Source organism: Cordyceps militaris (genome assembly GCF_000225605.1).
Source record: "Cordyceps militaris CM01 unplaced genomic scaffold CCM_S00007, whole genome shotgun sequence".
NCBI lineage: Eukaryota > Fungi > Ascomycota > Sordariomycetes > Hypocreales > Cordycipitaceae > Cordyceps > Cordyceps militaris.
This window is the reverse complement of record NW_006271975.1, coordinates 388776-440326: the sequence shown is the minus strand read 5'-3', so window position 1 is coordinate 440326 and position 51551 is coordinate 388776. Positions and strand designations below refer to the sequence as shown.

Genomic DNA, 51551 nt, shown 5'->3' with positions numbered 1-51551 from the left:
GCCCCGTCGGCCCGCTGCACGGCGTGCCGACGAGCCTCAAGGCGCACATGCCGCTGGCGCAGCACGCCGTCGACGTCGGCACGCTCGACTCGCAGCGCGTCGTGCAAGGCGACTGCCCGGCCGTCGCCGTGCTGCGCGCCGCCGGCGCCGTCTTCTACTGCAAGACGAACCAGCCGCAGTTTGTCATGCACCTCGAGTCGGCCTCGTTCCACGGCCGCACGCTCAACCCGCACAACACGGCGCTGACCGCCGGCGGGTCCAGCGGCGGCGAGGCCGCGCTGCTCGCCATGCGCGGCTCCGTGTTTGGCGTCGGCAGCGATATTGGCGGCAGCATCCGCGCGCCGGCCGCGTTTTGCGGCGTGTATGGCTTCAAGCCCACCAGCAATGTGCTGCCCCGCCGCGACGGCCTGCCCGGCGCCGGCTCGCCCGCGGAGATGACGGTGCCGGCCACGTGGGGCCCCATGTCGCGGTCGCTGCGCGACATGGATCTGTTTATGGGCGTGTTTGCGGCGGCGCGGCCGTGGCGCGAGGATCCGCGGCTGAGCATTGCGCCGTGGACGGGCCTCACGACGGCGGCCGGCGGCGGTCCGCTCAAGGTCGGCTTCATGATGACGGACGGCGCCATCCAGCCGCAGCCGCCCGTGGCCAGGGCCATGGAATGGGCCAGGACGCAGCTGCAGGGCGCCGCGGGGGGGGTCGAGGTGAAGGCGTTTGCGCCGCTGCGCACGCAAGAGGCGACGAGGAACGCGCGCATCGCGTACTTCCCGTACGGCGTGGACGAGATGCGCGCGAGCCTGGCGGCGTCGGGGGAGCCGTTCCAAGCCCTGTCCGACTACAGCGTGCAGGACGCCGAGGCGTCGCCGACGCCGACGGCGCAGGGCCTGTTTGCGCTGAGCCGGACAAAGGAGCAGTTTTGGTACGACTGGGCGGCGCACTGGGCGGCGCAGGACGTGGACGTGCTCGTGTGCCCGGCGTTTTACGGCGCCGCGCCGCGGCACGAGACGGCGTTTTACTGGAACTACACGGCGCTGTTCAACTACCTGGACATGCCGGCGGCGGTGCTCCCGACGCCCGTGGTGGCGGGACCAAAGGGCACGGAGCGGTATGCGGAGGGGGAGCCGCTGAGTGACGAGTGTGAGCACGCGCGCCGGCTCTGGGACGAGGGAGACTTTGAGGGTGCGCCGATTTGCATACAGGTGGTGGCGCCGAGACAGCGCGATAATGAATTGTTTGGGGCGTTAGAGCGGCTTAGCAACTATTTAAACGTAGAGTAGTCAAGAAACCATGTTAGATAGGGAGAAGTATTTAAACGTACGTACAGCAGTCAATACATCATGTTACATAGTGGGAAGATATACTTGTACATATATATTAGGACTAGTCCATCTTATTATGTTTCAAGCCGTCAAGAAGCAACATGGCCACTATATTAGTATTTTAGTAGTGGGAGAACATCCGCAGAGTTATACGCCAACAATGTCAAAAACCGCACATCTATCGAGCCATCTGCGCCTCGAAAGCCCGTATGGAAGCGCTGCACTTTTGTGAGGCGGACATCGACGTCCCAAGTTCTAAAGTTGACAAGTCCTTGTACAATGCGGACATCTCGGTCCCAGAAGGAGATGGCAGTAACCTATCATAGATTAGCCGCTGCTAGGTTATATCAGTGGGTTTATATAGAACTTACACCAAAGCTATCTAGATGGTTATACTCGGGTTTTACGTGGTTATAGACGGCAATGAGTATAATCGTCTTAAGCTCGCTTGTTCGGAGAGAGCCGTCTTCTAGAAAAGGCGTGGAATCGACGACGTAGCACATTGCATGTGGCTTCTCTGGATCAGCGGCTCGCGGCTCGCAATCGCTGCTTTTCATTTTGAAGTTGTGATAGACAAAGTTCGGACGCCATATATAATCATCGGTCGCCGGTACTCCGAGCCATCGTGCCGCGGGCGCATCGCTGGCCGAAGGAATGAATTAGCATGGATTTGATAGTAAAGCGTCATTTGGTTTCATCGAACCTGTGCTCATTCCAAGAGGTCTGCCCAAGTAAAGACGCCTTGAATGTTTGGTACATGCTGTTTGTTGCCCAGACATTCAGAATAGTGGCGAATTCTTGAGCGGTACGATGGTAGTTGCGGGGGTGCGGATTATCGGTGATGTAGCGCTCCGGTAGAAAGTTGTCAAAGCACGTGAGGCCATCGTATCCAATCCAGGGTTGTACTTTGCGAGTAAAGGTCTCTATCTCACGCGTACACGAGAGGTTCAACAGCTTACGGCAACGGGAATCGACCTTGCCGGTCTCAAAGTCCATAGGGGTGAGGGTTACCCTAAACTTGGTGAGCCCGTCGGCGGTGATACGAGCTTCCTTGAACTTATTGAGCGGCCCGACCACGTTTTGTATAAAGTTAGTAGGTATGGTGGGTGGGCGCGGCCGTGGTTTGGGACATTGGAATTGATGCAGGACTGATGAGCTTGAGAAGTCTGGCCGGGGCGGCTTTTGAGAGCGTTGTTCCCGGAGTTGTATCATCGGACAGAACGGGGCCATGGTTGGGTTCGTAGCCGGATCGAATCTGGCCGATAATAGTTTGAACTTCTGGTTGGGACCGCCAAAGGGAAGCGAGGCGGAGAGTTATGTCCTGATGGGCTGTTGTTTGCTGGATGCTGAGATACGAGAGCGTGTGTGTTTGTTTGTTGATTGGCGATGCTGGTGGAGTGACCGCTGACCGCTGACAGTCCGCTGTAAGCACCTGGCTGCATTTTGCAATGGCTCTGGGAGAGACATGGCCCGACTAGTTGGATGTACCTTTGCAGAAATAATATATACGTAAAATCAGGAAATCAATGAATTTTCTTTGGATTTTTTTTGGAAAGTAAGACCTTTTGCTGGTATCAAGTAAGGGCCACAGGAAGACCCCTTGAGTGCACCAGTCAACGGAGTACTAGAGTGACAAGTAACTAGGTCACGATAGAGTTGCTCAATGGCGTGGCGCAACATTGACTTGGTGATTTTTGTAAAAAAAATTTACTATCTAAGACGGAGCATTGTGGCACGATGTGACGATTCGTATACCGTTATAGGCGGATTCAAGACGCGCTGGCCTAACATGTTGCCCTTAGTAAGGAGGAATTAGGTCTGCTCTTTTTTGCTAAAGACTCAGCAGTCACCCCCGAAATTCCCCACGACGGGCAGTCTTTTCATTCGCTCCGAAATCCTTGTCGTTATCATCCGACTCCTATCATCCTGTGGAGCAGCCATCTCCAATTCTAGCCCCCGACAAGGACCAGCCAGCCATTCCTCTGTCGCAAGCAGCCCCTCAGCCCTTTTCAGGCACTGGAGAACGTGCTTGTCTGAAGAGATAACACATATCCAAGCTAGCGACGCCATTTGACCTACCGTACGCCCGGCGCACAGAAGGATCTCTTGATTGCCCTTGATAGTCCAACGGAAACCTCGGTAGGCTTTCCGAGCCCGCCTACAGCTACTCCGTACAAGATGAGATGCCGAAAACGTGGCGCTGTGTGGCGCTTCCACTATTGCCCAAATCAAATCAAATCGTCCATCGACAAGCCTCTCCACCCCCACGAAATCACATCTCAGCAAAAGAGGGGAACGGGAGCCGCGCCCCTCTCCTGCGGTTACAGCGCCCCGGCCACGGAGCCACGAGGAGCGGAATATCGGCGGATTTGACTGGCTAGTTGGTGGTCAATAAGCTTATTACAACTCTCTCCTCTATTAAATTCCTTATTAGTGGGGCTGTTAGTGCCCCACGCAAGACATCACCTTACAACTAATAAACGCTAAAACCCCCCTTTTTTCACACACCTATATAGCCGATTAGCTATATAGGCCAACGCCATAGGCACGCCGCCAGTCCTAAGACCAATAGAGCCTATACCCTCTTAGACAACCGAACATTCAACCCTCTAGCTAAGCTAAAAAGACCTTAATTCCCTATAAAAAGATTAAGGCTTAACCTCTAATAAGAGGGTATAATCTAAAGATAACCCTAAAGGAAGTAAAGCTTAAAATAATAAAAATAATAGCTAACCTATAGTAGACCTTATCTCTATTAACCCTACTACCTACTTTACTATACTAATTAAAGCTACCTTTAACTAGGCCTTCTATATATAATAGTCCCTCTTTAAAGTAAGTAAAATTCTTATAGCTACCCTAGATACTACTCTAGGCTAGTTTAATAAGCTAAAAGATATTAAAGTAGTATAATAATACTAGGATATTATTAGAACCACTATTAAGAAAGCTATTAACCTAAAGAATAATAAACCTATACCTTCTATAGGTTAGGTCTAAGCCTAGAATCCCCTAGTATCTTATAGAGATACTACTACTAGAGGAGCCTTAGAATTACCTAGAAATAGCTAAGGCTATAGCTATAAATAATAGTAGTAATAATACTAATACTAACCTTAATAGTAACCTAGAGGCCTAGTAGATAATATTCTATAAGCTAGAAAGGGATAGACTAATATATAAAGTAGACTTCTAGGACCTTATTAGCTAGATAAGTAAATCCTTATCTAAATCCCTAATAATACTAAATTAAGAAGTATTAACCTTTATTATATCTATTAGAAGATTATAGAAGTATATTAAATTAAGATTAAAAGTATTAGCTAAATATCTTAAATTCCTTCTAAAATCACTATTACCCCTAAAGACTAATAAGTTAATATAGCTATATTTAATTATAATACTTAGCTATCTTAACTACTTAATATAATATATATTAAGAAATCTAAATTTTAGACTATATATATACTCTATAATATCCTAAGCTTAGTTATAGACTAAACTAGCGCCCTTATTAACACCTCCCTCCTTATTAAGGATACGATTAAGACTACTATAGGAATCACCCTAAAGCTCTAGTGTACTACCTAGGCATTAGAGGGGTAGGATTACTAGATAATTATTATTAAATTCGCCTTAAAGGTATTACCCTTCTAAATCTTTAATAGTAAACTAGTAAGGCTATTAAAGCCCCTTATCTAACCTAACCTCTATAAAATATACTAGTAATAATATAGCCTTAAAGTATATTATATATATAAAATCTACTTAAACTATAATAAAGCTAGTTATAAAAGCCCCTAGTATAATATAAGCCTATAATATATAAACTACTATAGCCCTTACTTAGTAAATAATAACTCCTACCTAGCTAGACTTAAAATTAATAAAGGTAGGAAACTTAAAAAACTAATAAAAAATTAGCTTAAGAACCTTAGATAATAGGGCACTATAATATATAAGGTAGTACTCTTTTATAACTTAATCTAATCCTAGCTAGCCCTATAAGCCTAAATATAAACTTAAATAATATAACCCTTAAAAGTAATAAACTTAGATAATACTATACCTATTAATAAGGTAGACTATAACGTAGGTAATAACCCTATAGAATAAGCTATAAAGACTACTACCCCTAGGGAGCTAGTATAGTATATAGGAAATAGAGAAGGAGATAGTATAGGTTACCTAGCTAATAAGACCTTAATAAGTAAGGAAGGCCTTTTAACTAACTAGGATATTAAGATATTAATAGAATTAGAAAAACCCTCTCTACCCCCTATAGCTACCTAAAAGAGTAAGTATAGCTAATTAGCTATAATAAAAGTATTAAAATCTTTAATATAATAGGATAACACTTAACTATATTCTAAGTTAATATTATAAAAGCTACTAGTATATATAACTATATATTAGCCTTAGCTAAGGAAGTTAGTACTAATATAATCCTCTTATAAGAACCTTAGTTCTCTATAAGGTATAAGACTATAATATACTAAGATTATATCTATATTACCCCTATTTAATAATAATTATATAAAGATAGTATTAACTACTAGCTAAGAGTCCTAATATATATCTTATAACTACTATACTAACTAAAGGTATAGTAAATAATAAATACTCTATACTAAGATATAGTAAGTATAATTACTATAAGATACTATTTCCTAAATATATACTAAGATAATAATAAGCTATATATAATAAAGGCTTTATAAAGGTAGAAGCCCTTAGAGAAGTTACTAATAGCTAAGGACTTTAATACTTATTATTATAAATAGTAACTAGGTATTATAATAAGCTAAGGTATAGTAAATCTAATAAACTAGTTCTTTAATAATAGCCTATAAGTACTAAACTTAAATAGTATCTTAATATATAAGGTAAGGAATATCTTAAACCTTATAGTATTAAATATTACCCTTATAAGTATAAATATAATACTATAGCTATATACTTTATTAGATTATAAAACTTTAATAATAATAATACTAGGTATAAGCTTCCTAAAAAAGCTAGTTAGATAACTATAGCTAGAAAAAGAATAGGTATTAAAGTTTATTAAATATATAAAAGAATATAGGTAGCTAATCTATAAGGATAACTATAATATAATAAAGGGGCTAGAAGAGCTAGCCTTAGATCTAGTAATAGTACTAGATATAGTGCTTTAGTTATATAGAAAGATACTATTACTAGTAAGGAAAGGAGTATTATAGTAGAATAAAGAATATAGGTAATCCTAGTAGAGGATGGTAAGAGAGGTAAAAAGGGCGACTATAGATATTAAGGGGTTAATTAAGGAGTTTTAAAAAATAATAAGAAGGGTAAAGGTAACCTTTAATAGGAAGCTAGTAGATAATATTAACTTAGATAAGGCGCTATATAGGGTAATAAACTAGTACTAGATAACGCTATAGTACTAGGCACTACTAATTAAATATAAAGGAAGAATATACTCTAAGCTAGATAAAAAGGTAGAGTATTTAAAGAAGGCACTATTAAAAAGATAAATATAGGATAATAATATCCTAATAGATATACTAATAGTCCTAAACAAGCTAATACTATAGATAATAGAAGTAATAGTAAATAAGATATATAACGCTTTTATCTTAATAAAGAATATATCCCTAGGGATAGATAGGATTATAGTAAAGTTACTCTAGGTAGTATGGTTAGTCTTTTAAGAGCTAATAGTAAAACTCTTCTAAGGATACCTAATAGTAGGATATTACCTAAGGATCTTCTAATAAGCTAATATAGTTATAATACTAAAACTAGATAGAGATAATAAGGTAGTAAAAAGATAATAACTAATCTCTTTACTTTTATACCTTAAAAAAGGCATTAAATGCCTCCTAGTAAGATAAATAGCCTAGACTTACCTTTAATATAATATTCTACCTCCTAATATAATAAGCACTCTCCTAAAATAGTCTTCTATAGATATAGTAAAAGTACTAATTTATAATATTAAACTTACTTTAATAGCTTATAAAGATATAATCTTTATAATATATAATATATAAAGGGCTTTTAATATAATATAAATTATATACTTACTACTTATTATAACCTAATAAGGATAGTACTAGAGTATTATTAACTAGATAAGGTCTTTCCTCTTAGAAAGATAAGTTAGAATATAGATTAGTAACTATTAAAGCGACTTCTCTAGACTAACCTATAGGCTACCCTAGGGCTCCCCTATCTTACTAATTCTATTCCTCCTTAGTATAAGACACCTCTATAAAGGGGCTTAGTAATATAGCTATATAGATAATAGTAGGTTATTTATTATAAGGTATAACTAGGTGGACCTTATTAGAAGGGCCTAGCTTCTACTTAACTAGATAATAATAATAGTAAGGAATAATAGGATAACCCTTAACCTAATAAAAATAGAAGTAATCTTCTTTACCTATAAAAGAGAATAATAGATAAATACCCTATACTATAAGGACTATAAGATAAAGGTTAAAATAGAAATAAAGTAGCTAGGTATCTACCTTAACTCTTTACTTAGTTTTAAGACTTATATTAAAGACTAGACTACTAAGGCTAGAACCCTTATATAGTATATTAAAGGACTTAGTTAAGTACTAAGGGGTATTATACCTATTTTTATTAGATAAGCTATCTACTTAATAGTAATCTTAAAACTCTTATTTAGATTAGAGTTATAGTATATAGGTAACTTAAAGCCCTTATATAAGAAGAATTAGGATAGGACCTTTAACCCTATTTAAACTAGGCTACTAGAGTAACTTAATAAGATATAAAAGTGCTTAACTATAGTACTAAGAGGATATATACTAGTATAGTAGACTATACTAGTAGCTACTATTTAGTAAAAAGCTAGTATTCCCCTAATTTATCTACTTCTTAATAGGTTAAGAGATAGATATATACTATAGCTTAGAACGCTTAATAAGAAATACCCTATAGTCTATAAGATTAAGGGCTTTAAAAAGAGAAACTAGGTATTAGGCCTATATAAGTAATAAAGACTAATAGTAGTAGTAATAGCTTATAAAAGCATTCTAGCCTTTAAGAGACTACCCCTCTAGCCTTTAGTCTACCTACCTAGGGAGATCCGCCTAGATAAAGCTAAAAAGACTAAAGTTTTCTAATAATAGCTTAAGACTAGAATAAACCACTATCTTATAGTCTTTTTAGATAGATTAATAGATAAGAATAGTAAAGTAAGGATAGGCTATACCCTCTTTTAAGAAGAAACCTATATATACTAAGGTAAGAGACTAATACCCCTTAGTAAGGTCTTTAATATAGAAGTAAAAGGAGTATAGTATAGACTCTACGCCGCTATATAATATCTTATATTATAGATTAAAGAAATAATAATCTACCTTAATAATATAGTAGTAATAATAGGCCTATAAGGTAGTGTTTTAGTATCTTTATATAGCTTAATAGCGGAATTCTAAAGGCTTACCTAGTCCTCTAATACCTATATTAATATCTACTAGGTATTAAGATACTAAAGAATATTAAGTAATAAGCTTATTAACTAACTTATAAAAGAAGGCTTAGCTATAAGGCCTTTAACTAATAAATAAATCCTAATATAAAGCTATATAAAGAAGACCCTTACCTATAAAGCTACTAAGTAACTTAATAAGTAATAACACCTTAACTAGCCTAATAGATATTACCCTCTTAAGCTCTTAATAAGAGACTATCTAAACCTAGAGCTTAAAATACTAATATGCCTAGAGCTCTACTACCTCTTTATAGCCTAGACTAGCTATAAAGACTTTATATTATATTATAAATAATTCTATTATACTAATACTATACTTATATATAGCTATAGTAGATAAAAAACCCTAAGATATATTTTCTTTTATAAGAAGATATAGGGGAAGAGGGTAGTACCTCCCTAGTTTAGCTAATATTAGTATATTAATAATACTATAAGTACTAGATAGCTTAAGTATATAAGACTAGCCTAGGAGAGCTTGTTTTTTAGCAAGATCTACCTAAGGATAGACCTAGTGTATAGGCCCTAACCTCTATCCCCTATGTCTATGTTTTTTAGAGGCCCCTAAGTGGCCTCCTTATCTTTAAAAAACCCTATAATAAACTAGTGAAAGCCACATAAGACCTATTAGAAGGGCTGATATTTAGAGATTTATAAAATACAGTTTATTTAGTTTAGGGTCCCCGTAGGCGTTATTTGCCCTTTTTAGGGATGTCACGACGATAAATAGTAATACCAATACTAATACCAATCAATAAGCTTATTAGTGCTTGCGGTCAGAAGCAATGTAGGCCCCTTGGCGGGATGGACGTGGGAATCTTAATCAACAACGAGCATGAAACGAGGGGTAAACCAAGGGCTAGCGCTGGATTGAAGACGACACATTGTCTAGCTTGAACTGCATTGCTGCACTATTTAATGCCCCTCGAGGGCCTCGTCGCCCTTTTCGGTCCCGTCTCATCTATCGCAGTTGGACCGTCCTTCACGTCCCTCATCTCCAACTTGTCTCATAAACCCAAGCCCAAGGCCCTTGCCTAGGTAGCATCGGGGACTTTTTTTTTTCCGCGACCAGTGCACTTTTGCCCGCCATTCACCGCTAATAACCGGAGGATAAGAAGCCCCATTACGAAAACACAAGCAGTTCATTGCGCCGTTCAGCCTGGTGTTCCCAATCTCAACCCTCAATCTCCTCCTCCTCCGCAAAATGGGCCATCACTCAGGTACCGCGGAAGCCACCGCCGACATGGACGTGTCCCAGGTCCCCGGCACCGTGCACCTGGTCGATCTGGAGCAGACGGCGGCCACGCGGCACGCGAGCGGCGGCGGCAGCAGCCGCGACATCATCCTGGTGCCGACGCCGTCGGCGGATCCCAACGACCCCCTCAACTGGTCGCCCGGCCGGAAGCGGCTCCATCTCGTGTGTCTCATGATGTAAGTTTGCCACCAGAGAAAAACAAAATCTGGACGGCCGGGGGTGCTCATCTCGTCGGTAGCTTCGTCCTGTTCAGTGGCATGTCCCTCTCCGCCGTGTACTCGGTCTTGGTGCCTCTGTCGGGCGCTCTCGGCGTCACTGGTATGTTGCACACTGGCACGTTTCGCTTCAAAAAGTCCATCTTTACCGACAACACCGCAATAGTCGCCGATCTCAACGCCGGCACCGGCTACATGTTTCTGCTGCTGGGGTGGTCGCTGCTGTTCTGGCAGCCCTTTGCGCTGCAATACGGCAAGCGCTTCGTCTACATCATCTCCATGCTCGGCATGGTGGTACGTTGTTGCCTGCCTGCCATCCCATCTTGCCCCCCCCCTCAGAAAGAAAAAAAACACCATCCCGACTAACCCGAACCCCCAGGCCGTCTCGTTCTGGAGCCCGCACGCGCGCGGCGGCGGCCAGTGGATCGCGCGCAACATCGTCATGGGCTTCCTCGCGTCCCCCATCGAGTCGCTGCCCGAGACGTCCATCACCGACATCTACTTTGCGCACGAGCGCGGCACGTACATGGGCTGGTACGCGCTCATGCTCGCCGGCTCCAACTACCTCGCGCCCGTGCTGTGCGGCTTCATCAGCGACGGCCTCGGCTTCCGCTGGCCGTTTTACGTCATGGGCGTCCTGTGCGCCGCCAGCGCCGTCTTCCTGCTGCTCTTCCTCGAGGAGACCAACTACGCCCGCGCCAGCGTCGGCGTCGTCTACGCCGCGCCCGCCAAGGACGACGACGGCGGCGGCGGCGGCGTGGCCCCGTACGCGGATACTGTGAGCGCCGCCGAGACAGACGCCGCTTCCTCCGCCCAGTACCCCCCCGTCAAGACCTGGGCGCAGAAGCTGCCGCTCTTTCGCACCGGCGAGCCGCAGCCGTTCATCATGCACTGGCGCGCGTGGCAGAGCCTGCGGTACCTCTCGTGGCCGACCGTCTTCTACGCCGGCTTCGCGTACGGCACCTACCTCATCTGGTTCAACATCTTCAACGCCACCGCGTCCATCATCCTCGGCGGCGCGCCGTACCATTTCCGCCCCAGCATCGTCGGCCTCTCGTACCTCTCGTGCCTCGTCGGCGTCGTGCTCGGCGCCACCTACACCGGCCTCTTCTCCGACTGGTTCGTCATCCGCATGGCCCGCCGCAACCGCGGCGTCTACGAGCCCGAGCAGCGCCTGTGGCTGTTTACCGCCTCCGCCATTCTCACCCCCGTTGGTCTAATCCTCTGGGGTGTCGGGGTATGCTATCCTTTCCCCAGCCCGCTACATCTGCCTTGCCACTAACACAATCTCCTCCTCCCAAGGCCGCGCACGGTATTCACTGGTTCGGGCTCATCGTCGCCATGGCCATTCTCTCCTTTTGCAGCTGCGTCGGCATCACCCTCTCCATTGCGTACCTCGTCGACTCGTTTCGCGAAATCTCGGGCGACGCCCTCGTCACCATGATCCTCGTCCGCAACACCATGAGCTTTGCCATTTCCTACGCCATCACGCCCTGGCTCGACGGCCTCGGCCTGCAAAACTGCTTCATCAGTGTCGCTTTTGTCGCCCTTGCCATCTGTAGCATATATCTGCCCGTCATCAAGTACGGCAAACCGCTGCGGGCGGCCAAGCGGGAGCTGTACTGGGAAGAGGTCAAGATGCGCATCGCCTCCAATGCGTATTAGTGCAGCAAGCGTGAGAAATGCGTGTGTATTAAACTGTGTATTGGTGGGAAATATGCGTCTTATAGTCGATATCAAATAATGACTCCTCTGACCATATCTATATCCCAAAGTATTTCTCCCGTCCAGACAAACGCCAAATCCGGCCGTATCCCAAAGCAGAATGAGTAAAACAGGGAGCTCTTCATCAGAGACTGCAAATGCCCCAAAAATCAGTCGTCATGTAAGCCGTACTCTTCGTCCAAGTCGGGGTTGTCGTCATCTTCAGCAAAGCCCTCATAGCCGCCTTGGTGGCCAGCAGCATCCTCGTCCTGCGCGTCATCCTCGCCCGCGTCGCTCTCGTCGGGTGCCTCGTCATCGTCGCCGCCGAGGGTGCTACCCGCCAGGCTCGTCTTACGACTCGTAGCCGCCGATCCAAGACCACCGACATCGGGCACGTCAAAGATGTTGCGGATGGCATCGTAGTTGATGCGCTTCGACCAGGCGCGATCCTTGGCCACGCTCACGGCTGCTTCTGCCGCTGAGCTGGCCGGGCTCGTCTGGCCCTCGCCGATGCGTGCACGCTTTCTGCGACGACGCGTTTGCTTGGGCCGCTCGGCTTCCACTTTGCGGCGGAATAGTTTTTCTTGGTGCTGGCGCAGCCACTCCTTGTTCTGATTGACCCAAATCATTTCTTTGATCTGAGCTTCTTCGGCGGAGAGCAGGCAGTTGCGTACCTCGGGATCGTTGGCAAACTCGTCTTCGTCAATATCCACAGACATGGAGACCTCTTTCAGCGGCCGTTGTTGCAGAGCCCATGACGAGTGAATTCGTGCGCGTTGCTCGGCGTTGGAGTAGGCAAGTGCGTGTTCGTATGTGAGTGGATCGTTGAAGATTTCCTCAATCTGACCCTCGAGATCTTGCTCGTCTTGTTCCCATTCATCGTTGATGGGCAATTGTCCTTTTTTCTTCTTTCCCTTGCCGGACGCACCAGTTTCGTCTTGCTCCATTTCTTCGTCGAGAGCATCGCCAAATTCGCTAGCTAGTTTTTGCAAGTCTTCGTCACCCTCAGCCGGCTCTTCTCGGACTGGAATAGCAGGCATGTCTTTGGGGATCTGGGAAGGATGGGGAGGGATAATAAATCCGTCAGCATCGCGACGAAACGTGAGCTGAGGAGCGCCGGAAAGATCGGCGCCAGCATCTGTGCCTCGTCGTGTCCTAACAACGGGTCCAGGCGGTGCCGGAGCCGACTCTTCTTCATCTTCGTTTGACGGGTCGTTTCGCTTGCGCTTTCTGGCTTTATCTTCTTGCTGCGCCCTGTATTCGTCGGATTTCCGGTAAAATGAGGGTGGATCGTGAGAGCTCTCAAGGAAATCTTGTTTCAAAAAGTCCTCCACCGACATTTGGCTAGACTCTGTAGAGTTGAATTCTGATAAGCGGTTCTGGATGGTGTGATTTGTGACTTTGACGATATATACGACTTCACGGACAGTGCGGCGAAAATTGTGCATACGCGCGGCCATGAGCAGGCAGGCACCGCAGATGCCTGAAGGGCGTCGTCCCATGACCATCCAGTCTCGACTCATGCGCTTGACCAGGCGGACTGCGTCTTCGGCCACTTTGGCTGTCTCCTGTCGGAATTCCATCTTGGTCGCAAATCTCCAGATCAGATCCTCGGGATATACGGGAATTAGGCCATCGTTGCCGATTGGCACGACTTCGTTGAGCTTTTTGAAGATTCTCCCGAGCTTGAAGACATTGAGCTGTACCAAGTCGGCCAAATCAATGAGCATAACTTTGCACGGAGGCTCGGCGCGGCAGGCAGCGTAGAGACAAACAGCGGCCACACTCGCAAGCGTACGACCTTGGATAAAGTTGGCGCCGGATGCAAGCTTGAAAACCTGCGTACCAGCAGTCACCAGACTATCGGAGACGTTGAGCTGCTGGGCGTACCCCTGCATCAAGCCACGCGCTTCTCTGATGCTCTTTTCTCTGTCCTCGGAGCCTCCCACTCGGCGAAAGGCAGGGCCCATGCTACGGACACCAGCCTGGTCGGCACCGATGTAAGATCCTTGGACCATGGCAGCACCCGAAGACGTCTCGCCAAACTGGACCTCGGCGACAATGTTGCTGTCATCAGCGACACGACCGCAGGTCTGGCAAGTGCCGTCGACGACATTGGGTCTGGGGCACGCCTTGTTGGGGCACTGTTGGCGGGCCGGGGGGGCGACAGCACCCTGCTTGTTGGCGACGGCCGACGATTGGCCCTGCTGCGCGGCGGCAGCGGCGGCCTGGCGACGTTCTTCGCGCTCGCGCATAGCTCTGACGGGGTTGGGACGCGCAAACCTGGGCTTTGGCGGCTCGCCGCGGCCGGATTTTCGCGACACGAGGGACGACGACATTGTGATGGTGGGGAGGCTCGCGGGGGCAGCGCCAGATAGTGGGAGTAGTTTGGCCAGATATGGTACCGTGAGCGACTCTAAATGTACTGGGGAAAGAATACGTCGAGGATGATAAGAAGGATGGCCCAGCACACGATCGCGGCCCCTGGGATGACGATTAACACGGTTGTCTGGTGAAGAAAATTGTTTCGCTCTGGTGAATCGCCCCCACCAAGAATTAAGCAACCGTGAGTCTGGTCGAGTGGGACCGCAGCCACACTCGCTGACTCATCCAGCACGAGGCGGCGCGTTCGAACCGGCAGCGTGTGCTTTTTTGCAGCCAGCTTTCATATGCCATATTGCCGAGGAAACATTTGGCTGTAAACGTTGCGAGCTCCTGTCGACACTCTGTTTTCTTCGTTCGTGAATTATGCGCACAGCTCTTGTGGAGTCTCGGTAAGCTGTGGACGGCTTGATCATACTCTGGCTGGCACCGAGGCATACCCTACAATGGCTGCTCAATGGCGTCAACTTGGATTCGGAAAAATGGAAAAGGTGAGGTTTTTATCGCAACAATATTCGAGAGTATAGTGCACCGCTCAATTTTTCATTTAATTTATTTTCTTGTTAGACGTCGTTGACAGCCGCATACAACGACTGCACGACAAGCCCCACCACGTACGAAAAATATGCCAAACTTTCCTTCGTCACCACCATTCAAAACACAGCAATGCTGGACCTGCCCGGTGTATATGATGACTTGAAGACATATACATACCATCTTTGCAGTTTCGTAAATACCCCTCTTGTACGACAGATTACAGGCGGCATCCATGTCAACGATGCCCTAATCTACGATGCCTGGGGCGGCTTGCCTCTCGAATGGACCGAGTGGTGGTCTCGCTGGCCAGACCACCGTCTTGCGCAGCAGGACCTCATCGATGGAATTGATGAGGAAGACATGCACACTGATGGGTGTGATTCAACCGAAGCCGAGATTCTCAGCGCTCGGCCCGCATCGCTCGGCAGCTGGCTCGCACAGCTAAAAGGCCTCGCGTTGACCAGGACGCAAAGGCCTGGACAGTCAATCGCCCTCCCAGAGGTCCTAGAAGCGCGCATGAAGACGAAGAAAAGTGCCGAAGTAGCTCGAGCCACAAGGCTTATTCGTGATATATGCGAGTCTAGAGGGATCACCCGTGTTGTCGACATGGGTTCTGGGCAGGGCTACTTGTCCATCACCCTGGCGTATCTCTTCCCAGACCTACAAGTTCTCGCCATTGATGGAAGCGAGACACAAGTGGCTGGCTCTCAAGCATTTGCAGACAAGTTGGGAATCTCGCGTGACCGATTGACGCACATGGTGCATTGGATTGACGGCTCATCGATACTGGCAGACAAGGTGCGAGATTGGTCGGCGGGAGAAAAGTGCATATTGGTCGGCTTGCACGCGTGCGGCAACTTGTCAGAACACATGATTCGATACTTTGCCACCGAACACTGCATGGATGCCCTCGCGGTCGTGGGATGCTGCTACAACCACATTGTGCCCAGGTCGGATACTTGTCTAGAGGGGTTTCCCATCAGCGATGCCCTTCGTGACAAAAATTTCACACTGAGCCCGACAGCATTGATGACAGGATGCCAAGCCCCAAACAACTGGCCACGGCCTGATCCCCGAACATCCTCCGTATTTGGTCGTCGTCGTCTCTACCGCGCGATGCTCGAAAAAGTCTTTTACGATTACGCTATTCGTGCGGCTGGCGATGGAGGCGAGCGTCCTGCCTGGGGCATCCGCAAAGGTGACATGGTGAACTTCACAGCCTTTGCGCACCGCGCCATGGACTGCCTCCACGTGGACACCGCGCAGCGCCCAACCGACAAGCAGTTGCGGGTCTACGAAGAAAGGTATCGCGACTGGGAAGGGCGCATCGCCATCTTGTGGACATTGAGTGTTCTCTGCTGCAAGGTGGTGGAGAGCGTGATTGCCGTGGACCGGTATTGTTACTTGACAGAGCGCGAGGAAGTACAGGATGTCGACGTCGTGCCTGTTTTCGACGCGAAGGTATCACCGCGCAATCTGATGATTGTAGCGACGAAGAAATAAAAGGCACAGCGACTTATGGGCTGAATGTGAATGCCAAGTACAATAGCCCGCTAGCCAATTCAAACCTCGAGACAATTACGAGTGCAATTGCGAACCACAGAAGTGGCATAATCTCAGGCTACAAGGAGAAACATATCGACGACTCAAGATGCTTTATTATTTAACAGGATTTTGGTGATGATGGCTTTTGGATTGATTTGAGAGTGGCTAATTTGCGATTTAGACTGATATCTCAAAGCCGTGCGCTTCCAGGTTTACATAGCATTTCTCATCCTTCAACGTTCACTAGACCAACTGTGCCATTCTCGCCAACAACGACGTCCTGAGCTAGACGGCCGTTTGCAGAGTAGCAGCGGAATATCTTATATCATTGCACAATAAATCCTTAACTCAGGAAACAGATAGGGTACTTAGAACCAAGGCATAGTAGCTAGGTTCTTATAGTTGATGTTGTCGGGCAAGCACTCAACGCGGGTAGTGCATGTGCCGAAGACGTGGTCCCATGATGGGCGAAAAGATAAGAGGGAAAAAAATAGATGGATTTCGTTGATTGGGCATCGACGCTGGCATAAGCACAGGTCTCTGCCCAACACCCTAAGTCATTACCGAGACGCGCAGTGCCGACTTGTCGTAAGAGAACGGCGCCCTAAATGCGGAAGCGATTCCCGACAATGGCGGGAGCGATGCAAGCTGACGCCCGCACGTTGACGCCGTGGCAGCCACGCACCACATCACCGGGATGAACTGTTTCACTCTTGTCTAGAACCAAGGTTCCGCCGTGGGGCAATGGTTCTTTGTTTTCCGATCAATGGGAGTCCCGATGCCGCTAAAGGGCTAGTCCATGCTTGATTCAGATGGTCGATACTTGGATGAACTGCTCTCGAGAGAAGCTGCCACCAGCTAGGCAGACATAACCTATGATGATGAACGCTGCAGCAACAAATCCGAATTAATGATAGTCAACCCCCCGACGGCACCACGGCGGCCGCCACCCCCGACAGCGCCGGCGAGCCCCATTATCCCCGGCATCTTCACCATTGTGTCGTCGGGTCGGGTACCATCATTTCTGGCCTGCAGTACTCGAAGCGGATTCAAGACGGCACCATCAACGACGCGAGCGTCGTGGATTCCAATAATTCGCTGACGGGACTTGGGGTACGGCATGATTGAGGTGGCCAATGGCGTGTCGGTGGGCCTCTTCATATCGGCCGTGGTTGTGTATCCGTATGGAACGCAGCGCAGTGGACTATTAAGCTTTTGAGAAGCCGTGCAATGTATTTACATTGCTCTTGAGAGTGTAATGAGGTTTACGTAAAAGTAGCATGCCATGAGCGCTCAAGCATATTCGTACTATGTGCCTAGCTTGTCATTGGAGTGGGATTGCATGAAATTTCCATTCCACCATCAATGCGGAATGTGAAGCTTGCTGAGAAGCAGGAATGGGATGGGCCTGAAATTCCATACATTCCAGAGAATGGTAAGTGTGGTGGAAAAGGAAAAACGATCCGTTGAGTACCACTCCTGTATCAAAATAAGCTTTATGTATTACAATAGATGACTAATACAGCGATCGGCCTCGTGGCCTAATGGCTAAGGCATCGGTTTCCGGTACCGGAGATTCCAGGTTCGAGTCCTGGCGGGGTCGTGTCTATTTTTGCCCTCGATTTGCAAGAATATCCTTTTTTTGCTCTTATTTCATGAAGCTATTTACTGTTCTTGTTCAATTTTTTTTTTGGAATTACTGCTCTCAATGCTGACTTCTGCCCGCAGCATGTGAAGACTTGGCGTGGGGATGCCACCCACCTTGACCGCATTCGTGCCCTTTTGATCTTGATAGCTTTTCTTGTTCTATTATCTCCTGCTTTGCTCTTCCGCCAAGATGCTCTGAAGATCTGTTCGCCGCTAAGAAATTGACCAAAAAGTGACCAGGCCAGACCCAATGAAGTCAAGACGGAAAATTGAAGGTTTCAAAGTGTTAGAGAAGAGCGGATCATAGCCAACTATTACAGCTCGCAGGAAGACTTGTCACGCAAACGTTTCATTTGTAACGCCGCAAAGGTATCAACTCGTCATGTTCAAATTTGTATTAAAGACTTGGCCAGCTTGCCCTCAGGGTATAATATTGCCACATAAATGCTTGTCAAATGCAACTTAGCCACAAAATGAAAGCAATCCAAAAATCGCAAAGAACATGCATGCCCCCCACCATTATTGTGCAGATCCATAGTACTCAACTACATTGCCCTGGGCAGGCTGGTTCTGCTGCTGCTGCTGCGGCTGCGGCTGCGGCTGCTGCATGACAGGACCCTGCATCATTGGCTGCTTCCCGCTCCCCTGCATCGGCACGTTCGAGTACATGGGCTGCGGCGGGTACGGATACTGGACGGGCTGGCCGACAGGCACGTACACGACGGTGAAGGGGTTGCGCAGGTGGTTGCGGAGGTACGTGTCCGAACAGCCCGCAACGAAGAGCACAAAGGCAAACACAAAAACAATCCAGATGAAGACGCAGGTGGCGATCATGGGTCCGCCGATGCGCTTTTGTGAGCAAAAGTCGGCCAGCCCGTCGTCGTACGGACTACTGTAGTGGCTGCTGGGGTTCCTGTTGGATGGATAGTCATTGTAAGGGTTGCTTCCGTAGGGGCTGTTGGTTGGGCGGCTGCTGGAGGAGCTGCTTCTGCTGGATGTGCGGTAGGGATAATATGAGTCCGATTCAGGGTCGTCGCCATATGGGTCGTATGGATCGTATGGATCGTAGGGGTCGCTGCTGGTGGTTGTAGGGAGGCTGCCGAGAATTCTGGTGCTGGTAGGTCCCAGCGTGCTGAGCTTTCCGTTCGGGCTCGCCGTCGGAGTAGCGAGCGAAGTGGTTGATGTCGCGACGCCTACCTGGCGCACACGGTTCGGCACAATGGCAGCATCAACAACCGGTATATGACGCAGTGCGTAGGCTTCCACTGCCACGGACCGGCGATAATCGCCGTCTGCGCTGTTTCGACACTGCGCCAGGTTGATGACGGTAGACGTAGTCAATATGCCGCCGATAATGGCCAGGATGATCCACGACACAAGCCACATGCCAACATGTGCGCCGGGATGCACGCCCTGGAGGAACTGGCGTCGCGGGCCCGTCAGGGCAAAGCACAAGTCGGCCACGGCCCAGACCATGGGGATGATCAGGGCGCAGGCGCAGGCGGGAAAGATGATATTGCTAGCCGAGTATGTCTCGTTGAAGCGCACCATGGACAGGCCGATGGCGAGGCCAATGATGCCAAAGACGAGGATCAGTACGTTGAAAACGAGCTTAGTCATGCGCCAGGAGCGGTCTTCATGGTGGTTGGGGTCGAGAGGGTTGCCAGACGCGTCCGTGGCGGCCGGCGTGGTCTTGGCGAGGTTGTAGGCCTGGGTATCGATACACGCCACAATGAAGAGAACAAACGTGGTGAGGAAGAGCAGGGCGATGAAGACAAACTGGGCCACGAACTGGCGCGCGTCGTCGGCATCGTAGCCGTCGTCGTCTTCGTCGTCGTTGTTGCTCGTGAAGTGAGCCAGAATCGCAAACGCGGCAATGAGCCCGGCGTAGATGATCCAGCAGATGAGCCACACGCCCACGTGCACGGCCGGGTGCAGCGCCTTTCGGAACTTGCGCGCAGCACGCACCGCCATGTCGGCAATGGCGAACACAAGCGTTAGCACGTAGACGGGCAGGGGAATGGCCAGGATGGCCTCCTCGCCGGACAGGTCAAACGCGCCGCGGGTGGCGGCGTGGCCAGACAGGCCGAGGCCGACGACGGAGAAGACCAGGGCGGCCACAATCAGCAGCATGTGGCTGCGCTTCCACGCGTCGATTGGCCTCGCCTGTTGCTCGGCAGACACCCAACTGGCCGTCCCGCCGGCAGCGGGAGCAGCGGCAGCATCCTGGGCCGCGGGCTGCTGCGCAGCGCGCGCAGGCTGCTCCTCGGCAGCGCTCACAGGGTCGGCGTGGCGCGTCGACGGCGTCGCCACCGTCGTGAGCGGCGAGACGGCCGCCGGGGGCGGCGAGGGACCTACCGCGGCAGCACCACCATGGGGGTCCGCGACGGCGCACTGGCCCTGCTCGTGGACGGCAGGCACGTGGTCCGCTGTCGCTGGCTCTGGCGAGGCCATGACTTGACTTGCGCGGGTTTTGGCGGTTCGCACGTGGTTTGTTCACGGCCGTTAACCGTTGGACCGTTGACCGTTGGCGGAAAAAAGGGGTTTGTGGAGGGGTCGCGCGAAAAAAATGAGGGTATCGACAAATTGACAAAAAATCAGTCCGCACCAACAACAGGCTGCGAGACAAACAAATAGCGAGTGACTGGCCGAAAAGATTGGCACTTTGAATCGAGAGACGACAATGATGGCAGTGTCAAGTTTTTTGTTTTTCACCTTTTTTTTTCCTTCCTCCCTCCTTTCTCGTGGTTCGCACGCCACTAGCTCCAGGCAACAAAGCCAAATGGGCCGGTAATAAGGCTGAGGCGAAATTAGCAATTTTAGTATGGGCTATTTTAGGCAACACGCGCTATACCTTTTCCAGTTATCAATAACTCGATAAGGTCTTATCGAACGGCTTACAGTATCCAATTCCACCTGACAGTCCGATGCCAGAGGGAACGCTGGTTGGTTTGTTGGAGCTTCATCCGCGGCTGTTCAACGTTCTCTCCCGGTACAAGAATATGCTCGTCGTCTGTTTGGCCCCGCAGCCGCAGGGCGAGCAAATCCTGACAGGGAACCGTCATGGACAACTCGTTGGGCTCCTCCCCGCACTTGCCCTCCCGACGTCAACATGAAATCGACGCATACTAAACAAGTATCTGCGAAATCTTTCGCACAAGATCGGCCATGAAGTCGTTCCACATTGCAAGCACCTGCAAAAACAACGCATGCGTGAGGGACAAGGATCACGATCTGTGGGTTTTCTTCGTCGCAGAGTTCTACTATACGGAGAAGACTGTCCTGATGAATCGGAAATTACGGCGTTGTTTAAAGAGGATTTGCGAGAACCAGTGGACGCTGTGCTGATTGTCGGAACGAGACTGTTGATCCCATCAGTGTTGGGGTTTGCCAAACGCCTGTCAAAAACAGTGAGGCCTCGGGATCCTGACAATGTGGTAGCATGGGTAAACAAAGCGCCACTCAAGCTGGGTTCGCATTTTGAATATCTCATCACTCACAAGCAGGTTGGAGACTGCGATGTCTTTGCGTCGCTGTATCTTCAGGATAACTGAGAGGAAGTCGGAGGAATCAACAAGTAACGATACAACACACTGAAAATGTCAGGAATCAATCGGTAATTCAGTACAATAAATCGAGATTACTGCCAATACATGGCCTGCTACCACCCTCGATAGAGTGCCATACATAATCCGCTTTTGCATTACCTTCTTACCTTCGCAGCGCTGCCCCCAAAGGCAAGCTGTTTACACATTTCTATACACTCAAGCCTGGCTATGCAAAAGCGATGCATGTTTTGGGCACTCTTTATCCCGGCTGAGAAGGTTATATTGACACTGAGCATACTGCCGGAGGACGGCGTTTGGAAGATGACTCAGGAAGATCATCGTCATGTTTTCGCTTCCGCTGCAGACGGTCCCTGCACGATCGCAACTTCCGTTCCTGCTTTATTTTCTCGTCCTCTTCTTCATCGGTGTCGGGTAAGGAATTTATCCATATCGTCCATTCATGTTCTTGTTGGTAGCGCTTCTCTAACAGTTCCTTCCTTATTTCCGACGGCTCACGACCTGGAATCCACTGGCGAATTGCCGGGCCGTATGTATCCTCACGGTTTCTGGAATATATTGCCAGCGAGTTGAGTTTGTTGTAAACCTGTTTATAGAAGTCGTCGTTATATAATTCGGCTTGAGGAAGCGTCGGCGTTGATGGCTGAGTCTTGAGCGATCTTCCTTGGTTGCTACTAGGGCATGGCAGGTCCTAGGGATAATAATGTTAGGCTGAGCAAAGCAAGACGAGCTGTGGTAAGGTTGCTCACTATACCTCATAATTTGGCTGGATAAGCGCGTGCGCATAAGCCCAACGCCTGTTGAGTTCCACAGGAGGGTGCGCTGACATCGGCACAGGAGTCATTTCTCCTTTGCGTTGAACCAACTGGAGGAAAACAATCAAGATGGACGTAATCTGATGAAGTGGTGACACATATATTAGTCATCCATCGCCTTGCACCCTTGCACCCCCTCACCTTACCCTATATGGTCGGGCCCACTGTTCAGGCCGCCATTCTTACTGATACAGACAAACCGTTCACGCCATTCGGTTCCGATCAATATCCTCAGTCAATCTCAGAAAATGTTCAACTATATTGCCATCGGCGTCCCGAAACAAGCTTTCTTTGTACTGCGACCATCCAATGCCGCTGCTCAACTGGCCTTTTCAGACGTGGTCGATTATGTTCAGCAGCAGCAACAAGATGAAGTTTCACAGCGAGAATGTCACCACATAGCGAAATTCCTTTGGCTTGATTCTGAGCGGCAGGTTGCATCAGACTCCGTGGCTCGGCTTCTCAGATACCGCAGTCAGATGGACTTACCGGGTTCTTCGTCTCCCCAAAGCCCTGGCGGTCACATGAGTAGTGTTGACATCTGGATGGGCGGCTATTTCATTGACCTCTCACAGTCATATTCCAAGGACTGGTCCTTTGGTCGGCACAGCTCGAAGCTTTTCGCAGATCTTGTGGTAACACGCGACAAACTTACTCATGTCTCGCGTAAACACGCTATCCTTAGAATCGATAGCGAAACGCGTTTAGCGTTCTTAAAGCCTGGAGCCAGCGAGATTTCCGTAAACTCAGTGAGTGGCAATGAAACCACCTCTAGGCTTGCTTTACGTCTAGGCACGAATGTTGTTGAGATGGGCGAGCTACGGTTCGATTTCGAGTATACAGAATTCAGCCGGACCGATGAAGCAACCGGCATCCTTAGCGAGTACCTGACCGATGTGTACGGGTCTGATTCACAGCCGCCACCGGAGTCCATTTCGGCTACACCAACTCCGAGCTCTGCAACGAAGATCATAGGATCATATGTGCTCAATGGCATTCTAGGAGCCGGCACATTTGGATCCGTGAGACCTGCTACTGGTATAGCTGGCAACAAGATTCTCGCAATAAAATCGATTGTCACTCGGCCAAACATCTCAGCTGAGCCTATCGCAACCATGGAGGAGCTTACCAGACGACTAGATTCATCGACCGATGAAAATTATATCCTTCGTTTGGTTGAATCCTTCCGAGTTGCTGGGAATTTGAACGAGGTTCACTTGGTTCTGGAGCCATTTACACCGATTACTCTCGAGAAAATTCCGGTTCAGACTCAGTGAGCAAGCTCAACTCAAAGTTTCTGGCGAAAGTTACTAATATAAGCACTTTATCGCTTAAGCCCATTAAAGTGGGAAATTATCAGCTGCGATTGCCTGAGGGGACTTGAATTCCTGCGTGATGCTGGTTTCGTTCACGCAGATATCAAGCCAGCGAACATAGGCTTAATCAATAGTTATTTAGAAGAGGCCATCCTAGAGCCTCCGCTAAATTGGGCCAACCCAAAGCAACGCCGCCTGAAAGCATTTCTCCTCGACGTTGATTCCGCGAAACCCCTCGCTAAAGGCGCACTATTGCCAGCAGCCCCTGGAAACGGGGGCACACTTGGTTACTTATCACCTGAACGTGAGCTGATCGGGTATGATCATACAGAGGATGTTTGGGCTTTTGGCGTTACAGTCTGCCGTGTCCTCCTCGGAACTCGTCCGTTCCACGATTCCAGAGGGAACCCATGGAGAGATGATGCTCCGGATAAAGAAAAACGGCGCTCTATGTTTCACGAGCAGTATGAGATAATACTTGATCGTATTATGAACCATGCATCTGCTACTAGTGAGTTTGATCTAGTCCATCGAAGAAGAACCAAGAACTAAGTAAAAGAAGGCGCATTTAAGAAATTTATCTGGGGTTCTTTATGTTTTGAATGGGCCGAATATGCTATGCAGAACAAGAATCGACGCACAAGCACTGAACTTTTGGAGGAATTGATTAAGGACTCTGTTTTTCTTCCAGATTTTGAGAGAGCAAGAAGGGCGAAGGGATCTGAAGCGTACTCCAGTACTAGGGCTAGTTGTTGGCAGGCACGCCCCACTGTGGGTGCTGACCTGACCTGACCTGGCCACGCTGGCCTCCTCCTGATAGATCTTCCCTCTCCATCATCACACAATACACCTGTTTCCCTTGCTGTTGCTTGCGTCTGACCGGTCGTGATATTCATTCCCTCTCTCCTTGATACTACACTAGTGTTAACTGGGTGGCAGGGACGAAAATAAGACGGAAGAGAGAAACAGAAATGGACAGTTTATCGAATAGGAACTCATGAAAGCAGTGGGAGTTAGTCTATAGATAGTATCGATAACCGGACCTCTAGCTGGTGGTTGTGGCTGAAGTCATATAAGCCGATAATGGGGGACCAGATCTGGGAACAGCCGGACCAAGTTCGAGTCCAAAGGCCAAGTAATTAACCCAGCTGCAAACCTGAGTTTCACATAATGCGCGATGGCTGCAATCCCCCCTACCCTATCAAATTCTCACCTTCCATAAGGGGTCTGCAGATTGTGAAGCCGAGGACATAGCGACAATGATCTGGCGAGAAAGCCCAGCTTGCCCGCCCTCATATTGTCAAAGAAAGCGGCTAGTATAAAGAAGGGAATAGGAGAGATAGTAAGAATATTATAGGGTAATAGTTGGTCCTGTTGGTTACGCCGCCGGTATGCCATTCATGCGCTGGCACCCACTGTCTGACAATTTTCGTTGATGTGGGTTTCGAAATAAGCGTCTGTTATGTCACTTGCCCTGACACCAATCTGTCGTCCGAGCTGCGCTTTGGCTTGAGCCAGCTGCCGCCCACTCACGGTTTGTGGACAGACAGACTGCGGATTGGTAGCCATGAGCTCCAAGTACCTTTGGTTCGATTGCATCAGTTGCAGGTTGAATTGTCCAGCGAACATGGCCGCTCCGCTGCCGTGAGCCGGCAAGACCGTCTGGATGTTATTCTCCCCCAGTATGCTTTGACTGAGCTGCAATTGATTCTTCTGTCGCTGGGTGTTCCTGCTGACAAGAAAGTTGACAGTGCTCTCAAGTTCGTCGCCCATAAGTGCGACTCCGTTTATCATGGCGACTGTCCCCAGCTGGGTATGGGCTTGGACATTTGTCACATTCATCACACCGTCCTGCATCTGGACGGTGAAGGATTGATCGCTCAACAGGGGGACATTTCCGCCTTCCCTGGCCCCGAACTTTTGTACGAGCGAGGATTGTGCCATGACTGGGACTCGCTTCAAACTGTTTGCATTGCGCCCGGCGACATGGTCCCCGTGCTCATGGCTGAGGATGACCATGTCAATGCCCAGTCCTGTTTGCTGCTGCAACTCTTGGTTGCAGCTCTCAGCAAGAACCTTTGCGGTGGATGTGTCAAACATGAAGACCGAGCTCTGGGATGCTTTTATGTAGTAGACCATGACGCCCAGATTGAGGTTCGGATCGAACCCCTCGCCGTTCAAGTTGACGGATGTGGGCTGAATTCCCTGAGGTATCTTGTCGGTATCATCAGAGCCGCCTGCGTAGCAGCCATATATTTCAGCTCCGACATTTTGAATGCGGCCGAAAAAAATGTTGACTTGATTCTGTTGGTTCTGCCTCTTGAGCATCGCGCTTCGTTGCGAGTTAGTTACCTCGTCACAGGCCATCTGAAATAGTTGGCTACTTACGGCACATATCGAGTTGACCAGTCAAGACTTGGTCCAAGCCGACGGGCATGGAGAGCATCACCGTGTATGCAGGCAGTCGTGCTGCCGATCAAGGCCGCTATCGCCTTGAGGATTTCTGTTCGCATGATGAACTGGCCGGTGCACTTTACCTGAGGCGCTGTAAGAAGAGTAAATGAAGTGAATTGAGGGATTGGATAGACGACGAATTATTTAAAGCTTGGATAGGAGCATATATTGGTGGTCGCATGCTGGGGACTCTCTCTGTCAAGGTGGTCGAGCCCACGACTGTAACAGCCTTGAAACGAGATGCGCTGCAAGGTCCAGCCAGCGCGTTTCGAACGGGGGCCCCATTTGTCGGCCTCGCGTTTGCTTTCCCCCTTGCATTCCTTTGTTGATTGAGACAGGTCAAATAAGAGACGAAAAAAAACGAGGTCGAGTTGGGCGCTGCCGAAGGAAATTGTCGATTGCCTAACATCCTGAGTTTTTTTGGCTGTAATGTAGTAGCTGCTAAACAAAATAATATATGAATAAATAAATACAAGAAAAGGCCGATCTCGGTTCCGCTAGCCCATGGCCCCTGAAGAAAAGCATGAAAGGTACTTCCAGTTTCCATGACAGTTTTAAACTAGGATTGAAATAGTAATATGGCATGTTTCTTTGTGAATAGGTGCGCGTGCCCTGGCGAAAGATGCCACCCCCGAAGGACTTCTACACCACTCAGTGACTCAAAAGGGCATCAAAATTAGCCCCTGGGTAATCCAAACTGGGTTACTCTGTTGGAGTGGAAACGCCGTGGACAATGGGATTGTGGTCTATACTTCCACAAGCTGGTGGCACGGCATCGATCGCCAACCAGCGTAGATTCACAATAGCGCGGTACTTTGTAGGCACAATGCAATGTTTATCCGAACCAATCAGTGCATGGGGTAACATCTGGAAAGGATCATCGTGCAGTTCGTACCAGCACGTGGGCACCCTGACATGACGGTTGCATTGCATGAAGCTTATGCCAGATACACAATGGGATGAGATTGAACGGTACCATTTCACCCCGTGCATAGATAAGGGCTAGCTTTGAAATTTACGGCCTTGAATTTTTTAGGCGTGCTGCAGAGCAGCTAATCCTAGTTATTAGTAACTCGAGTTACTTCGTGCAACCTTGCCTTGTCAACCTAGTGAACAACAGTTGCACCACACAGCAGCCTCGTCTGTTGTGTACGGAGCGAAGGAAGGGAAACAAAGAGAAACGAACAAAGATGTAGCAAAGCTTTATCAGAGGTTTGATGCGTTGAATTGTGATGCAGAAGCAAAACAGGATACGTGGCTTGGAGGTGCAGAGGGCAGGTGACCTCAGGTCGTCACACTTGGATGACCCTGACAGCTTGCAGGACTGTTAAAAACTGATACACGGCTGTTCAACACTCTCTCACCAGTAAGGAATATGCCCGTACCGTGTGACTGAGTCACAGCCAAAGCTCAAAGACTTAGCATCTGAGCATGGATCACATAGCAGCCCAATGCTAGATTTTACGACAGAGGAACAAAGCAGCCGTCTTTATGATTATTAGTATATATATAGCTCTTCTTTCCTCCTGTTAGCTTTCCCTTGGGTTTTTTGTCTTCCTTCCTCATCCTCTAAAGTCTTCGAACAACGCACTGTTTTTCCGTTCCAATTCCGCTGCATGATGCCTCGTTCGATATGGTCCCGGTGCAAGGGTCTGGCTGGCTTTGCTACAAGCTCGCCAGCTTCGGCAGAGAATGAACAGCCTCTTGATAAACAGGTTCCACCTCGTCAGCAAGACAGCGAGGCGGGCCAGAGGGATACCATGCTGGAAGAAGTCGAAATGGGCCTGGACGTGTTGCACGACGGGGAAGACGCAAGCTTTGAGTATGTCAAAATAGTCCTCGCCATTTTCAGAATGATAACATTTCCTAGCATCGTTGCCGTCCTGGCCTGGCCTCATGGTCTGGGCTCAATATCGTCCGCTGCCTGCGCTTTTGATAAGTTGCCGACAGAATTCTCGAGGAATACGATCCCGACCAATATGGATCCTGCCCCCAACCAGCTCAAGCAATGCCTCAGAGACATGAGAGTCAGGCTTCCAGAGCATATCCTGCACAACATGGAAATAAACCGAGGCAAGGTATTCCCGCAAACGTGCAAGTGGGTTCTAGAACGAGAGGAATTCTGTGCCTGGAGCACGAGTCCTGAATCGTCCCTTCTTTGCATAACCGGGGCTCCTGGTGTTGGCAAAACAATGATCTCGACATTTCTGGTCAAGTTCTTGAAGGAAAGGGTGGAAAAGTCCCATGGGGGACTTTTTGCGTACTTTTTCTGTGCCGACAAAGAAAGTGACAGAAAGTCTGCTACTGCCATCCTGCGCAGCCTCATCTGGCAGTTGCTGGTCCAGAGGAAGGAACTTTTTCCGGCCATACAGACGGTTTATGAGAGACATGCAGAAGCTCACGTTTTTGAGGACCTCTTTTGCGATTTCTCGGGTCTATGGTTGATTTTCAGGAAGATGATCCAACATTGCGACTTGGGCGAAGTCTTTATTCTGATGGATGGCCTGGACGAATGTGAAATATCGGAGCGTCAGAACTTGTTATGGTCAATCGCGTCGTTTTTCGGATCGGTTCCTGAGAGGGCTTCCTGGAGAGTGAAGTTCATTACTACCTATCGGGATAACATGGACGATATTGAAGAGGAGCTTACTGGTGTCGGTTCGCGGCTTCGACTCTATTCCGCCGCCAACAACGACGATCTCGACACATACATATCTGCAAAGGTGGATGAGCTCGAGAAAAGAAACAAATATGGGAGAGATCTTAAAGTTGCCGTCAGAAACTCGTTGAAAGAGAATGCCGACGGTACTTTTCTCTGGGTATCTCTCATCGTTGCCGAGTTGACAAAATTGGGAGTACAGAATGCGGATGTCCCTGGAATACTCACGACCATGCCCCAGCCACTTGACGAGTTTTACGCCGGTTTACTTGCTCAAATTGAGAGCCACCGAGATCAAGTCGCCTTTATTTTTAAATGCATGATTGCCGCACCGCGCCCGTTGACAAAGGACTTCATGGCGAAAGCCCTTGCATTGAAGAACACTGGCACAAGTCAAAACTCGTCAACTTACGACGACATGATCTCAACTTGCGGTCCAATCGTCAGCTTGAGCAGCAATAATCCACCCACTCTCAGCTTTTGCCATACGTCTGTGAAGGACTTTCTACTGAAAGAAAACCCACCTCCAGTACCATGGTATTGTACAACATACCGTGTTGCAAAGGCTTGCCTCGACAACGTCTGCGGGACGCTTACGGCTGAAGAGAGGCCTAGCCAGGAGCCCGACGCAAGACAATGCTTCTAGAGACAATGTTCAAGGCAAGGACGTCTGATTCGGGTAGGGTTGGTTTCCAATATCTCTTAGGTCAGATAGACCTCATGATAGAATAAAGATTGTTATGTTCTTCGAGGATATACTAGATAGGTAGGCAACTACTTTACTATTTTATTATACTAGTTTTCTAGATTTTCTATTAACTAGATTTTATAATAATAATATATTAAAGGCTTTATAATATAGTAATTTTATATTATAATATTTTAAATAAGTTAATCTATAATTTAATTACCTTTATAGTATAGTAGTTCTATAGTATAGAGTTCTATATAGGTTAGTATATAGATTACTAGTTTAAATCTAACTAAAGGTACCTTAAATAATTTTTTTAAAAGTTTAATACTATAGCCTACTTTTATAACTAACTTATAAAGAAGTATAGGTAAGGTAACTATAAAGTAAGCTAAAGTAAAAGCTAAAAGGTATATATTAACTATTATACTACCTTAATTCTTAATTAATAAAATAAGGTTAAAATCGCTACTATATTTAGACTCCCTTTCGCACGTGTGTGAATCAGGCGAATTTTTTGATATGGTCCTCCCAGCTCTGTCAATGACCGTTGTTCACGCAGCCTTATCATGAATACTGCTTTGTCTTCCACTAGGTTTAAGTCCGGGCAATGCTCATTTCAACGCGCCCGTCGCGGATTTTGCACGCGGACGAGAAGTAAACTCCGACGGTGCTTGATCGGGCTCACCACGCCGCCCGCACTAAAGCGGTAGCTGCATCTCAGATCGGCTCCTTTCTGCCAATCACAACGTGCCGCGGGCGAGTAGTGGAAATAGGACCCGATCGGAAGCGCCCGCAAACAGGGGACCAAAGTTGCCGTTAAAATCGGACGAGAGCCGTGACGCCAAGAACTCAAGATCGAACCCAACCTGTCTGTTCAACTTCCAATCTGCTATACCAGCCCTCTACAGAGACAACGAATACAGAAACAAGATAAAAGAATGGCAGTGGACGAAACTGCGGCGCCGCTCAAGGCGACTGGACCTGAAAACGAGAAAGAGAAGCAGGATGCAGCCGCCAAACCCGCACCACCACCTGCCGGGCTGCCCAGCATCACGTATCCCGGCGTCTGGCATTACTCTCTTCTGGCCTTTGCGCTGCTGCTGGCCATGTTTCTCGTTGCACTCGACGTAGTGAGTTATGCCCTCTCCCTCTGTGTGTGGTGGTGGATAGGCGAGCACTAACATGGCGCAGAGCATCATTGCCACGGCCATCCCGACCATCACGGCCGAGTTCCACAGCGTCAGCCAGATTGGCTGGTACGGCTCTGCCTTCTTCATGTCCCTGGCTGCCTTCCAGGCCTTCTGGGGCAAGGCCTACAAATACTTTGCCCTCAAGATTGTCTTCCTCAGCTGCATCGGCATCTTTGAAATCGGCAGTCTGATGGCAGCCCTCGCGCCCAACAGCAACGTCCTCATCCTGGGCCGAGCCATCCAGGGCCTCGGCGGCGCAGGCATCACCGGCGGCTGCTACACTATTTTTGCATTTATAACGCCGCCCAAGAACATGCCCGCCATCCTCGGCCTCTCCTCGTCCGTCTGGAGCTGCTCGTCCGTCCTTGGCCCTCTCCTCGGCGGCCTTTTTACGCAGGACGTGACGTGGCGATGGTGCTTCTGGGTCAACCTGCCCATTGGCGGCACCACCATGCTCATCTTGCTTTTCGTGTTCAAGACGCCTGCTCATTCGCGCATGGCTCACACCACCTGGAAAGAGGTGCCTTTCCTCTTTGACTTGCCCGGCATCGTCACCATTGTCGCCGCGCTCGTCTGCCTCCTCGTTGCGTTCGAGGAGGGTGGCGTGCTCCGTCTCTGGACCGACAGTGTGCCCATTGGCCTCGTCGTCGGGTTTGTCCTGCTCATGGGCCTGCTGGTCGTCATAGAGTGGAAGCAGGGAGAAAAGGCCATGATTGTGCTGCGCATCATGAAGCGCAGGACCATCCTCATCCTCGCCCTCTTCAACCTCACAGCCCAGGCTGCCGGTTTTGCTCGTACATACAATCTGCCCATTTACTTCCAGGCTGTGCAGGGTGTCTCGCCTTCCCAGTCCGGTATCCGCATGTTGCCCACTGTGCTCACGACGTGTAAGACAAGTCCCGTGGTATAGATTTCTCAACTGCCTGTTAACGCGATATTTTCTAGCTCTGTTTAGCTTCATTGGATCCGTCGCGCTCGGCAAGCTAGGCTACTACCAGCCGTTCCTTTTGGTTGGGGCTGTCTTTCTAACCATTGGCTCCGGCATGCTCTACACTCTCGGGCCTGAGTCGTCTGCCGCCCACTACATTGGCTACCAAATCCTGGCCAGTATTGGCTCTGGCCTTGTCATTCAGATCAACGTGGTTGTCGCGCAGGCCATTACGCCTCGCCCAGACATGGCCGTGACCATTGCCCTCGTCCTGCGTAAGCTCCATCATAAAACTTTGTGTATTTAGTTTTGTTTCTAACCTCATACAGTGTGGCAGTTCGTTGGCGGCACCATCGGAGTCTCGGCGGCCCAGAATATTCTGAACAATGTCCTACTGAAGTCGCTTCCCGTCAATAGTCCCAACATTACGGCCGCCAAGGTCCTTGCTGCTGGCACCACGTCGTTGCACGACGCTTTTCCCGACCCTGCAGATTTTTCCACTGTTGTCAATGCCTATATGAATGGCATTCGTGCCGCCTGGATCTGGGGCATCATTTTATCTGGCCTCGCTTTTCTTATTGCGTTTGGTGCCGAGTGGAGGAGCATCAAGGTCGAGGATGTTCAAAAGCGCACTGAGGAAAAACCCGCTACATCTCAAGCTTGACCCAGCACTCCGACAATATGTGTTTTAACACTTGTAAAGGCCAGATCACCGTACGCTGAGCGATTATGAGTTAAATACGTTTTAATTTACACTTCTCTCCTCTACTCGTCCGCTCGCGTTCGCTATTGATACCTTTATTACCTGTAAATACGAAATAGTGTATTTGTCCTGTCGGCGAAATCTAATTGAGTCGGACCTATTCGGCTACATTGTTAACCGGTGACTTATTTTGAAACTAGCCTATTTACTGATGCTGGTGGCCACCGAACCCGGCAGAAGGGCCGCTAGGTAAGCCCCGATGCAGTATAATACGATATGCCGCACTCGTTATTAGTAGCAAGAGCCAGACCACGAGCCAAACCAGCAAGGCCAGAAATATCGCCCGGATAACGTCAGGACCACTTACCTTAGTCGCGGTATTAAGACCAACAGGGCACATATAGGGTAAGAGGTAAAGTTATTATATTATATATCTTCTATCTAGTTATATAGTATAGGTAAGTGCTAGATATACTAGGTAATAGGAGATTATTCTTCTAGCTTCTAAGCTACTTATTATTATTTTTACTTAATCTATATTAACTAAGAAAAATAACTAAAATTAAAATTAAAATAAAAAATTAAAATAAAATAGAAGTAGTACTATTAGCATAAGAGCTTTTTACTAAGGGTATAAGCCTTATATAATAGTACTAGTACTAGCGGATTTTCTAGAGGTATATAGATTTTAGTATATAATATATATAAATAGAGGTATCCTTTAAACCTCTTAATATATTCTATCCCCGCTATGGCTATGGCCTACTAGCACCTAGCACTAGCACTATTACTATTACTATTACTAGCACTATCGCTGGTCACGCCGCTGCCGCTGCCGCTACTGCTGCTGCTAAGGCTCTTAAAGCCTCTTAATAGTCACTAATTCGCTTAAAAAAAACGCCCTTTTATAGCTATTAAGATATATATATAATCGCATTCTTATATAGCTATAATAGCCTTTAAAATATAAATTTAGTAGTACTTAGTAGGTACTTAGATCCTCTAGTATTATGCTAACTAACTATAGTACCTATAAGTTCCCTATTATATAAGGCTTATACCCTTAGTAAAAAGCTCTTATACTAATAGTACTACTTTAAAATAATAACTATAAAGAAAAGTAGTAATTATTATAGCTATTATAATATATTATAATAATAACTTAATTCTTTTATTTATTAATAAGTATAATAGTACTTATTAGTATATTTAAGTTATTTTTTTTTAAATATAAAATAACTTTAAAATAGTTTATAGTTATATAGAAAGCCTTATTATTATATAGAAAGCTTTATTACTATATAAAAGGTTTTATAATTATTATATTTTCTAATTTTAATATATAAGGTAATTTAACTTAAAAACCTATATAAATAAATTTTATAAAAAATAAAAGTTATACTATAAACTATATTTAATAAAAATATCTTATCTTAAAAATTATAAAATATATAAAAGATTACTAACTAAGGTATATTAAGTACTAAGTATACTATATTAATACTAAATATACTATATTCGTATTATATTAATACTATATATACTAATTAATTATAATAGTCTTAAGAGTAATAAAATAGTAATAAACTTATAAAGACTTAAGCTTTTATAAGATTCTAGCTATAAAGAAGCCTTAATAATTATAAGACTTATAAGGCCTTATAACTTATAGTTATTAAAGGCTTATTATAGTTCCTTTAAAAGGTAATATCTTAAAAGTATAATACTAGTTAATTATAATACTCTTAAAAGTAATAAAATAGTAATAAACTTATAAAAGCTTAAGCTTTTATAAGATTATAGCTATAAACAAGCCTTAATAGCTATAAAATCTATAAAGCCTTATAACTTATAATTAGAAAAGGCTTATTATAATACCTTTAAAAGGTAATATCTTAAAGATATAATACTAATAAAGAGCTTACTATAATATCTTAAAGGATAATACTCTAAAGGTATAATACTAATAAAAAGCTTATTATAATACCTATAAAGAGTAATACCTTAAAGGTATAATACTAATAGAAAGCTTACTATAGTGCCTATAAAAAGTAATACTTTAAAGGTATAATACTAATTAACTATAATACTTATTATAAGAGATAAAGGTATAATTATATATACTATAAAAGTACCCTAATTTTTCCTATTATAATAGACTTACTTTTACTTACTAAAGATAACTATAATATAAGTTATAAAGGAGTTATATATTAGCTAGATACTTTAAAATACCTTTAATACCTCCTCTTAAATACTCTAGAATACCTATATTAGCCTTATATTAAAGTATTTAATAGTTATTAAGAAGTTAGAGAAAGGTCTCTAAAGGCTCTAGCTATAAAGTATAGTAATCCCTTTATATAATTTATATATAATCTTTATATTTATTAATATTATAATTCTTCTTCCTTTTTTTTTTATATATTTAATTTACTTTTCTTATTTATAACTTATATTTAATAGACTTTCTACTTTTTTTACTTAAGTATCTTATATACCTTAATAGGTTATAAGCCTAGAGTTATAATATTAATATAAGTATAATACTACTTTAATTATACTAAATTTACTATATAATCTAAGTAAAATATTACTTAGTTATATATATATAAACTAATTAACTAATAACTAATAAACTAACTAACTTTTTAAGCTATTTTTAAGCTAATAAGTTATTTTTTAAGCTTTTTTAAGCTAATAAGCTACCTTTTAAGTTTTTTTAAACTAATAAACTATATATAAACTAACTAATATATATAGTAATATTATAATCTATAATATTAATAGTTAAATAATTATAACTATAATAATTTATTAATATTTATATAATTATAATTATATTATAATTATATTAAAATATTACTTATTAGAAAGAATATATATTAATATCTCATTTAAGTTCTATATAAGATATTTATATAGTATAATAGGAATTAATACCTATTATATAATACTATAATATAATATATTATATATTATATTATAAAGATATATATTAATACTTTAAATTATTATTATTATTATTATATTATACTAATTAGACTAGCTAGTTTATCTAGTACCTTTATAGCTTATAAGATAAGGAAAAAACTAGAGTACTTAAAGGAAAAACCCTAGTTCTAATATAGGTTTAGTATAATCCTAAAGTAATTCCTAGTAAGGAGTAGTATACTCCTTATCTTAGTAAAAGATAATAATAATAGGTATAAATATATAAAACTTAGTAAGTTAATAGACCTACCTATTCCCTACTTAACCCCCTTAACCTCCTCTCCCTATAGCCTTATCTTAGCCTAGGCTAGGTACTATATATAGTTAAGATCCCTTCTAAATCCTAATTTTTAAATACTTTAAAGTTTAGGTAGGTATAATAATAGCTATAAAAAGCTATAATACCTACCCTTATTATTCTTACTTTAACTTCTATAGTTTATTTCCTATATTATCTATATTAAATAAATAAGAACCTTACCTTTTATAAGGCCTTACTTAACCTAAGACTAGTTAAGATAGCCTTACTACTCTCCTACTTTTATATACTTTTATACCTATCTTTACTTTTTACTTTATAATTACTTTATTTATATCTTTATACCTCTTTAAAGCCTTTAGATTAATATTAGCCTTTATATAGTTTATTATATTTACTATATTAAGTAAGAAAAGAGTTATAACTATATATATTTAATTATTATTATTTTTAGCTTACTATTTAGTTAGTTAGCCTATTTACTATAATATTTAAAAAGCCTTAAATTCTTTAATTCTTACTCTTTTTTTTTCTTTCTTAATAATATATAATTATATATCTCTTTTATTTTTAGTATATATACTATACTTTACTATTACCTTTACCCCTACTTAAATTAAGCTATTCTTACTCTAGCTACTAAACTATACTAACTTTTCTTTTTACTAGTTTCTTATTATTATTACTATTATACTTATATACTCCCTTTCTTCTTATCTTTATATACCTCTCTAGACTATACCTAGGCTACCTCTAGCCTTATCTTAATATTATTAATACTTTCTAGAAAAATAAAAATTTTTTAATTATTATTACTATTACTATTATAATAAGTTACCTTATCCTTAGTATATACCTAGCCCTATCTTATCTTTAACCTTATTAGTTTAATACTATTATTATTACTATTAATAATATAAATAACTCTTATCTATTTATTATTTATCCCTATTTTAATACTAATCTAGCTAGCTACTTTCTTTACTTCCTTACTACTCTACTAAGTACCTATACTAGGTTATTACTATAAGTAAGCTAGTACTAGTTCTTTATAGCTAGTACTTTAAGTATATAAGTAATATTAATACTATTACCTACTTTAAGTAAATTAGTAAGTATTTTAATATTATACTAGAATAGCCTTTATTCTAATTTAGTTTTAAATCTTAATATATTTATATATATTAAATATATAAAAAATAATAAAGTTTATATATTAATAAGTCTTTTTAATTCTAGTCTAAAGCCTAACTAGGTTTAATTTTAATTAACTTATTAATAGCTTATTAATAATATTAAGTTTATAATTATTACTATCTAGAATTAGCTTCTAGCTTATATTAAAAATAGCCTAGCCTTAAGCCTAAATAATATTAAGTTTAATTACTTAATAATAGCTATTTATTATACTTATAACTAAGCTAATAATATAAATATTAAAAGTAATATTTATTATATTTAAAGTATAGCTAATTTAATTTAAATTATAATTATACTAGCTTTTACTAGTTATAACCTAGTCTTAATTATAACTATTTATATTAATATTAAGGTATTAATATACTTAAACTAGGCTAAGGCTAAGATAGTTTATTAGCTAGCTTAGTAATAGTATATTTTAGCTAGCCTACTCTAGGTTACTATAGCTACCTTAAAGGCCTAGGGGGTAACTATACTTAAGCCTAGGCTAGATAAAGGCCTAGACTTAGCTATCTTAACTAAAAGGAAGAAAGGTAAAGAAAAGAAGAAAGAGTAAGAAAAGAAGGAGGTAAAGAGGGGTAGTATTAGGCCTAGCCTAGGCTATACCTATTTAAAATTATTTTTAGTTTTCTATATATTTTTTAGCCTACTAGAAATAGTAAAGTTAAAGTAGTACTAGGCCTAGCCTAAGCTATACCTATATTTTTAAAACTTCTATTTTATACCTAGGAAAAGGGGTAAAGTTAGGCTAGTATTAGGTTTAGGCTATACTAAGGTAAGAGTAGGCTAATAGCCTAATTTACTAAATTTTAAAATTAAAAGTTAATTACTTTCTATATCTATACTAAACTAATACTAATATATACTTAGTTTATTCCTATTTTATTATATACCTATATTATTATTATATTATACTTAACCTAACCCTAGTTTAATACTAACTTAGGTAAGGTTTAGATATATATTAGTTAACCTTATAAGTATAACTACTTAGTAATAATTACTAAATCCTTTAAGTAATTTAGTATTAATAGTATATTCTATTTATTTTAAAACTACCCTTTTAGTAGCTTAGGCCTAGTTTAGTATATTAAATAACTTAGTAAGATATAGTAAATATTTTCTAGCCCTTCTTTATAATAATATAAGCCTAATTTATAACTAAGAATATATTATTTATAAAAAAAGGTATTAAGCCTAATCTTTCTTATATATATTTATATAATAATAGAATTAATATACCTAAATATAAATAGAAATAAAACTACCTAGGTAAGGTATTAAAGCTATAATAGCTTATAGGTAGGGTAGATTATAACCTATTTAGTATAATATTATTTAGCTAACTTATCTACCTTCTACCTTATTACTAATTTATCTTATAACTACTTATTAAATATCTTCTAGTCTTACTTTAAAGCCTTTTTAAACTTACCTAGAAAGCCCTTATATAGGTTAACTAATAGTAGTCTTATTTATTATTATAATTATTACTACCTATATTACTATTATTACCTTAGCCTCTTTATTACTACTAGGATTACTCTAGCTACCTAGGTAGATATATACTAGAGCTAGGCTATTACCTTACTTACCTCCTACCTTATTAGTATTTAGTATTTCCTAGTTATTAAGTAGAAGTTAATTAGAAGAACTTCTAGAGTTTCTTTAATATAGTAAGTTAAGGTAGCTTTAAATACCCTTATAACTAGTTATAAGTATTATACTTAAAGATTATATAAGGTTTAGGTTAAGCCTACTACTTTATCCTTCCCTAATATATATTAACTAGTTAGACTAAATATTATAATAAGCTTAATACCCTAAAAGTATAACTCTTATATATCCTTAACCTTAGGCCTTTAGGCTTTTTTAATAGTTATACCTAGAGTCTAGGCTACTTTTACTACTTAGTTCTTAACTACTTAAAGTTATTTCTTCTACCTTAAGCCTAGTATTAATTAGACTTTAAAAAGTTAGATTTCTTATTTTAAATAAACTAATATATTATTAAGCTAGATTAGGCCTAGGTCTAGGCCTTAATTATACTAGAAGTATATAAAACTAAACTTTAATATAAAAAACTATAAGTTATTAACCTTTAATTACTTTTTATATATTTCCTATCTTTATTCTAACTATAAAATTACTATATTTATATTTAGTCTAATATTAAATAAGTTAGTATTATCTATAAACCTAATTATTATTAAGCTTAATACTATTTTAAAGGTAGTATATAGTAAGCTAGTAAAAAGGATAAAGAGAATTAGTAAGAATAGTAATTCCTAAAGTACTTCTTAAAGGACTAACCTAGCCTATATTAGGCTACTATTAAGCCTTAACTAGGCTAACCTATTAGCTAAAAAGGACTATATTAGGCTTAGTACCTTAGCTAAAAAACCTTATTATTAAAATATCTAGATAAAGAGGTTATAATTAATATTATTAAAAGTACTAATAATATCTAGCTATAATAGTAATATAATACTACCTTAGGCCTATACTAATCTAACTATTTCTAAAATTATAATAATAGTAATCTTAATTAACCTTCTTTACTTATTCTTTATTTAGCTATTAAGTAAAAGTTAGTTTAACTTTATTATAATTATAATCCTATTTACTATAATCTTCTTAAAAAGTTTATTTATAGTATTAAGAAGGGTAATAGGTTACTATCCCCTAGCTATATAAAGGTCCTTTAGTTATTTATCTAGCTTTTATAGAACTATAATAGTATTAGCCTTATACTAAGATAAAAAGTAACTAGCTTTAAATAAGGTATTATAAAATAAAGCTAAGACTTAATAAAATAGTAATCCTAAGGCCTATAAGAACCTATAAGGAACCCTATCTAGCCCTAGGGTATTCTAAGTTATATACCCCCTAAGTATTATTATAACCTCTTCTTTAGTAATTAACTTAAGAATCTTAATTATATCCTAGCTTACCCTTTATAGCTTTACTTTAAACTTAGACTATTTTTAGTTAAGTAGTATAGTATTTAAAAAGAACTTTTAACTAAGTATATTAACTTTCTCTTCTTATATAATAGCTATCTTACTATCTAGTCTAGTTAAGATTAGTATTATATTAAGAGTATATCTAGCTATATATCTTTTTACCTAGTAAAAGTGCTTTTAAAGCTTAAATATATCCTTTAAAGAACCTAGGTACTTCCTTTAGCTTTATAGCCTAGCCTTATATAAGGTCTTTACCTAGGCTATCTTTACCTTAACTATATATCCCTAATCTACTAGTACTCTTATATACTATACTATTTACTATACCCTCTTTATATTATTAATAATATTTACTACCTTTTAATTCTACTATAATAGTTATTATAATTAAGCTAAAGCTATAATAAGAATAGTTAATTAGATTATATTTTAAATAGTTATTATTAACTATTTATATATTATTTTAATCTTAAAGGGGTTATAAAATATTATCTTATTTAAAGGCTAAAGCTAGGCTACTACTTTAATAGTAGTTATATCTTTATCTATCTTTTTTTAATTTTTAGTTTATAAAGGTTCTATTTCTTTATATATATCTAGTATTAATAATTAGGGAATATAGTTAAACCTAATTAGGCTTTATAGTATAGTATTATATTATCTTTTTAAAAAGAAAGAAGCTTAAAATAAGTTAATTATATTTAAATATTTATCCTTTTTATACTATATACTTATTCTAAAAAGTATAACTAGCCTAGCTTTAAGTCTATCTATATACTTTATTATAGGTTTAGTAGTATTAAACTCTTATTTATAAAAGTCTTATATTAAATAGTAAATATTAAAGTCTTTTACTATAGCTCTTAGTATAGGCTTACTTACTCTTACTTTAAGTAAGAGAGTAACTAGGTTTAACCTAGGTTTAGTATAGATATTTATAATAACTAGTAGTAAAGAAAGGAATTAAATATAATAAGTATTCTTTAATAGAATAGTATTCTAAAGATTCCTTAATAATCTTTTATATATATAAGTTATAATATAGCCTTTTCTTTAAAGCCTTTAGTATAATACTAAGGCTAAGGTAAGAAGGGGCTAGCTTAGTACTACTTCTTAAAAGGCTAGAATATTTAGACTATTAAGAAGGTATAAGGCTATCTAGATATTATTATTATTTTTATAAATATTCTATAAAAAGATCTTTATTCTATTATCTAGGCTAAGCTAGTTTAAAAGTAGTTAGTATTAAGATTAATACTATTATTACTACTATTATAGGTTATCTAGTTAAGGTCTATAGTAATAAAGGGGGGGGTAGTATACTACTACTCCTTATTAAAAGAAACTATATTATATTTAACTATAATATATTTAGTCTCTTTACTAGGCTCTACCTAGTCCTAAGGGGTCTTTCCTATAGCTATAAGCTATTAATAACTTACTTAAGTAGTAAAGAGGCCCTTAGGCTTTAAGGCTTATACTTAGTTAGCTAATAGGTTTTAAACTAGGTAGGCTAGAGGTAATAAGCTTCCTAAGCCTAGATCTAGTACTCTTACTATATAGAGTAATTCCTAAACTATACTAAGTACCTTTCTTTATAGTTAATATATAATTCCTTTAATATATTAGTAATAGCTAGGTATACCTTTATATTAGTATAGGCTTAGTATAAAGGAGTTAGGCTTAAGCCTACTTTAGCTAGACTTAGCCTAAGGCTACTATAGGCATACCCTTAGTATACCCTCTTTATATACTATAGTAGATAAATAGACTAGCTTTTCCTCTTTTCTTACTTTATAAAAGAGTTAATACTATTATAATACCTATCTATAAATACCCTAAGGCTAGTTCTTAATAATTAACTCTCTTCTATATTAATACCTTTCCTACCTAGCTAAGAAAAAAGCTAGTAAAATAAAAGTAATAATAGTAGAACTATAACCTAAATAATAGTTACTAATAGCTAAAGCCTACTAAATACTTCTAGCCTAGACTATAGTTATAATAGAATAAAATATATTCTTAAAAAAGGAGCTATAATAACTATAAGACCTCTTTAATACCTAAGCTATAGCTAGCTAAAACCCTTAAGGCTAAATAGTAATACTAAGAAGTACCCCTTCTTTAGCTAACCTACTTATAATCTAGTAAAAGCCTTTACTTATAAAGAAAAAGTTTAATAGTAATCCTAAGGTATTTATAGAATAAAAGTAAGCTATAGTATATAAGCTAAAGACTAATATAGACTTTATTAACCCCTTAAAGTCTTAATTTATATATATTTAAGTAAACTTTAATACTATATTATAACTAAAAGTTATTATATACTTTAAAGTAAATAGCCTTTAAAGTATAGTAAACCTATATAAATTTCTAGAATACCTTAAGATAGTATTTAATAACCCTTATTAATAGTTTATAATAATAATAAACCTTAATATAATTTTATAAAGTAATAAGAAGTCTTTTAACTATTACTATATATACTTTAAATAAAAGTTAGCCTTAACTAATAGCCTTATATAGTTAAATAAGGTTAAGCTAAGTAAACTCTACTTTATACTATTAGTTATAATAAAGATACTTATAATTAGTTATAGTATTTTTTAAATAAACTATAATAATATAATCTAGGTACTTTAGGAGATAGTAATTAACTTTAAATTATATAGAATTAAGAAGTAATACTAGGTTAAACTATAATAAAGACTATAAGGGTAATATATAAACTATAAAGAAGATATCTAAATAATAGGTATTTATACCCTTAGAATTAAACTAGCTATTAGTAATTATTAAGCTAGATTAGGCCTAGGTCTAGGCCTTAATTATACTAGAAGTATATAAAACTAAACTTTAATATAAAAAACTATAAGTTATTAACTTTTAACTACTTTTTATATATTTCCTATCTTTATTCTAACTATAAAATTACTATATTTATATTTAGTTTAATATTAAATAAGTTAGTATTATCTATAAACCTAATTATTATTAAGCTTAATACTATTTTAAAGGTAGTATATAGTAAGCTAGTAAAAAGGATAAAGAGAATTAGTAAGAATAGTAATTCCTAAAGTACTTCTTAAAGGACTAACCTAGCCTATATTAGGCTACTATTAAGCCTTAACTAGGCTAACCTATTAGCTAAAAAGGACTATATTAGGCTTAGTACCTTAGCTAAAAAACCTTATTATTAAAATATCTAGATAAAGAGGTTATAATTAATATTATTAAAAGTACTAATAATATCTAGCTATAATAGTAATATAATACTACCTTAGGCCTATACTAATCTAACTATTTCTAAAAAAAGATAGCTAAATAAATAAATACTAAACTATTCCTTATCCTTACTATTCTAAAGGTATATATACTAATAAATACCCTTATTAACTTAGGCTATAAATACTATAAAGTAATATAGAAAAGGGTAGTAAATAGATTATATTTTAAAAGAATCCTACTATTAATTAAATAAAGAATTAAGCTAACTATAAAGGAAAAGGTACTAGAGTTTATAATATTTAATATAATAAAGGTTAGAGTAGATATTAATAGCTAGGTATTCCTAGTCCTACTCTATATAATACCTATATTATTAAGGCTAATAATACTTAGACTACCTTAGCTTATTTACTATAGGCTAATAATAAATATAAAAAAGGGTTTTATTTACTTTAAAATAAAGCTATATTAAAAAATATATATAAAGGACTATAGGAAGAATAAGGAAGGCTTAGTACTACTTAGTAGAAGCTAGTTTTATTACTAGCTTAAGGTAGACTTTAAGGAATACTATAAGGTAATATAGATTATATTAATAAGTATTTATAAGATTAATACTATTCTTTATTAAGAGCTAGTTAGGGAATAGATAGTCCCTTAGTAATATAAGGAGTTTAAAGACCTTTTCTAAAAAGAGGATATAGTAGTATTACTACCTTATTAAAAAGGGTTTAACTATAAAATTAAAATTAAAACTAAGCTAAATAGTATACTAGAATAGCTACTATATAGCTACCTTTACTATATACCTTAGGACTAGTTACTAGAACTATAGAAGTAGCTAATATCTTTACTAGATAAGGGCTAAATAAGAGTAAGCTTATCCTTAGCTATAGTATTAGTACTTTTAATAAAGAAGTTAAATAGAAGGTAGTATTTCTATATAAACTATAAGGGGCTTAATATAATCTTAAAAGATAATAAATACCTACTTTTACTTATTAAAGAAATACTATAAGCCTTTTTAATAGTAAAGTAGTATATAAAGCTTAATATCTATTTAGTATTCTATAGGCTATAGATAAAGATAAGGTCTAAAAAGTTTATAGCTTTTTAGACCTAGTTTAGCCTCTTTAAGTAGCTTATATACCCTTTTAGTTTCTTTAAAGTACTAATAATATTCTAGTAGTATATTAACTATATACTAAGTAACTCCCTTAATAAATATATAATAGCCTACCTTAATAATATCTTAATCTATACCTTAAGGTTCTTATAAGATTATAAAGAGAAAGTATAGGTAATTTTAGGCTATCTTAAGAATATTAGTCTTTATATAGACTTAGCTAAGTATAACTTCTTTATAAAAATAGTAAAATACTTAAGATTTATTATATAGGTAGGGGTCTTATTAAAGCTAGACTTAAAGAAGATATATATAATTTATAATTAAGAAGTACCTATTTTAATAAAAAGGGTTTAAAGCTTTAATAAATTTATAAACTTCTATTATAACTTTATTCTAGACTTCTTAACTATATAAGAGCTACTTACCTAGCTAATAAAGAAGGGTATATTATTTATATAGAATAAAGAGAAGGTAACTATATTTAAAATACTAAAATTATTATTCTTATTAAGCCTATACCTAAGCCTTTAAGACCTAATAAGAGAGATACTAATAAAACTAAATACCTTTAGTATAGAACTAGGTAGCTACCTATTATAAGTTAATAAGGATAGGGTTCTTTAACTAGTAGCCTATTACTTTACTAAGCTATTAACTATAGAATAAAACTATATAATCTATAATAAAGAGCTCCTAGTAGTTATTATATACCTTAAAGTATAAAAGTTTAAGCTTTAAGGGTAAAAAAACCCCTTTATAATCTTAACTAATTATAAAAACCTTAAATACTTTATAAAGCTATACTTACTATTAGAATAATAGACTAGGTAGGTAAAGTTCCTTTCTTAGTTTTAATTCTAGCTATACTACTAATCTAAACTATTAATATAATAACTAAATACCCTTAACTAGTAAGAGGTATATAAAGATAACCTAGAGAGGCCTTTAAAGGAGATTATAAGGCTAATTAATATTATAGTAATTATAGTAATAAGTATAAGTAAATAATACCTATTACTATTCTTAAACCTAGAGCTCTTAGTATTATAAGAAGATAGTATAGTAGTAAACCTAAGCTACTTTACTAAATTAATAGCTATATATTAAGGTACTTAGTCCTTTTTAGAGGAGGCTAAGACCTATAAATAAGTTATAGACTATACTATTTCTACCTACTAAGGGCTTTAGTTTAGAGGCTACCTATAGATTCTAAGCTAGGAACTATTAATAACTACCCTAATAAAGAGGGTATACTCCTTACCTATAATAGTATACCTAGAGAAGAATACTATATTCCTACTACTTATATAGAATTACTATTAATTAGGAATATCTTAAAATATAGTATATTATATTTAGAATTATAAGTATTTTAAAATATATAAGTTAAAGAAACTATACTAAGGACTTCTATAGCTAATTCCTATTAAGAAGTAATATTAGTAATAAATCTTAATTAACTTTATAATAAACCTACTAGCCTAAAAGGAAGGCTAGCTATATTTCTTAATAATAATTACTAACTAACTATTAAAGTATATCTAGCTTAAGATAATAAACTTTATAATAGTAAAAAACTATATAATATAGTTCTTTTTATACTAATAATACTTTTATAAATTCTCTAACTAGGTTAATAAGTAATAAAGGTTTAAACTAGGTTAATAAGTTCTAAAAGATACTATACTACCTAACTAGTACTAAATAGCTCCTATTAATAGCTTTCTACCCCTAAATAGATAGTAAGATAAAGTAAGTAAACTAGGAAGTATAGGTAGTACTTTAAGTACTAATTATATACTCCTAGTATAACTAGCCTACCTAGTTACTAATAGCTTAGTTTATACTTAATAACTAAAACTTATTTATTATAAGCTTTAGTCTAAACTTCCTACTATATAGCTACTATAAGTTAGCTATATAGTTTATAATAAAGCTATTAATACTTCTTAAGTCTCTTATAAAGAGAGTAAAGATATTCTTTAAGTATATTAAGAAGGGCTTAAAGCTAGCCTAGGCTATAATTATATATACCTAATAGTAAGTTAAGAAGGCTATAAATAACTTCTAATACTTTATAGAATACTTTTAAAAAAAGAATAAAGTATAACTCTCTTTATATAATATTATAATAATATAGCTAAATAAAAAACTTAACTAAATCTAGGTAAAATATATAGTAATAATAATCTTAATATTATTAATAATAACCTTTAATATACTTAGAAACCTTTATAAGATATTCTATATTAACTTTATTAAATAAACTATAAATAATCCCCTTTTATTCTAAATATAAAGTAACTAGGCCTTTAAGCTAATACTAATTAAAAATAAGCTAGGCCTAAGGCTAACCTAAGAATATACTATTAAGGAAATTCTATATATATACTACCTACTAGGATAGGGCTATAGGAAAAAGGTACTTATTAAATAAGTAAGGTATTAAGACCTAACCTAAAAACTATTAAAGGTATTATAAGATAGTACTATACTTATAAGGTTTAAAGAATAATAAGGTAATATTTAAAATAATAATAAACTATATATAGCCTACCTTTATAAGACTAAATAAGTATAGTTTATTAGCTAATAATTAAGACTATAATAAGTATAATATAAAGATATAATACTTTATATAAATAAAGCTAGGTATTATACTAAGGATAGTAAGGATTTATAAGATAATAAAAAGTAATAATTCTTTTATTCTAAAAAGAGTATACCTTTATACTTATAGCTTTACTAGGTCCTTACTAGGCCCCTTAGTATATATAGCCTAAGCTATTAAAGGTTATTAATAAAAATAAAAAAGTAATATTAAAAATATAAATTATAAGTATATTAGTACTATATTAAGACTATAATATATTAACTAAGTATAGTAAAAATAAAAAAAAAAGAAAAGAAAAGATATAAAAATATAAAACTAGGGGTATATTAATACTATATTATTTTAAAAGTATAACTATATAGTAATAAAGTAAAGAAGAAAAGATAGTATAATATACTTATACTTATAATATAAATTCTTAAAGCTCTTTATTACTATTATTAATATTTTTAATAATAGCTATTAGATTAGAAAAGGTAAGGGTAATATTACTATTAGCTAGGTTATAAAGTAGTAGTAAAGGAGGGGGTAGGTATATCTAGATAGGTAATATTAAGTAATTATTAAGTAAGAAAGAATAATAATAGGAGGGGGAATAATAGTAATATAAGTATAAATAGGAGTAAAAGTAATAATAATATAAATAAGAATAGTATAAGTTACTATAATAGTAGTAATAATAGCTACTAGACTAGTAGTATAAGGAGTAGCTATAATCTAAATTATAATACTTAATAGCTTAATAGCTAAGTATTAAGGGGGTAGCTAGGTATTATAATATTACTAGGATAGTATTATTAATAGCCTCTTAGTATATAGCTTAGGCTTATATTATTCTCTATTAAGATATAAATAGTAAACTAGAAAGAAAGTATATATACTTATTATAAATATAATAAAGTTTTAGTTAATCTAACCTAATACTATATAGGTAAGGCTACTAAAGCTACTATTAGTATAATAGCCTTAAGGTATTATTACTATTATAGTATTAGTAACTAAAGTAATAACTAGTATAATACCTAGAGTACTAGGTAGAGGTAAGGTACTAGTTAGGTTTATATAGGTATTAGCTAAAGTACTAGTAAAATAGTCCTAGGTATATACCTATATAGCTATTAAAACTATATATTTATACCCCTTAGTATATATAATACTAGTTACTAGTATTATAATAGCCTTATTACTATTAATAAGTATTACTAAAGTATATATATACTAGTATAGGTTAGGACTATTTATAAATAGGATAGGCTTCTAAATATAGAACTAGTAGCTTATAGTATAGGTAGTATACCTATTATTAGTATTTATAATATAATTTAGTACTATTATTTAGTATAAGTATAGAAAATATATAATATATAGGAAGTCTAGCTTATTATTAAACTAATACTCTTTATTATTAAAATTACTTTATAAAGTATAGTTATAAATTATTTAATAGCCCTTTTTATACCCTTTTAGGCTTTTATTATTACTAAGTAATAATAGTAAGGGTAGTATAGTAATAGTAGTTAATATTATAGGTTATTACTATTATATTTATATATTATTATAAAATTATTTATAGTTTAAGGAGGAGTATTTTAAGAGTATAGAGTTAATTAAAGGTTATAAGAAGTAAAAGAATAAAGTAAGTTAAGGAAAGGAGTAAGGGATTTATTTATAAAAAAAAAGGCTAACTAGGCTAAGAAATACCCCTTACTTTAAATATATTAATAATATAGTATATATATAATATACCTTACCTAATAATAATAAGAAAATAATTTACTATACCTAAGTAATAACTAATAGTACTAGGAAGCTAAATATAATATAACTAGCTATAGGTAAAGTAAGAGTAGGGCTAGTAAATACTAGCTACCTAGATAGCTATACCTAAAATAAAGGTAATTATAATATATAGACTACCTAAAAGAAATTCTTAAGTATAAAGGCTATAGTAAAAAGTAAGTAAACTAGGGTTACTATAAGAATATTCTTTAATAATATATATATAGGCTATAAAAGTATAGACCCTAGGTAATAACTTAGTATAGGTATAGAGTATATATTAAATATATACTAGCTTAAGTAAGTAAGGTATAGTAAGCCTATATTAACTTAGGTAATTATAGTTAATATAACTAAGGCGCTACTAAAAAGGGGGGGTATATAAAGGAGTTAGGCTTAAGCCTACTCTAGCTAGACTTAGCCTAAGGCTACTATAGGCACACCCCTAGTATACCCCCTTTATATACTATAATAGATAGATAGACTAGCTTTTCCTTCTTTCTTACTTTATAAGAGAGTTAATACTATTATAACGCCTATTTATAGATACCCTAGGGCTAATCCTTAATACTTAGCCTATATACTAGCTATACTTATCTATCTTTATTATATAGAATTATATAATATATTTAAACCTATAGTATTTATAGTACTAAGTAGCCTAGACTAATTCTATATAGGGTTTATACTTAAATACTTATAAATTAAAGTAAATACCCTATTAATATAGTTAATTAGCTATAGTTATATTATAAATACTAATAACTAATAATACCTTTATACTAAATTTAACCTAAAGGTAGTATACCTTAGTTATAACTATATTAGCCTTATTAAATACTACTAGTATAGTAGTAAGGTTAATAGTATTATTTAGTATTTTAGCTAAAGGTATACTTTTTACTACTATTAAGTATATATAGTAGGATAGCTATACTTCTAGCCTAAATATATTCTTAACTTAGTATATATTATTTATAAATACCTTTATATCCTAGTAGAATAAAAACACTATATCTCTAGATAGGAGCTAGTAAGTAGCTACTATAGTATTCTTTTAAAGGGATTAGTTTACTATTATAACTATCTTTACTAGCTTTATAGCCTATACCTTAGCTTAATATTCCTTAGTACTAATAATTAGTTCCTTATTATACTAGGCTAAGACTAGCTTTACCTAGGTATCTTCTTAGGTTCTACCTTAAACTATATCTATATAGGTCCTTTTTAATATAAAGCCTAGCTATATAATTATCTTCTTTATAATATTCTAAATTACTTTAGTAGTTATAAGTAGTCTTAGCTTAAGGCTAGTATATACTTATAACTATTCTAGAAGGGCTTCTACCTAGAGCTTATTATCTTTATTTATTAAGAAGAGGAGCTTTTTTATAATAGTTAACTAGGTTTTAGGTTTCTTCTAGGTAGGTACTACCTTAAGTTTAGTTAGTTAAGTCTTATTAGTCTTAATATATTTAGATATATCTTTAGTAGTCTTTTTATTACTACCTACCTTAACTATAGTATAGCTCTTATTTAGTATTATTTCTAAGCTAGGCCTAATATTATTTTACTTCTTACTTACTTTTTATTAATTTTATTAATATTATAGGCTTACTATAAGTATATACTAATTCTAGGTATATAATATTGATTGTTTATAATATTTTAAATTAATATATATTATATATTATATATAATTATAATATATATATATTATAAAGATTTATATAATAAGGTAACTTATTATATAAATTCTATTCTAATATATATATAATAAGATAACTTATTATATATATATTTATACTATATAATAGTATAAGAAAAATACTTTATAATATAAGCTTATATATAACTATTTATATTATATAATATAAAATAGGATTATCAATTATTATAACTTTTAATATTTATATTATACCTTTATAGTATAGTAGTTCTATAGTATAGAGTTCTATATAGGTTAGTATATAGATTGCTAGTTTAAATCTAGCTAGAGGCACCCTAAACAATTTTTCTAAAAGTTAAGTAGTATAGCCTAGCCCTATAACTAACTTATAAGGGAATATAGGTAAGGTAACTATAGTAGGCTGTGACGGACTGGCCCCAGAGGAACTTCGGGGGCAACCAGCCCCGCAGCCGTCAGTAGCCTTACGGCCACAACCCCCTTAACCATAAGGCCAAAAGGATTCGTAACAACAATACTGACCGATTGTTGCCTGGTTGCACCTATAAGGGCCCCCTTTAGGGGCTCCGCGCCAGCCACTCTTAGAAGGCGCTAGGCCAGAGCCCAGCCCGTAATATAGGCTAGGGTAAAAGCTAGAAGGTAATATATACTAACTACTATACTACCCTAGCCCTTAATAGATAGAATAAGGCTAAAAACTATATATATACTATAGTATATAATCTTATAAAAGGTACTAATAATAAAGAACTATTTTACTACTTAGATATATATATAAATAATAAGTAAATTAATATATCTAAATAGTTAATAATTAATAAAAGATATAGAAAGATATTTATTAAGGTAGTAGCCTAGAAACCTACTTATTAAGAATACTAAATACTATTAAAGTTATTAGGAATTATTATATAATAGTAGATTAGTATATAGAAGAGGCTAGTTTTTACCTAGGTAGCTTTAGGTTTATACCTAGTATAGTAAGGTACTAGTATAAGGGATTTACTACTATAGTTTTTCTAGTATTTATAAGTTTATTAAGATACTAGAAGGATTATAAGGTTTAATTAAGGTAATTTAATAAATAAATATTTTTACTAAGCCTTTAGGCTTAAATAAATTTAATAGTTTCCTTAATAAATTATTTCTAGGTAATATACCTAATTAATAAGATTTAATAAAATATTAAATACTAAGGTTTTTATAAACTATATAAATAAATAGTTTTTTCCTTATATATATATATATATATAAATAAG

General features: G+C 39.2%; 10 protein-coding genes across 10 annotated transcripts; 6 read left to right on the top strand and 4 right to left on the bottom strand.

Annotated features, from left to right (window-relative positions):
- Positions 1-47: 47 nt before the first annotated feature.
- CCM_08353 (amidase, putative) lies at positions 48-1274 on the top strand (the record flags this gene model as incomplete). The annotated part of the gene is made up of 1 exon (XM_006673492.1): positions 48-1274. The coding sequence occupies one exon, from the start codon at positions 48-50 to the stop codon at positions 1272-1274; it is 1227 nt and encodes a 408-aa protein (XP_006673555.1).
- Positions 1275-1429: 155 nt separating this feature from the next.
- CCM_08352 (uncharacterized protein) lies at positions 1430-2546 on the bottom strand (the record flags this gene model as incomplete). The annotated part of the gene is made up of 3 exons (XM_006673491.1): positions 1430-1633; positions 1688-1958; positions 2020-2546. 3 exons carry the CDS (start codon positions 2544-2546, stop codon positions 1430-1432), a joined length of 1002 nt encoding a protein of 333 aa, XP_006673554.1.
- A 7484-nt stretch (positions 2547-10030) lies between these two features.
- CCM_08351 (MFS transporter) lies at positions 10031-11961 on the top strand (the record flags this gene model as incomplete). The annotated part of the gene is made up of 4 exons (XM_006673490.1): positions 10031-10257; positions 10335-10590; positions 10676-11533; positions 11599-11961. 4 exons carry the CDS (start codon positions 10031-10033, stop codon positions 11959-11961), a joined length of 1704 nt encoding a protein of 567 aa, XP_006673553.1.
- Positions 11962-12170: 209 nt separating this feature from the next.
- Positions 12171-14339, bottom strand: CCM_08350 (Transcription factor TFIIB, putative; the record flags this gene model as incomplete). Its single annotated transcript, XM_006673489.1, has 1 exon — positions 12171-14339. The coding sequence occupies one exon, from the start codon at positions 14337-14339 to the stop codon at positions 12171-12173; it is 2169 nt and encodes a 722-aa protein (XP_006673552.1).
- A 489-nt stretch (positions 14340-14828) lies between these two features.
- CCM_08349 (RNA small subunit methyltransferase) lies at positions 14829-16422 on the top strand (the record flags this gene model as incomplete). The annotated part of the gene is made up of 2 exons (XM_006673488.1): positions 14829-14873; positions 14950-16422. The coding sequence occupies 2 exons, from the start codon at positions 14829-14831 to the stop codon at positions 16420-16422; spliced, it is 1518 nt and encodes a 505-aa protein (XP_006673551.1).
- Positions 16423-17337: 915 nt separating this feature from the next.
- CCM_08348 (uncharacterized protein) lies at positions 17338-17625 on the bottom strand (the record flags this gene model as incomplete). Its single annotated transcript, XM_006673487.1, has 1 exon — positions 17338-17625. The coding sequence occupies one exon, from the start codon at positions 17623-17625 to the stop codon at positions 17338-17340; it is 288 nt and encodes a 95-aa protein (XP_006673550.1).
- Positions 17626-18630: 1005 nt separating this feature from the next.
- CCM_08347 (uncharacterized protein) lies at positions 18631-20565 on the bottom strand (the record flags this gene model as incomplete). Its single annotated transcript, XM_006673486.1, has 1 exon — positions 18631-20565. The coding sequence occupies one exon, from the start codon at positions 20563-20565 to the stop codon at positions 18631-18633; it is 1935 nt and encodes a 644-aa protein (XP_006673549.1).
- Positions 20566-22740: 2175 nt separating this feature from the next.
- On the top strand, positions 22741-23769 carry CCM_08346 (Protein kinase-like domain; the record flags this gene model as incomplete). Its single annotated transcript, XM_006673485.1, has 1 exon — positions 22741-23769. The coding sequence occupies one exon, from the start codon at positions 22741-22743 to the stop codon at positions 23767-23769; it is 1029 nt and encodes a 342-aa protein (XP_006673548.1).
- A 4112-nt stretch (positions 23770-27881) lies between these two features.
- On the top strand, positions 27882-29567 carry CCM_08345 (NACHT and ankyrin domain protein; the record flags this gene model as incomplete). Its single annotated transcript, XM_006673484.1, has 1 exon — positions 27882-29567. One exon carries the CDS (start codon positions 27882-27884, stop codon positions 29565-29567), a length of 1686 nt encoding a protein of 561 aa, XP_006673547.1.
- A 986-nt stretch (positions 29568-30553) lies between these two features.
- On the top strand, positions 30554-32397 carry CCM_08344 (MFS transporter, putative; the record flags this gene model as incomplete). Its single annotated transcript, XM_006673483.1, has 4 exons — positions 30554-30745; positions 30807-31692; positions 31751-32008; positions 32063-32397. The coding sequence occupies 4 exons, from the start codon at positions 30554-30556 to the stop codon at positions 32395-32397; spliced, it is 1671 nt and encodes a 556-aa protein (XP_006673546.1).
- Between the last annotated feature and the right edge of the window lie 19154 nt (positions 32398-51551).